This window comes from Peromyscus maniculatus, chromosome 8 (assembly GCF_049852395.1).
Source record: "Peromyscus maniculatus bairdii isolate BWxNUB_F1_BW_parent chromosome 8, HU_Pman_BW_mat_3.1, whole genome shotgun sequence".
NCBI classification, from domain to species: domain Eukaryota; kingdom Metazoa; phylum Chordata; class Mammalia; order Rodentia; family Cricetidae; genus Peromyscus; species Peromyscus maniculatus.
In genome coordinates, this window is record NC_134859.1 from 64,692,197 (window position 1) to 64,763,550 (window position 71,354).

General features: G+C 48.0%; 1 protein-coding gene, 1 long non-coding RNA gene and 1 pseudogene across 2 annotated transcripts; 1 reads left to right on the forward strand and 2 right to left on the reverse strand.

Annotated features, from left to right (window-relative positions):
- Positions 1-18,796: 18,796 nt before the first annotated feature.
- On the reverse strand, positions 18,797-19,611 carry LOC102925049 (large ribosomal subunit protein eL8 pseudogene; annotated as a pseudogene).
- Positions 19,612-34,358: 14,747 nt separating this feature from the next.
- Lyrm9 (LYR motif containing 9) lies at positions 34,359-47,777 on the forward strand. Its single transcript, XM_006977489.4, has 4 exons — positions 34,359-34,422; positions 44,047-44,187; positions 46,283-46,375; positions 47,534-47,777. Exons 2-4 carry the CDS (start codon positions 44,062-44,064, stop codon positions 47,549-47,551), a joined length of 237 nt encoding a protein of 78 aa, XP_006977551.1. The 5' UTR covers positions 34,359-34,422; positions 44,047-44,061; the 3' UTR covers positions 47,552-47,777.
- On the reverse strand, positions 47,679-52,271 carry LOC121831376 (uncharacterized). Its single transcript, XR_006074754.2, has 2 exons — positions 51,973-52,271; positions 47,679-47,919 (listed from the first exon to the last, which is right to left on the reverse strand). It is a non-coding gene; the product is annotated as an uncharacterized LOC121831376 (long non-coding RNA).
- Positions 52,272-71,354: the final 19,083 nt, after the last annotated feature.

Consider the following 71,354-nt stretch of genomic DNA (forward strand, 5'->3'; position numbering starts at 1 on the left):
AATCCAGGGAAAGGGCATTGATGGGGGCAGAGAGGAAAGCTGGATCCCTCATGCCTGTCTCTGGTCTTCGAAGCCCACCTGGAGGCCAGCTTTATTGTGCTGTTTTTTTTTTTTTTTTTTTTTTTTTTTCTTAAAACCTGGCCGTTCTTTCAGACTGAGCATTGCTATTTTGGAGTGATTGCCTCCTTCTTCATTCGGAAAAGCTGTGATTCTTTCCTAGTTTATCTCCTTTATTCTTATTCTCGCGTCTTTCCGAGCTCTACTTCTGGGAGGACACAGTAGCCCCTCAGACAACAAGCAAACCAGCTCCCCCACCCCTCAAGCCCCACAGCCTCTCCACATCCATCAGCTTTATGCAAATGTCTCAGCACACCCACCCTCTTTGCACAAGCTCGGAAACGGGAACTTTCTATGTATAGATCGCCAATGACGGTTCATTTTTATACAGTTTGAGAAGCGTGAAAAGTCACCAGCTCGGATAGCACGGTCCTAAATCAGCACAGACCAGGGTGGCACCTGTGGCTCGTGAACTCCTCAGCACCTCACTGGCCCCAGAACCCTCAGCTGAGCATATAGGAAGAGATGGCGGCGCTCACCATGCCTCCTGCCCTGGTAGGTATGGAGGCATTGGGAACCACCTTTGCTTAGTTGCCAGCTCCCTGGGAAAACAGCCACTAAACAACAGGCCTAAGGGAGGACCAGCCCTGGAAGATGGAATGCCAAGGATGAAAGCTTGCTCCTGGCTTGATCACACTTGCCACACCACCAAATATGAGCACCATAGCACAGAGAGATTAAGCAAGTTCATGAAGTCACAGGGCTTATCAAATCTTGGTACACATAGGATCCAAAGGCAGCCAAGCTGGCTCCCCCTGTGGTTTTGGTCACTTTGGGGCTCCTGCACGAAGTGTGTGTGTGTGTGTGTGTGTGTGTGTGTGTGTGTGTGTGTGTGTGTGTCTGAACCGATGGGATGCTGACTTTGTTACTTGCTTCTCCCACATTCACTTACCCATCCCCTGCCTGGCATCCTGTTCTTTGAGGAATTCACTTCTGGAGGTGGTTGGCGGGGATGGGGTGTGGGGTGTGGGGTGGGGGGATGGCCCTCAGACCTTTTGCCTTTGTGTGTGTGTATGGGTACAAGCAATGTGATGTATGCATGTGTACAGATTTCTGTATGTAAATCCGTGTGAGGTGAGTGAGTGCACACGTGTATGGGTGTGGAGGCAGGAGGTGGATGCTGGATGCCTTCCCCTATCACTCTCCACTGAACCTGGAGTTCACCCATTTAGCAATACTAGCTGGCCGTCAAGCTCCAAGGAGCCCCCTTTACCCTGCTCCCCAGCAGGAGAATTACAGGCTTTCACCACTACACCTGGGTCTTCACATGGCTTCTGGGGATTTGAACTCAGGCTGTCGTGCTTGCTTGGCAGGTACTTTCCCGCTCAGCCATCTTTTGTCACCAGTATCTTGCCTCTGACAGACATGGGGCCCTGGCCCAGGGTGTGTGAAACAGCAGAAGGCTTCTTTAAGCTGGAGGCTTGTTGAAAGTGACAGGGAGATTGGTGAAGGGGGAGGACGCCCATGCCAGCAAGGTGCAGAGTGTGACGCACACTTCTAGGCTGTGAATTCTCGGGCCCCCTGGCACCCTGCAGTAGGTCTTCACACCTCAGACACACGGAGGTCCTCCTGGTGTGACTGTGAGAGGGTGTTCATTGCCTGCCAGAACTTGTTTTCTGGGTCCCCGCCTAAAGAAAGGTTCCACGGCTCTGAAGACAGTGCCGCCATCTCGGCTCAAACACACGTGTGTTCAAACACACGATCCTGCGGGGTACGTTTCACATGCAAACTGTAGCACCCGCCCCTGGTTTACCTGAGCGCTGAGCGCTCCGAGCTGGAGCTCAGCTGGTGTCTCCCTTTGGGATGATATCAAAGCCAGGCGTTTGGCTCGTCACTAGCTTGGAGCTCAGCCTTTAAGAGCCAAGCCACAGCAGGTCTGTGCCTGTAATTCTAGCACTTAGGAGATGGAGGCAGAAGGATCAGGTGTTCATCCTCCACTACACAGTGAGTTGGAGGCCAGCCTGGGCTACATGAGACTCTGCCTCAAACAAAACAGACAAGCCAACTGTTGGCCACTAGGCTTTGCATGTAAAAGGCTCTTTCCCTTTTGACATTTCCCCCAGCGCCATCCCTCACTGAGGGCTCTGTGTCAGCAGTGTCTCCGCCATGGTGGGAGACACAGTTCACACCTGTGTCAGGCAGGAATCACTCAGCCAATGAGGAACAGACAACTCTTCCTTAGGGATCAGAGACAGAGGCCGCTGTGGCCACGTGTGCCTGCTCCCCCACTTTTTGCCACTGTGAACCTCTCTGCAAACAGAGACACCTACTTTTGAGTGGTGGTCTGTTGATTTGTGACCCGGATCTTGTCTCTAACTCTCTATCGCTCTCTCTGCTTTGTTTGTTTGTTTGCGACAGAGTTTCTCTGTGTAACAGCCCTGGCTGGCCTGGAACTCACTCTGTAGACCTGGCTGGCATTGAACTTACAGAGATCCTCCTGCCTCTGCCTTCTGAGTGTGGAGATTAGAGATGTGTGCCACTATGATCAGCTTCCACCTTATTTTTTAAGACAGGCTTGTCAATTGGCTAGATGTCTAGCCAGCAAGTCCACAGGCTCTGTCTGTCTCCCCCTGAAGGGTCTACCTCCATCTCCCAGTGCATACCATGGACCAGGCTTTCATGGATTCTGGGGATTTGAACTCAGTTTCTCACACTTGCCCTGCAATCACTTTTTGTGCTGAGCTATCTCCTCAATTGCCAAGGCCTTCTTCAACTAACTGTCCTACAAATGCCTTGGGGATAGTCCTCACCCTTGTGGTTCAAGGCAACTTCTACATTCCAGAGTGTAGGAGAGAGGAAAGATAAAGGAAAAAGGCAAATAGAAGTGATAAGGTATCTTGGATAGGAATTTTCCAGAACCAAACATCTGTCATTCTTTACAGCCTAAACATGGTTACTCTGAGGTGCAAGGAAGCCTGGGAAATGTCGTCTTTATTCTGAAAGGCCCATGTACCTAAGCTAAAAGTTCTGTTACTGTGGGAGACAAAAAAAAAAAAAAGATATAGAGGTGCATTGGGCAACTGAAATCCTTGCTGAGCCTTCTCTCCAACACCAATAATAAATTAAAAATTATAAATAAAAACCCCGAGAACTTTGGCCTCTGCTTGTACATGCACATATGTCCACACATGAACACGTACACACATACAAGAATAATCTAGAATGTTTCTTCTACCAGATGCATGGACACAGCCTGGTGCAAGGTGGTGTCACTCACTGGCAAGTCTTTTTTCTGGAAACATGGAGCACCTGCAGATGGACTATGAAAAGAGAGACACTGACTGTCCTGCCCACCCTGATGACATGTAGCTGGACATGTGGACTTACTTCCTCATGTTTTATAACATCATTTTCTTCCCTAACTTGAGCCTTAATGACTAATATGATTGTTTCTTTTTAAATCTTGAAGAACATAAGAAGGACTTACAGAGAGCTTTTGGTAGGACTTCAATAGTGGACAGAAAATGGTAGGAACCCAGGGAGGTGTGTGAGGTTAAACAGGATCTCAGGCTCCTGGGGATGGCTGAGGTGGATGCACAGAGCTAAGATTTCAGACCTGGCTTGGGTCTTGTCATAGACTTGGTCCTTTCTTTTAAAAGATTTGTGTGTGTGTGTGTGTGTGTGTGTGTGTGTGTGTGTGTGTGTGTGTGTGTGTGTGTGTTCCGTATCTATGGGCTCCCACAGAGGCCAGAAAAGGGCTTTGGATACCTTGGAGCTGAAGTTACCAGCAGTTGTGGGCTACCCATTATGGATGCTGGGATTCTAAGTTCAGAATCACATGGGAAAAGCTTCTAGTGATTGACTGAGCCATCTCGCCTGCCCTAAGCCCTTGTATTCTTGTGGGTAAGTAAATAAAAGCCCAGGAAAATGAATATACCAAGGTCTTGGGGAATGCTTGGATCTGTGCCTCCTTCCTGGCTAATACTCCTTATTCACATTACTGCCTCATGACCACCCAACCAGTAAAATTAACCAGAGGTAGGGATGTGTCAAGCCTTGACTTCGGCCCCAAGCATCCTTTAAACCAGGTGTGGTGGTACATGTCTGTAATCCCAGCGCTCAGGAGATAGAGGCAGGAAGAGCAGAAGTTCAAGGTCCTCATCTGCTGCATAACCAGTTCTAACAAATGAACAAACACACCCACCAGCAGGAAACAGGAGCATGAGGATTGTCTGGACAGGTGCATTTTCTGTATCTGAGGGCATGGCAGAGGCCAAGTGCATCTGAAGTTCACTGCATGGGTCATACAGTGAGGCTGCTGTTTCCCAATGCACAGGGACATTCTCCATGCCAGGCCATCTGCAAAGACCTCACTGGAGACTGTTATGAAATAAACACAACCCTAGCCTTTCTTAGAGCAAGAAGCCACAGGATAAGGGGCCTGGTTCTGGTCTACTGTCTGTCTCACATCTTGTGTGCATCAAATCTTTTAGTGTCCTCCTGTCTCCTTAACTAGTGGGTCAAATACAAGTCCTCTACCAACACTACTTCCCTTTGTGCCCTCTTCCCCACCCCCAGAGGTCCAGCCCCTGGATCTTCCTGTCTTACATTGCGATGGTAAATTCTGGTGATGATCCCTGAGTCTAACTGGGTCCTTGTTGCCACCTCTATACTCCTGCCCTAGACTTCTATACTCGTCACCACTGTTTCCTACTGATGCGAGTGGAAAACAAACGACCACGGGCACCCATCACATCCACACCACGGCTGCCAGGGCCCGCGGTTAAAAGCCATTGCTTCTGTGTCAGGAACATTGCTTCCTGAAGCATCCGGGCCTATCTGGGAGTCCGTGCTAGCTGTGGTCTCAGCTTGTACCCAGGCTGGAGTATCTTACTTAGGCAATGGTTTTGTTGGTAACCATTCAGAGTAATTGTAGCCTCATTGGCCCTGGAATTCACTTGATTCTGTTGAATCAACTCTCATTCCAAAGGGGATAAGAGATAGTTCATTCCTGAGCCAAATATGAGTGACCACAGGTATGAGTGACCACAGGTATGAGTGACCACAGGTATGAGTGACCACAGGCCAGGAACACAGGTTTATGCTATAAATGGCTGTTTAATATATATATATTGAGACAGGTTTTCTCTGTGTAGCTTTGGAGTCTGTCCTGGAACTCACTTTGTAGACCAGGCTGGCCTCAAACTCACAGAGATCTGCCTGCCTCTGCTTCCCAAGTGCTGAGAATTGAACTCAGACCTCTGGAAGAGCAGAGAATGCTCTTAACCTCTGAGCCATCTCTCCAGCCCCAATAAGTGTCTGTTAAGAAGACTAAAGATGGCCTAAGATAATTTGGCTCTGGACTTGTAACATTCTAAACTCTCCGCCATCATTGGCATTCTAAGCAGTTAGTCTCACAGAAGGCTTGGTGGAAGGTGGAGCTTTGGGGAACTTTTGGTCACAATCTCCAGTCTGGACCCAATGAAGGGCAACAGAAGAGGACGCTTGGCTGGACCCTCAGCACTGCTCAGACTCTGTCTTTGAGCCAAGCTCAGTGGCCCTGACTGCAGAGCAGACTCAGGTTCTGTTAGCTGGGTGGCTGTCGGCCAACAATGGAGCCATTTGACCATATTGTTTGTTTGGGTTTTGTTTGGGCAGTGCTGGCACAGAATGCAGCCTCATGCACGCCAAGCGAGCACCCTTGCAGTGGCTTCCATCCCCAGCCTCTCCCACTCTGATCTGTAATTTATACACATCTCTATATACAAATCCTACACACACAACTTAGAATTTTTCTATTTTTGTGGTGCTAGGGATTAAGCCCAGGGCCTTGAATGTAATAAGTGTGTACAGGACTAACAAGTTACATACCAGCCCAGCTTAAAGAATTCTCTCTCTCTCTCTCTCTCTCTCTCTCTCTCTCTCTCTCTCTCTCTCTCTCTCTCTCTCTCTCTCTCTCTCACACACACACACACACACACACAAGGATTTTCTAAGCCCACAGAGCCACCAGCTAAGGCCAAGGTTTAGACTCTCTTGGGCTCCCTCACTGAGTTCCTTGCGCTTCTTCTCAGTTCTTTCGGCCACCATCACTTTGAACTCTGTAACTACAGATGAATCTTGCCTTTCTTGAACTTCGTGTGGCGAAAGAATCCAGTGTAACAGCCAGGCGGTGGTGGCGCACACCTTTAATCCCAGCACTCGAGAGGCAGAGGCAGGCGGATCTCTGAGTTCAAGGCTAGCCGGGTCTACAGAGTGAGTTCCGGAACAGCCAGGACTACACAGAGAAACCCTGTCTCAAAAAGCCAAAATAAATAAATACACAGATAAATAAAAAGAATCTAATGTGTATACCATTTTGTGACTGTCCACAATTGATTTATCTACCCTACTGACTGTGCAGGGTAGTTTTGAGTCTCAGCTACTGTGGATCATTTCTGATAAACAGTTTTGTATGCTTTTTATGCATAAGCACAAGAATGCACATCGACACTGACTTCTTTTGGGTGCTCAGGCTGTAAAATTGCCAGTACTCGGTATCTTCTGGCCTTCACGCATGAGCTTCCTGGAAAGATGACCACCTCCTACTGTTGCCACGCCCTCCTCCTCCACCATCTCCCATCCATCGTTTGCTTCTGCCCTTGCCCGCTTCCCGCTGAAGTGGCTCTACTCAGGCCATCAGTGGGGACCCCCCTGGGCCCTTTGGAGTCCCAGCACTCGACCTACAGTGACAACAGCATTTGACGCTGACCTTTCTCCTTGCTCTTCTGTACCCCACTTTCTCCTGGTTTCCTCCTGCCTTTCCCCGACCCCCCAGTCTCCTGTACAGACTCTCCACTCTGCTGGTGCCCCTTGGATGGTGGTGTTCTGGGGGTGGGCAGCAGGAGGAATTCCTCATTCGTCATTCGCTGTCTCCAATGAGCGGCCCATACAAGACTGGCTCAGCTTAGCTCGGTGCCGCAGTGTTTGGACAGTGTTTGATGCGGATATCTTTAGGTAGGGGACACCCTTTTTACTACTGTTACTTCTTTATATCACTTATTTATATGTATATGCGCATGCACGTGCACCGTGGCCCTTAAGTGTAGGTCGGAGGACAACTTGCTGAAGTCAGTTCTCTCCTTCTACCGTATGGGCTCAGAGGATTAAACTCAGATCACCAGTGTTATGGCAAGTACCTTTACTTGAGAGCCATCTTGCTGGCCCAAGACAGGGGACATCTTCCCTTCATTTCCCACCGCAGTCACCAGAAGGCAATGGTCCGGCTACTTCACGCACCTAAATTCTTTCCTTCTCTTCCTTTTCCGTTTTCCTTCCTTTTCCCTTCCCTCATTGCACACATCTTCACCAAGTACCTACAGGGCATTGAGCACTGTTCTGTGCACAGGAGTTAGGAGGAGACGTAAAATGGACAGCTGAGCAGGGATTCCAAGAGAGGCAGGTTAAGGGTCAGTGTTGAAGACCTCCCCAGGGCTGACGGCAGGGCTACTGGAGAGTGCACGATCAAGGGAGACATCTTAAAAAGGTGCTTTTGGAGGCGAAGCCTGAGGAACAGACAAGGAATAAGCCACCCTGAGGAAGGGGTGCAGACACATAGGAAGCAGGTGCAGGAGACTAAAGAGAACCAGGTGGCCACTGGGGCTGGAGAAGTGATTGGAGAGGAAGGACCAGGGGCGGTTTATGACAGTCATATGAGCATTGTCTATAATGAGGTGTCATGGGATGCCACTGATCTACCTTGATCAGTGTTATCAGGGTTTTGAGAAGGATGTCAGGAAGACAGGCTATGTAGTGGTTTGAATGAGAATGTCCCACTCTCCAGTGGACTCATATATTTGAATGCTTCCCACTTGGTGGAACTGTTTGGGAAGGATTAGGAGGTGTGGCCTCATTGGAGGAGGTGTGTCACTGGGGGTAAGCTTTGAGTTTTCAAAGACCATGCCAGGCTCAGTCTCCCTCCCCCACCCCACCCCCATCCCCCCATCCCCCCACCCCTCACCCCCCACCTTCTGCCTGTGGATCAGGTTGTAAGCTCTCAGCTACAGCTCCAGTGCCATGGGGGACAGCCAGCTGTCACCCTTCCCACCCCTGATGGTCATGGACTCTAGCCCTTTGCAACTGTAAGCCCCAAGTAAACACTTTCTAAGTGGCTTTGGTCACTGTGTCCTATCACAGCAATAGAAACGTAGTGAAGACAGAGCAGGAGGTTCCTAGCTTGTCACAGGCAAGCAAGAGGATGCAGGGGCCTCTGAAGGAGTTACCAGGGATGAAGAGGAGGGAAGTTTGGTAACCCCGCCCACCCTTGCTCCCCTGGCTCCCCGCGGAAGTTCAGCACAGGTTCCGCCTCTCCCGTGACCAGCCTACCTGCACAGCTCACATACCTCTCTCTGGGCCCCAACTTACCTCGTCAACTCTGACCTCCACCTGCAGCTGACCTCTGTCCTTGGACTCACAGTGTCATCTCCGTCACTGCCCACACTCTCTTCTGTCACTTGTCCCAGTCGTGACCTCCAGCCGGCACGTGGCACTGGCTGCCGCTTCTCCCCAGCCTGGCACGGCTCCCGGAAAGCTTACCCTTGGCTTGCCCTCTTTTGTTCCTCGCCCTGATTTGATGCTGACATTGACAGATAACGACAGGAGAGGCAGCCAAGCCCCAGGGTGGGGACCAGAAGGTGCCATTCACATCCTAGCAAGCAAACCCTCTGGAGCTGGGCTCACGCTTGCCTTGAACGAGAACCACCACACCCTGATCCGGAAGTGGACCCTGGCTTTAGCAATCTTGACGTGGAGAAGCCGTTTGTTCATCCAGAAGATCCTGAACATCAGGCCTGTGGCTTCCAGAGTTCTGTGTCTGAGGAAAAGAGGAAACAAACTGATGTCATGGAGGAGCAAGAAAACACAGAGAAGAAGCTGGAGAGATGGCTCAGTGGTTAAGAGCACTTGTTGCTCTTGCAGAGGACCTGAGTTCAGTTCCCGGCACCTACATGGTAACTCACAACCCTCTATAACTCCAGGGGATCCGATGTCCTCTTCTTCTGACCTCTGAGGGCAGCAGTCACACACAAGTTACACATCTGTACATACATACAAGCAAAATGCTCATACATATAAAATGAGGCAAATCTTTTTTAAAAAATGAATTTTAAAAAGAAAAGATAGGAAAGTGTGATGCTACACCAAGATAAGAGTTCTGCTTAATTTCCCCTTGCGTGGCCCGTGGTTTATGGCCTGGGAGGGGTGGGGAGATGCTCCTTAATCCCAAGGAGAAAGGCCTGGAAACACGTGCTGCATTAGCCTTGTCTTTGACCCAAATGGAAGCAATCACAATTCAGACTCTTTAGCCTTTGATTTTTCAGCCATCTCCCCTTACCCTGTGGTCTCCCTTCTTCTTCCTCTTTCTGTTAGGGCTTCAACCCAGGGTCTGGAGCCTATGTGTCAGCAAGTGTTCTTCTGCTGCTGAGCTACACCTCCCGCTCCTGATTTCCAACACACTCCTGAAAAAGAAAACAATACCCACTATGAAAGAGAACTCCAGCAAACTGCAAATGGGTCTGGAAGCCACCTGAGCTCCTCGGTTCCCAGTGGAGGCAGGTTCCCCGCCACCACCCTTCATATTCGCGCAGCCCTTACTGCGACACCCGCCCCCCCAGACACCAAGAGAGCTTTGGAGGGCTCTTTAGAGCCTTCCCTGACCAAAGTATGGCCACTGGTGACATGCTGGATGCTCGCTCTTGTCTGTAGTGATGGGGCCTGGAGAGAATCACCCAGAAGGGAGGAACCTCCAGACAGGAGAAGTACCCAGGGCCTCAGAGTCTTCACTTATGTATTATCTCTTCCTCGACCCCAAGTCTGCCCCCATTGAAGGGTCTCATGTCTCTGAGGATGACCTTGAATTTCTGGTCCTCCTGTCTCTATCTCAAATGCGGAACATTCCAGCTTTGCACCACCATGGTCTGCTATGGAACTCTGGGGACCAAATCAGGGCTTTGTGTGTGCTAGTCAAACACTCCCAGCCCTCGGATCTGTTTTCAAAAATAAATGATTTATTTTTATTTTATGTGCATTGGTATTTTGCCTGCATGTGTGTCTTTGTGAGGTTGTTGAGTCCCCTGGAACTGAAGTTACAGACAGTTGTGTGTGGCCACATGGGTGCGGGGAATTGAACCTGGGTCCTCTGGAAGAGAAATCAGTGCTCTTAACTGCTGAGCCATCCCTCCAACCCCTAATCTCCTTTTTCTAACACGTCTTTATTTAAGTAGAAATTGGGTTCTACCTTTTTGATTAAGACATTGCACAACCATCCACTGCAGGAAAACCACAGCCGATGACGAGTGACTTCATTCCTTTTTTTGGAAAGTTCACTGGTGGCTGTGGTGCTCCTGGTGGCAGTGGGCAGAACAAAGCCGTTCTGATAGAGGGAGGGGACCTCTGCCAAGTTTTCTTAGATGGAAAGGTGCTGGCTTTTTGTCACCCTGGGGAGACAGTGGTAGAGGAGGGCGGAGTGTGGAGGGGGTGTGATATTCTACCCTAAAATATTTTTTCTGAAATATGCCAGTAGCTAAATCTGGCTGTGTTTGTGCAATCGGGTGGAATTTTCCTTAAAGTGACAAAACAGGGCACATTGTATCTAAGGCGCTAGCTGTCAAGGGTACTGGAAGAAGGTGTCCTGTGGAGACCTCTCAGGTGCCATCCGACGAAGAAGGGGAAGGCTAGCGTAGCCTAGCTCGCCATGTGCTTGCTCTGTGACCTCGGTTGTGATAGTTACTTTTCCCGTCCCTTGACTAAACAACTGAACGGAGGGAGGATTTCTTTCCCTAGTGTTTTCGGTCCACAGAGTGTGAGTGGGTCGGGGAATAGGCTGTTGTTGCAAAGCAGGCTGGGAGCCGAGAACAAGGAAGAGACCCAGGAATCCAGGTAGCGTTCAAAGGCCCGCCCACTAGGACCTACTTCCTCCAGCTTGGCCTTGCCTCACAACCCTCAAAATAGTACCACCAGCTGGAGCCCAGGAGTTCAGCACAGGAGCCTGAGGGGGTTGGGCGTGGGGTGAGGTGTGGGCATTTCATATTCAAACCATTATAGTGTGCAATTATGTAATCTCTCTAGTTCCTCATGTAAATCATATTACCTCATTCTCAGGACTGCTGAGGGACTAAATGACACCATTTAGCATTTACCAAGTGTCTAGAATAGAGCCCAGTGCCCAGGCTTTGCACCCGTGACTCTATCCTTCCCTGCCTCCCTAATAGAGTCCACCCAGCTCCTACTAGGTGCCAGGCATGTACATAGTTTGGACATGTTGAAATCATCAACCCTGAGGATGTGAAGTCCTGCTTGTTCCCTCAAGCTCCCACCCCAACACCTCCAATGGCCGAGTCTACTTGTGTCCAGTTCTGTAATCACACACTAATCCAGGGGTGAGTGTCCAAATATTTTGTGGGTAAGTTAAGTAAAAGTTTTCAGATTTACCAGCCCCATCATTGTGTATACTGATTCCTTAAGTGTCTTTAAGTATACACACACACACACACACACACACACAGAGACACACCTCCTACACACACATACACAGAAATACATAGACACACACAGACACAGACACACACACATAAGTGAGTATAGTATATTGATACATATCTGTAAGTCTTGCTACCTAGGAGGCTGAGGCAGGAGGATTGTGAGTGTTAAGGCTAGCCTGGTTTACAGAGTGAGGCCCTGACTTAGAAAATTTTATATATATGTGTGTGTGTGTGTGTGTGTGTGTGTGTGTGTGTGTGTGTGTGTGTGTGTATGTATGTATATGAAGAAACTAAAGGTCAGGGAAACTGAGGAATTCTACAGGTCCCTCAGCAGAATTCGGCAGGATCTGAACTCTCTCACTGCAGAATCCCACTGTAGGAGGCTGTCTCTGATCCTGACACCAGCTGCAGCTGAAGCAACTCCTATTGAGTCAGGGTCTCATTATGTAGAGTGCCTGGTGTCGCAGAGATCCTCCTGCCTCTGCCTCCCTCTCAAGTGCCTGGATTAAAGGCGTGCGCCACCACTACGGCCAGTTTGCTTTCTAATTTTCAAGGACTCAGAGAAGTGAGATCCCTCAGTCTTGAGGTCTGCTCTGTCTACTGCTGGCGTTTGGAGGAAAGACGGGAGTGGGGTGCAGGGGAGAAGAGAGAGAGGTGAAGATTCTATTCATGTAGTTTTGGTTTTACTAACCACAGAGGTTACACACCAAGGTAAGGATGGGGGGGTTATTGCCGAGGCTGGGCAGCCCACAGAGGACAGGGCTCCGAGGACTGTCAATAAGATGATGGTGGCTTTATTTCCAAAAAGAAGGTGGGGTGTTTGAGAAGAGAAATGGATGCTTGATAGCCAAAGTAACAAATGACCATTGTAGGCAGCAGGAAAGGATTCTTAGATGGGATCTCATTCTGAAAGTGATTTAGAATGGACTCATAGCCAGTACCCACAAATGGCCCTTAGGATTGTTTCCAAGTGCATCTTTCAGCTTAAGATTTCTTGGCTGTAGGGAAAGGCTGAATTTATTTTATTTTATTTATTTGTTTATTTTGTTTTTTGAGACAGGGTTTCACTGTGCAGCTCTGGCTGTTCTGGAACTTGCTCTGTAGACCAGATTAGCCTTGAACTCACAGAGAGCCTCCTGACTCTGCCAAGTGTTGAGATTAAAGACATGAGCCACCACCCCCTGGCCGAAAGGCTGTTTTTATACGAATGTTCCTGTATGAAATGTCAATGGCAGTTGGTAATAATCACGGGTCTCCATCCAATGCTGCAGGCTAGCCACTGTTCTAAGTGCTTTATACATGCATATCTCCCCTTTGCAACAGCCTGCTGGGGCAGGAATGGTTATTACCCTTGCCTTACATACGAGGAAACTGAGGAATGTAGAGCTTATCGACAACCAGTCCACAATAGTGCATTTACCATCTGCGTCCTGGAGTCCTGAAGAGGATGGAAGACTCTCAGCGCCCCATGGCTCCTGGGGACTGGCACTCTGCTATAGATTCTGCCTTGATGTCTGACGTGTGGCACTCAGCTCCATTTTCTTAATGGCTGTCAATCAGCTCCCCACTGTTTCCCCTGAGGCTGGACCAGCAGGGGAGTCATCAGCATTTAGGAATAGCATTAAGAACAAAGCCAGATCTGGGCTGTTTGTTTTTCCCCAGTGAGATCACCCAGCCCTCAACACAGCCAGGAATGAGCCCAGATGTCACTCAGTGCTGAATGAATCACTTCCCAGATCACCGGGCTTCCCAGAGCAAACGGAAAAGAGTCCAAGGAATGCCTACTGTTGCTTTAGCTTCCAGGCAGTTTCTCATAGAAACAGAACTTGCGGGCTGAGTCTGTGCCTTGGTGGATAGAAGGACCAGCAAGCACAAAGCGCTGGTTCAATCCCAGCACTGCTTAAATCAGGTATAGTCCAATAGAATATTATTAAGACATAAAAATGAATGAGAAACTGACAGATTAAATGACTTTGGTGAACCTTCATAATTTCATTTGTAGATCTTTCCATTTCTAATTTATAAATACATTTGGGATTATAAATTATAGATGTACTGCCTCCTGTCAACATTGTATACTTCTATTTGATGATTTCTGTGTCAAACATTATATGGAAATGTTTCCAAGTATTTTCTGTATTAACTGAATGAATAGAACAAAATAAATTGCCTGTAATGGAAAAATAAATAAAAAAAAAAAAATCAGGTATAGTCGTGAGTGCCTACCACCTAGCACTTGAGAGGTGGAGGTGGGGCCATCAGAAGTCACCCTGAATTCCAGGCCAGCCTGAGATACCTGGGACCCTGCTTCAAAATAGAAAAGCAAGAACAAATATGAGCCGCTCAGGTCATTTAAAATTCCCCGGCTGCCATTTTTTTTTTCAAAAGGCAAAGTTAATTTTAAGTATAATCTTGATATGATAATACAAAATGCTATCACTTCAATATGCAAATGGTTAAAAAAAAATTTGTTAGTGAGGCACTGTGATGGTTAATCTTCAAAATTTAGAATCATCCTAGAAACAAGTCTTTGGGCTTGCCCATGAGGGATTATCTAGTTTAGGTTAGTTGGTGTAGAAAGACGCACCCTAAACGTGGGCAGTACCATTTCGTGGTTGTGTAGGGAGGAGAAAGGCAGCCGAGCGTTCAGATCTCTGCTTCCTGCCTGCAGTGGCAGAACATCGCATGCCTCCTGCGCCTGCTGCCATGTCTCCCCCACCATGATGGACGGCACCCTCGAGCTGGGAGCCGGGGTGGATCCTCCCTTAAGCTGCTCGTTAGATACTTTAATGCAGAGTTACGACAGTAAGTGACATAGCATCTTATGTTTTTTCCTACTGAGTCCTTGAAATCCAGAATACATTTTCCTCTGAGCTGGAAGCTGAGTTTGAACTAGTCACACTCGGCAAGTTAACGATGAACTTTAGATGGCTAGCGCCTGCCTCCTGGACAGTGTGGCCATAGGTGTAACTCTTTCAATGACTGCATTACTCAAATAAGAAGACTCCTGAGGTCCCAGGGTCTGTGCTACCGTTAGAAATAAGTATGGGGTGAACCAAAGGCTGAGGGGCCCCCAACTGGATCAGGCCCTCTGAATAGGTGAGACAGTTGATTGGTTTGATCTGTTTGGGAGGCACCTAGGCAGTGGTACCAGGTCCTGTGCTCATTGCATGAGTTGGCTGTTTGAAACCTGGGACTTATGCAGGGACGCTTGGCTCAATCTGGGAGGAGGGGACTGGACCTGCCTGGACTGAGTCTATCAGGTCGATCTCAGTCCTCTGGGGAGGCCTTGCTCTGGAGGAGGTGGGAATAGGGGGTGTGCTGGGGGGAAGGGAAGGGGGGCAGGAAGGGGGAGAACAAGGGAATCTGTGGCTGTTATGTAGAACTGAATAGTATTGTAAAATAAAATAATATAATTTTTTAAAAAAAGAAATAAGTATGGGGTAAACTGGCACACACCTTTAATCCCAGCACTTGGGAGGCAGAGGCAGGTGGATCTCTGAATTCAAGGCCAGCCTGGTCTACATAGAGAGATCCAGGACAGCCAGGACTACACAGAGAAACCCTGTCTCAAAAAAATAAAATAAAAGGGTTGAAAAGAAAGAGACCACCACTCCAACTGAAGTGTACAGACAAGGCAAACTTTAGTGTGCTCACTCTTCTGAGATGGGGAGTGATTTGGGTTTTATTGTAACTCCCATGGCAGTTCTGTCCTTTTCCCCATTGGCTGGGAGTCAACCTCATAATATTATTTGATTGGCTAATCTGAAGAGAACTGGCACTTAAGCAGGAAGAGGAAAAGGGTCACTGCTCCAGACCATCAAATTCCTAGACTAGTGCTGTGAGCTTTTGTGTAAACAGAGGTTTTACTGGGTGTGGAGAATTCAAACATGAAAGATTTTTAACCCCTAGTCCTAAAAACAAGTTTTACAGTATTTGATAAAAAACGGCTCATTTGATATTTATTACACCATGGGGTCTGCATTTAAGGAAGGAGAACACGATAGGACCAATAAACAAGATCATTCCAGGTGGGATAAACCCAAAATAAACCAGGTGACAGAGTGGCTTGAGGGCACTTGGAAGGGGGTCAGTGTGAGGAGACATCTGAGCCGGACTGTGAGGGACCAAAGGAACTAACTCTGGGAAGAAAGAGGCCTAGCCTTAAAAACAGGCCGCAGATGATGCAGGCCGGAGGCTTTGGCCCTTTGAGCTAAGGAGTTGGGGCCACAGGGACTCTCAGGGTTTGGGAGTTTGTCCCAAATGTGAAGGAGGAGGGGGATGCCTTTTTAAGCAGAGGAGGTTGTGATAGAATCTTAGGGCCCTTGTTTGGTTTTGCTGTGCTGGAACCCAACCCAAGACCTAGAGCATGTTAGACAAGCCCTCGCAGCTGAATTACATTTCAGCCCTACTTTCAGTTTTTAAAAACGTCTAGAAACAAGGAAAATGGATCCAGTGGGGCTCCTTCGCTTTTTCATATCCCCACTCTACTACAAACATCGAAATGACTTTCGTATTAAAACCAGAAAGCTTAACAAAACTAGATTGAACTGAACTATGTGTCTGAGTTTGATAGAAAAGTGAATAGGACCAAGGCCTCGTGGGTTCTGTTGCTGAGCAGACTCAAGAGGCTTTTCCAGAACACAGTCTTGGCCTGGCCCGGTGTTTTCATGACTGTCTGGGGCACAGGGCTTGAGCCTACTTGAAAGGGGGTTTGGGGACAGAGGTCCTTTTCCCCATGCAGGACCCCGAAAAGGATCTCTCATGTCCAGTGAAGCAGCCCAGAATATTCTCCTTTACCAACTCTTGGAGGAACAAGTGGTCTCTTTGTCTTGTGGGAAAAATGAATCTCAAAGCAAGTAAAACTGCAGTTCTGTACGGTGGGGTGCCTTTACCACCGCAGGGAGGACAAGGGCAACATGCTTTGGGGGGAAAGGAAGGACCACTTGCGAGTGAGTGGGAGAATGTGAATGAGTGTGTGAGTGTGAAAATGTGTGAGGGTGTGTGTAAGCGAGGGTGTGTGTGTGAAGATGTGTGTGTGTGAAAATGTGTGAGGTGTATGTGTAAGTGAGGGTGTGTGTGTAAGTGAGGGTGTGTGTGTAAGTGAGGGTGTGTATGTGTGTGACATGAAGACAGAAGGAAGATTGTTAAGAGCTGAGGAGGGGGACCAGTGAGGGACACAGAAGGGACTTGAGAGGGTAGTGGAGGGCAGATCTGAGCAAGGCACAGAGAAAGATATGGATGCATGGCAATGTTAGAATGGAACTCATTATTTTGTGCACTAACTAAAAACAAATTTTATTTATTTATTTATTTATTTATATTTATTTATTGTTTTTCAAGAGAGGGTTTCTCTGTATAGCTTTGCACCTTTCCTGGAACTCACTCTCTAGCCCAGGCTGGCCTTGAACTCACAGAGATCCTCCTGTCTCTACCTCCTGAGTGCTGGGATTAAAGGCGTGTGCCACCACCACCTGGCTAAAAACAAATTTTAAAGAAGAGGAACATGGCCAGGCCAGTCAAGTATGATTGGGAGGCTCTCGGCATGCTGCTGGTGGTCTGTTTTTTCAGTTTGAAGTTGGCATGTTGCTGGTGGTCTGTTTTCTCAGTTTGAAGTGCTGACAGCAATCTTTCCTGGAAAGGCCAAATCTGGTGAGTCTAACTGGCATCCTAAATAGCCAGTTCTGTAAATGAGGTCCAGAAATGACCAGTAAGTTCTTTCCCCCTGCGTCTCGCACACTCAGCTTCATCTCCTGGATCAACGTCAGTAGAGACAGAAAGATCCCTGGGACTCGCTGGCTCCCAGCCTAGCCTAAAAAAAATCAAACTCCAGGTTCAGGGAGAGACCTTGACTCAAAGGACTAGAAGAGTGGAGAAGAGAACCCAATGCCTGATTCTGACCTTTGTGTGGCTGCACAGGTAAATGCATAAATAAATAAATAAATAAATAAATAAATAAATAAATAAATAAATAAACAAATAAACAAACAAACAAACACATGCATTAATGAATAAACACATACATAATACATACATACATACATACGTACATACATACATAATTAAGAATGACTGGGACTTGAAGAGGAGAGGGAGCCTGGTTGCAAAACTAGCTCCAGTCAGGTAAAGACATAGCCTCTCCTCACCTCCCTCTACACCTTTAAAATTTGAACTGGTGCCGGGCGGTGGTGGTGCACACCTTTAATCCCAGCGCTCGGGAGGCAGAGCCAGGTGGATCTCTGTGAGTTCGAGGCCAGCCTGGTCTATGGAGCGAGATCCAGGACAGGCACCAAAACTACATGGAGAAACCCTGACTCAAAATACCAAAAATAAATAAATAAATAAATAAATAAATAAATAAATAAATAAATAAATAAATAAATAAATAAATACAAACTCTGAACTGGTTTTCCAGGCCCACCAAGATCTCCCACCCTCATCCCTAAGCACCCTTCTGTTATTTGGCTTGTGCCCTCTACATTGGTTGACTCTTATGCCTAACACACCCAAAGTCACTGTTTCAGTGATTGAACCAAATAGTGCATTGCCTCCACCAGAAAGTAAGCAGGATACGACAGTACATTCCTGTAATCCAGACCCAGGAGAGGGGAGGCAGGAGGATCTGGAGTTCAGAATTATCCTTGGCCACACAGTGTAACCAGTCTGAGGACACACTGGGCTCCATGGGACCCTGTCTCGAAAGGGGTGGGAGTGCTGGCGGTGTGGTTCAGTAGGTGAAGATGCTTGCTGCCCCCTTCATGACCCGAGTCCAATCCCTGGTACCCCGGTGATGGAAGGGGAGAACCGACCACCACAAGCTGCCCCTCTGGTCTTCCCAAAGAGCTGTGGCATAGGCACACATGCGCACACACACAAATAAATAAATACGTGTAATTTAAAATAAAAAATTACTAAGAGTGATTCCAACTGAGTTCCTGGTGCGATTTATCCAGGGTCCTGCGGGCTAGTTGCTGGTCATCTCTCCTGTCATTCGTATAGCTGAAGTGGTATTAGAGCCAGGAGGAAGGGCAGAAGAAAGAGAAGGCAGGTTATTGTTGCCTTTAGTTAAGATATAAAATGGGCTGGGTGGAGGAGGCACATGCCTTTAACCCCAGCATTCAGGAGGCAGGTGGATCTCCGAGTTCAAGCATCCATATAGACTAACCTTTTTTTTTTTTTTTTAAGATGGAAGATAAGTTTGTAATTATATTTATGTACAGAAAACTTAGCGGTGTACATCTAATCCGATTTAGTGGCGAGTTTTTTGGCCTTTGCCTTTTCCAGCTTGGCAATCCGAGCCACAGATTTAGGACCCAGGACGTTGCCTCCCCAGTGGCGGCGGATCTCATCATATCTGTCGTTGTAATTGGTCCTAACTGCTTCCACCAGCTTAGCCAGAGCACCCTTGTCCTCCGAGTTAACCTGTGTGAAGACAACAGTGGTGCATGTCTTCCTGTGGACCAGCCGCCCCAGCTGGCCTTTCCCTTGATGATGCAGTAGGGGATCCCCATCTTTCAGCACAGGGCAGGCAGGAAGACCACCAGCTCAATGGGGTCTACATGGTGGGAAATCACCACCAGCTGAGCCTTCTTGTTCTCCACCAAGGTGGTGACTGTATTGACCCCTGCTCGGAGGACAGGTGGTCTCTTAGTCGGGACGTCCCCTTTGCCAGCAGCTTTCTTCTCAGCTCGGGCCAGCAGCCTTTGCTTCTTCTCCTGCTTTGTCCCTGGCCTGTACTTGTGGGCAAGCTTAAGCAGCTGGGTAGCTGTTTGCCGGTCCAGGGCCTGGGGGAACTGGTGAATGGCAGGAGGTACCTTGAGCCGCTTATAGAGGATGGCTCTTTGCCGCTGCAGCCTAATGTAGCGGGGCCATTTGAGGAAGGCTGTGAGATCTCTTTTGTGCTGGATGTCCTGCCCAATGCCGAAGTTCTTAGGCCCTTTCTCAAACAAAGGATTCACCACCTTTTTGGTCTCCTGTTTCTTCATGATGGCGGGCCTGGGGCCACCTTCTTCCTCTTGGCCTTCAATCCCTTGGGCATTTTGCTCAGCTGGAGGAGAGAGAAAGAAAAAGGAATTGTGGGTCATATGTAAGGGCCGCAGAGATCTAGACTAGTCTTTTCTGTCAAGAGAAACACATTTTTGTCTCCAAGCCCTTGGTCAACCTCACTGGTGCTGGACATCATGGAAAAGGATCTGGGGTCAGGGAGATAGCTTGATAGGCAAATTGCTTTCCTGGAAAGCATGGGGTCCTGAGCTGGGCCCCCAGCATCCGTATAAAAAGTTGGGTGTGGTGCTTCCTGTTTATAGTCTCAGTATAGGGAGACAAAAATGGGTGGATCTGAATCTTGGGGCTCACTGGCCAGCCAGTATAGGCTAATTGTTGAGTTCGGGGCCAGTGAGTGACCCAGTCTCAAAAAACAAGGTGGAGCCTGGTGATGGTGGTGGCGCACACCTTTAATCCCAGCACTCTGGAAGCAGAGGCAGGCAGATCTCTGTGAGTTCGAGGCCAGCCTGGTCTATAGAGTGAGTTCCAGGACAGCCAGGGCTACAAAGAGAAACCCTGTCTCAAAAAACCAATATATATATTATACCAATATATATACATATTTTGTGTGTGTGTGCATGCGTGTGTTTGGAAGTTGCCCCCCCCCCCCCCCCGCCCCATCACATCTTTGGCAGTCCATCGCCAAGCCCTAGGCATGGGGCCCCATAAGCTGCAAAGTTGGGGAAGCTGCTGTCTGTCTAGGCAACCATTCAAGGCTCAATTTTCTGTGACCAGAGAAAGAAGGTGAAGACAAAGGGGCATGGGGAGGGCAGAGACAGAAGTGGAGTGTCTGCCACACTTTCATATGTCATTTATTAGAGACACTTTGATCTCATCTTGCTCATTTATAAAAAAGAGGCATAATAATGTTCACTTTATGGGGTGGTTGTGAGTATTGACCAAGATAATGTCTGTACATCATGCCTGGCCTTTAGAAAGACTGTTAATAAACGTTGGTGTCCTTTTGCTATACCGCCACATGGTAAGTGTCTAGACAGTTCCTCATGACACGCTTGACCTATTTTTTTCTTTCTGAGGTACATTCATTATTGAATTATAGTTGGTCCCTCTATATCTGCAGGCTCACATCCCAGGATCCAACCAAGTGCAGATTGAACAGGCACATTTCTCTTGGCACTATTACCTAATAATAATAAGAATTTACATAGCATTTACATTGTATTGGGTATTACAGGTAATCTAGAGATGATTTAAGGAATTCTAGAGGATATGTGCGGGTTATATGGAAATGCCATGGCATTTTATATAAAGGATTGGAGCATCCACAGGTTTTTGGCATCTGTGATCACAAAGCTGTGTGTGAAATTAGAAAATCACACACATTCATTTTTCTCTTTCCTCTGGCGCTATGAGTTCTTTCGTGGCAGAGGCTGTAACTCACGCAACCTTGCTCTCCTGGCATGCCCCTCACCTGGTCTTCCACCTGCAGTTGCTGAGTAAACACATGGGTGGAGAAGAGGCGAGCCTTTCTTGTTCATTAGACTCTGAACTTCTTTGTATAGATGGGGTGGGTTGTATCGATGACCTTGAGGCAGATAAATCAATCTTCATTCTCAGGTTGAGGTCCCCAAAGATGGCACAGTGTAGGACATAGATATTTTCAACCCTAGGCTTTGTAGCCAGGAAAGTGTAGGACCTGAGGCCAGAGACTCTGCCCAGAACACATGTCACAATGTCGGGTTCACCACCACTGTGATCCTCTGCTCTTTCCCTGACTTTGCTTCAGTGAGGACCACTCCTCTGTGGATGGTTCTAGACAAAATGTAGTTTAAAGAGACTGACAGCCGGCAGAGGCAGAAGGAAGCAATCTCAAAGATCAACAGTGTTTGGATTCTGGATACTGTCCTCTTGTACATTCTGGTCATTTGGTTTGGATGTGGGGATGAAAATCCTGCATTCTGCCTTATGAAACTGGGTTACATTTTGTTGGTGACAGGCCAGCTGGCCTGAGAGGTATGTTGCCATGGCAAACAGTAAGGTCACTTCGTGGTTGCTCGCTTGACCCAAGCTTGTTATGTCTAGACTTCCATGCTGGGGGATGACCGCACCCTGGAAGAGGTTCTCCGACTCCCCAGACTGCTGGATTGTCCTATTTTCTCCAGCATCCTGGACCTGGACAGGGTTTCCGACTCCTTTCATTTCCTATTCATGCCTGGCATTTCCTCCCTTTCCGTGCTCCTGGGGCTTCATGGCTCTCAACAGATGCTGTCCCCCTCCCCCATCCAAGAGGGGCCCTGGCCACTGAGACAGTAAATCCATTGCACCACTTAGGTTTAATTGGAGCACAATGAAGGATGATTAGTTTACACATCAAAGCACTGAAACAGCCCAACAAATTGGCCCCATCCCAAAGCCCCCCCCCCCAGCCCCCTAGGAGCTGGCCTTGAACTCACAGACTCTGCCTGCTGGGGCTGGGCAGCCAGCACTGAAGGCACTCTGCCGCTCAGAAGTGGAGCCCAGCGGCTTTCAGCGCTAACTGCCCCCCCACCTCCCCCCACCCACCACCCACCCCCGTGCCCACTGTGGCTTTTCACTTCAAGCCTGCCTCGAGCCACGGATTGACCTCTGCCTGTAGTCAGCTCTCCGTTACTTGTAGACTTGATTCTACACTCTGCCTGTCACCCAGGTCCTTTCTTTTTTTGACAACCCTTTTTTACCTTCCAAGTGAGAGCTTTCCTGTTTCAGGACACCTATCAGGGGGTGAGAAAGGCGAATGAAAAGAGTGGTGGAAGGTCACGTGGCTACCAGCTGATGACTTCTTTGTTGTTTGATGAGGAAGAAGATAGGAGTTATAGGTTGTGCCAGGTGTGGTGGTGTATCCGCGTTATCCTAGCACTTGGAAGGTGGAGGCAGGAGGGTTGTAAATTTGAGCCCAACCTGGGGCTACACATTGAGATACTCTCAAACCAAAACCAAAGAAAAACAAACCCCGTTCCCCGCAAAGATGAACTACTGCTGGGTTTCCCCTGCACTATGCTTCTCGGTCCTGTGGCGGACCAAGAGGCAGCGGAACTCTCCACTAGACTGTCTTTATGCTTTCTTACATCAGAGCCCTTATTGTCAGGATGCGTGGGCATGTGTGTGCATGGGCATGGTGTGTGTGTGCGTGTGTGTGCATGCGCGTGTATGTGCATAGAGGCCAGATGTTTATCTTAGGTGTTGTTCTTCATAAGCCATCCACCTTGTTTTTTGTTTGTTTGTTTGTTTGTTTTTCTACTCTACAGACCAGGCTAGCCTTAAACTCACAGAGATCCGCCTGCCTCTGCCTCCCAAGTGCTGGGATTAAAGGTGTGTATCACCACCACTTGTTTTTTGAGACTGGTTCACTCACTGGCCCCAAACTCAACAATTAGCCTATACTGGCTGGCCAATGAGCCCCAAGATCCAAATTCACATGTTTTTTTCTGTCCATACTGAGATTATAAACACTCAGCACCATACCCAGGTTTTTAGGTGGATGCTGGGGGCCCAGCTCAGGACCCCATGCTTTCCAGGGAAGCAATTTGCCTATCAAGCCATCTCCCTGGCCCCAGACCCTTTTCCATAATGTCCAGCACCAGTGAGGCTGACCAAGGGCTTGGAGACAAAAATGTGTTTCTCTTGACAGAAAAGACTGATGATTAACTGAAAACCAATCCAAAAGTTCTTTCAATGAGCCAAACTGATATTCTGTCTTGATCCGCATACCTGCCCACCACAACAAATGGTGTGTCTTTCTCCAAGTCGATGACAGAGATGTGGATCAGGTATCCCTCATGGTCCATGGCCCTCAGGAATTGGTGATCTTTTCTGTCAGAAGCAAGAGGTCTGTGGCTACAGTAGGATTTCATGCAACACCAAGGCTTGGGTCTCTTTCCTGAATGACTGATGGAGGTGAAGTACCTGGTGAAACCTAGTTCCTTGGCTGTGGGCCTTGAGGGTGGATGGGAGTCAGCTTTACCACTGGACAGATAAAGGACTGCTGCACAGGATGGTGGGTGGGGGGTGTACGACGCTCAGACTGTGGGCTGCAAGGAAGCCCTTCCAGAGGAAGGTGACACCGCATTGTTAGCATAAAACCTGGAGCCTATTGATCTGGCTGATTAGAAAGCCTTCCAAGGCACTGGGATAATTAGCACAATTTACAGAGTAGCAGTTATCAGCTTCATTGCCTAATTAACAATGTAAATATCTTTCTAAATGACATTTTATAATCACCATCAGACCCTCTAGCACTGGCCCTGCTCACTGCTGATTCTTCCCCAGATGTAGTTGGTTTTCTCCCCCTGCCTCACATGGCATTTCTGCATCACGTGCGATAAGGCGATTGGATACGCCCCACATCTCCTCATTTGTATCTTACTAGGGGTCTAGTCTGCCTTCATCTCTCCAGCCCCAAATATGCAGTCTGCCAATTGAATTGCCAATTAAAAGTACTTAATTAGACATGAAAGGGGAGTTCTGTCGTGTTCTGGATTCTGAACTGTTTTTTATTTATGCGCTTAGCAGGATAAGTCATCTTAAATTAGCGTCACATTTTTCCCTCTGAAGAGCATGTGAGAAACGAGGCTATTAAGAGAAGGGGCTTAACACGATATTTGTGTGCACTAGTCATGGGTGCAAAGGCTCATCCCAAACGCATATGTTGCTTTGGCAAGCCAGGTTCTTCTTTATATTTACTTTATTTCCTTATCCTTTTTTTTTTTTAAGGCATTAATGTTGGCCGGAGACTATAGGACCTGTCTAATGAAGCATACGTGCAGAGAACTGGGGGAAAATTACTTTAAATTCACTTATTATTCAGACTATCAGGGACATATTAAAGATTTATTGTCTTCTGTCTGAGTTCCAGATGCGTGCAGAGGACTGAAAGTGTTGCTTGGTGGTAGAGGGCTGGCAGGCCGAAGGCTCTGGGTTCCAATCTCAGTATTGGGGAAAACAAACAAGCCAATAAAAAAACCCAGATGGCGTCCACATCAGTCTTCTTTGGGAAGAGTGCTCCAATAGTTCCCTACCCTTCATTCCACTGGTGATGGCTTCAGTTTTTGGATTACTCTTTCTCCGTCTTTTTGTTCCGACAGAGTGCAGGATGATCACTGCAGTTGCACACCTACAAAGCCAGTAAAAAAGGCGAATGCATTTCGTGTAAACCAGTCGTATTGTATTGGTGGAGATGCAAGGGAGACAAAGATGAATTTTTGAAGAATTTGCTGTGGGTTTTAATTAGCCATCCTGCCCCAGCTCCCCATTATCATTGATTTGTGTGATAAGTGACAATTATACGTGTCATAAGTATACTCCTTTTTGCTGAAGACAAGAGATCTTATGTGTGATGCAAATAAGGGTTCTCAGAATGCTAATTTTGTAATGAGCCAATGCATTTTTCAAGGAGTTTATAGTCTAGAGGGGGAATAAAACATGTGCATAAATAATTAGAATGCAAAGTAGGAAACTGGTGTGTCCTGAGACAGTACAGAGAGAATTATAGCAAAAAAAAAAAAGAGTGGGTAAATAAATTACAGCTGAGAGATTCAGGACAGCCTGCTTGAAGGTTGGGGGAAATTGTCGTAAAAGTGTACGGAGACCACTGGAGTGGTTTACAGATGAGAGGAACATGGGAAGAAGGCACGGAGGTGGGACGGAAGGAAATTTAAATGGGGGAACAAGATGTTTGCTGGGGTGTTAGGTGAGTGGGCTGTGAGGGTGGGGCAGGGCTCCACCTTGGTCTTTGCTGAGCCTAGACAGCGAGGCTAAAACATTGTAGCACTTTCTGTAGGCTAAGGATTGATGACTGGATAGGAAAGGGCCAGATCTTAAGCAAAGGGCTTTGCAGGCTGCATCGTCTCTTTGTCAACTCATCTCTGCCCTGGTAGCACAAAGGCAGCTCTAGGCCATACGGAAGTGAACGGGCATGGCTGTGTCCCCATGAAACTTCCTGACCACTGAGATGGGAAGTTCACGTGGTTTTCACACGTCACAAAGACCTCCTGATGTTTCTATTGTCTTTCGCTAGGGAAATAGGCAGTGGGCGCAGACTGCCAGGGGCTGACTGGGGGTGAACCCAGGGAGCTGACTGGGAGTGAACCCAAGGGGCCAGAGAGCGTCATAGTCCATGCGTCAAGTGGTTAGGATGGTGTGTATGGGTGCTGGTCGTCATGGCTCCATCACTGCGGTATGCCTGGAATCAAGCTTCAGTGTGTACCCAGAAGGCATCCATGGGTGGGAGGGGTACATGCTCTTGATGAACCCTAATAGTATTTAATAATGAAAAAGGAGTGCCTAAGTGAAGAGTTCTGACGCGTCTCATAGGCAGAAGGGGCGTACAGTCAGTTCTGCACTAAGGAAGCCGTGAAGCTCACACTGTGGTAGGATTATACACTGATATCTTGAAACCACCTTCCCTGGTCTGAATTGGGAATTTTGAGCACTAGCTGGCTAATAATAGCCTCCATCCATCCTTCTCCCTGAGAAGGTTCTGCGGTTTCCAGCAAATGTCATTTTGCTCTCTCCACACCCCACAGCCCTCCTGCACAGCCTGCCCTTCAGGAAATGGGAAAGCGAGAGTGGGTTTAGACGGCTGAGCTGTGGGAGGCCCCGCTAGCTCCCCTCCGACTCCCCCTCCTGCTCAGCTACTCTGAGTCTCAGCTTGGGGAGCCTAGCTGAGCAGAGGTGAAAAGGTGGGAGGGACCACCTTTGCCCTTTGTGGCTGGATCAGAGAACTGTCTCCCACTTCCAGATACACCAGAGCCACAATACAGGGATTTAAAAAAAAAAAAAAAAGATAAAAGCCAGGCATGGTGACACATGTCTACCATCCCAGCACCAGGGAGGTGGAAGCAGGAGGATCAGGAGTGTACAGCGAGTTTAGGACCACCCTGGACTATATGAGACCCTGTCTCAAAAAACAAACTAACTCAAACTGAAACAGACCAACAAAACCCCAAAAGACATAAAATAAAAGATATTTTTAAGAAAATGGAAAGGCCTTTTTATGCTTGCATAAATTCCCTACCCCCATCTTCTCTGCTTTCTCCTTTTTTTTTTTTTTTTAATCCACAAAAGTCTTTCAAAGTTTATTTTACTCAGAGAATTACAAGTTAAGACTGACTTAGTTTCCAGTGTCTGGGGAAGGAAGGTCGGGTCAGATGTCTCAGGTCTTCTGAAAAGTCTAGGAAGTTAAGGGCAGAAAGGGGGCCCTGACCTATGACGGCACAGAAGCCACTGAAAGTCTTGTTTGGAGCGGAGGAGAGCCGGGCGGTGGTGGCGTTCACTTTTAATCTCAGCACTCAGGAGGCAGAGCCAGGCAGATCTCTGTGAGTTGGAGGCCAGCCTGGTCTACAGAGTGAGTTCCAGGAAAGGTGCAAAGCTACACAGAGAAACCCTGTCTCGAAAAACCAAAAAAAAAGTGTGTGTGTGTGTGCTTGCGAGTGTGCGCGCGCACGCGTGCACATATGTACACACACATGTGTGCTGTCAAAGCTAGAGGTTAGTGTTGGGTATCTTCTTCAATCCCTTTTCACCCTGCTTTTTTAATCAGGCTCTGTCATTGAACCTAGAGCTCACCAGTTTGATTAGACTGGTTAACCAGCAAGCCCCAGGGAACACCCTGTCTCTGCCTGCTTGGGCTTGGGCTGCCTTTTCCAGGTTTAATGTGGGTGTTTGGGATCAAGCTCAGATCCTCATGCTCTGTACCCCCTGAGCCAGCTCTTCATCCCTGGGTAGAGTCATTTAGATCTCCGTCTAAATGTCATATACCCGGAGCAACACAGTAACCATTGGGTGCTAACTACCTTTGCTAAAAACCGTGTGCGCGCGTGCGTGCGTGCGTGCATGCGTGTGTGTGTGTGTGTGTGTGTGTGTGTGTGTGTGTGTGTGTGTGTGTGCACGCAGGTTAGAAGACAGCTTACAGCAGTTGGTTCTTCTGCACTATGTGGGCCCGAGGGCTTGAACGCAGCTTGGTAACAAGTGCCTTTACCCTCGGAGCCATCTCTCTGACCCACATTGTCACCTTCTTTTTGACTGTAGATCAGCTGTTTATCATTCATATTCTTTCTTACTCCCATTTTCCCAGCCCCTGCAACACAACACGCACAATGGTCATATGCTTTATTTATTAATTTTATTTTTTAATTTTACTTTATTCTTTTATATTTGAGTGTTTGGCCTTCATGCATGCAGATGTACCATGTGCATGCCTGGTACCTGTGGGGGTCGGAAGAGGGTATCGGATCCCTGGGACTGGAGTTACAGATGGTGGAGAGCTGCCATGTGGGTGCTCAGAATAAAGCCCGGGCCCTTTGCAAGAGCAATAAGTGCTCTTAACTGCCAGGTCAACTCCTTAGCCCCTATTTTTTCATTTTTTAAGATTTTATTCTTATTTTTAGTTGTGTGTGTGTGTGTGTGTCTGTGTGTGTCTGTGTCTGTGTCTGTGTTGGAGTATGTGCTTGGTGGGTGCATTTGTCTTGAAAGCCAGAATAGGGCATCAGGTCCCCTGGAGCAGGAGTTCCAGGCAGTTGTAAGCTGCCCAAAGTGGGTTCTGGGTACCGAACTCTGGTTGTTGGTAAGAGCAGCAGGTGCTCTTAATCACTGAGCCATCTCTCCAGCCCGCATATATGCTTTATTTATTCTGTCTCCTCAGAACCCAGGAGATGGGTTGACATCTGCCAGGGCCTCTGTCTACATGTGGATGGCTCCAATAGAATGTAGAGAGAGGAATCCATGTGATGGAGACGGGGGACTCAGAAAGCTGTCTGACATTTGGTTCATTTGTTTTTGAATGGGAACCCCTAGTTTAGTGCTTATCAAACTTTCACATGCCTGGTAACCATCGGAGGGGGGATCTTGTTGAAAGGCAGACTCTGATTCTGCTGTCTGCGTGAAGATTCTGCATTCCTACCAGGCTTCCAGGCAAGGCTCACGCCACCGGTCCACAGATCACTTTTTGAGAAGTAAAGCGCTAGCCCTCTTCAGGATGTTGCTTAGAATGAGCAAGTGGCGATGTGGAGATTAATTAGGGATGAAGCAGAAGTAACTAGCGGCAGAGACTTTCACAACTCTCAAGGGAGAGAGCCAAGAGAACCACAGGGGGATGAGTTGTCAAAGGCACGCGGCAAAGGAGACAGGCTGAGAACTCTGAGGGATGTTCTCATCTGGTGCTGTTGACCTTTCCCACGGGCAGTTAGCTGAGAGTGAGGGTGGGGAGGTGGAGTGTGAGAGCTCTGAAAAGCAGTCATTTTCTTCCCAGGAAGGATCCAGGATGCATTTAAAGTCAGATCCATCAGCTCTGTTGTGTAATTTTCTCAACATTAATCTGCTTGGGGGCAGATTGGAGGAGGACGATAGATTCAATGGGAGCGAGGCAGAGAGCTGAGGAAGTGGGGAGGGAGCTTTTAGTGTGGCACGACACCGACGCCGGCTGGGACCCTGCTGCTCAGCTTGGCTTTCAGGGAGCTGCAGTCCGGAGGGGGCTGTGACTTGATATAATCACACAAACACACCTGGACACACATGCACGTACTAAATCTGTACATTTACATAAATGTACATGTATGACTATCATGATTCGCAGAATCACCAGTGACCTTGCCCCCATCCCCTGAGCCTTCCCTTCTGCCATATTTGACTCATTTCCCACTGCCCCAAGCAACTATGAGTCTGCTTGAGAACATGGCAGGCTAGCCCTCCCAGGGAGTCAGTGCCCTGAGAGCATCATTCAACCAGTAACTAAAAGGAATGGCCCTATAAATGCTCCAGGGCACTAGCCACATTGGCTCCCAGAGGGAGGCAGGGAGTCTGAGGTGGTACTACCTTGCTTGGCAGGACTCTGTGTGGACAGTCTCTGCCTAGCCTGGTGTCTCGGCAGGGCTCTGTGTGGACTGTCTCTGCCTAGCCTCATGTCTCCATTGCTTTGCTGGGTGTTTTCTAGATCCCTGTCCAGATAAACTATGTGCTCTCAAATCCTGGCCCCAGCCTCTTCCGGGGGATTCCAAACTGACCTATGTATTGTCATGAACTCTGATGCCTGCCATGGAGGCAGGTACAGGCTACTTACTGTCTGGGAGCAGTAAGTGTAGGAGTGTGGGTGTCAGGGAAGGGGAGGAGGATGTGTGTGTGTGAGGTGGGATGTAGAGGAGGAGAGCAGAAGAGACAGGGCACATTTGAAAGTCTGAAAACTCACAGGGCTGTGGCGGGCGGTTGGAAAGAGGAAGTGAAACTTGAAAGTCCAAACCCTACAGGGCCTTGTAGGATGCAGTCAGGAGTTTGACCTCTGTATGCAGAGAACTCCGAGGAGCCAGTAAAGGGTCTATCATAGCGCAAAGACACGATTTGACCTGCCTCGGATAAGATGGGGGTGGGGGGGGGGCAGGGAAGAGCGTCCAGACGAAAGGGACGCAGCTGTCTCTGTAATGACTTGGGGAACTCTTGATAGTTTGCCTGGGAAGGGTATCAGCATACGTTTGCTAAAGTGGACAGTTAACTATTAACTGCATCTTGATTGACCAGAACACCCTATTTCCTGGCTATACCAAAGAACGGTTGCCCCTCACTAATGTCCCCTGCCCCTCTTTCCCTTGGCGGCTTCACTTAACTTTACCAGCCTTTTTCTTTGGGATAGTGTCGACAAGGTTAACTCCCTTTTTCCTCCCCTCCTGTCTCTGCTTCATTCCTTCTCCTTCCTGTCTTCCTCTTTCTTCTTTCTCCAACTAATTCTATTTAATAATTATTTCCTCCATTTTGGTGACCTGTGGAATTGAACTCTTTTTGTTCTTTTTTAATGATTCGTTTATTTTTATTTTTTTAATGTACATTGGTGTTTTGCCTGCATGTGTGTCTGTGTGAGGGTGCCAGATTCCCTGGAACTGGAGTTATAGACAGTTCTGAGTGGCCCTGTGGGTGCTGAGAATTGAACCCTAGGTCCTTTGGAAGAGCAACCAGTGCTCCTAACTGCTGAGCCATCTCTCCAGCCCCTGGCATTGAATTCTTTTTTGTTTTTGTTTTGTTTTTTTGAGACAGGGTTTCTCTGTGTAGCTTTGGTATCTGTCCTGGATCTCACTCTGTAGACCAGTCTGGCCTTGAACTCACAGAGATCCGCCTGGTTCTGCCTCCCCAGTGCTGGGATTAAAGGTGTGTGCCACTGCTGCCCGGCTTGGCATTGAATTCTTATTTGTGGTCATCTTAAGATTCTTCATGTCACTAGTAGAAACAGAGTGATATTTTGAAGCAGGTCATTTGAAAGTAGATCTGAGCCGGGCGGTGTCTCAAACTTATGATTCTGTTTTAGCGCCCCCTAGTGCTGACATTACAGTCATGCGTCACCATGCCTGGCTACACTTAATCTTTTTTTTATGAAAATTTCCATTTCAAATGTAGTTTACACAAAAACTGTGGGTATGGGTGTATATGTTAATTAGTCTTAAATCATGAGACATGTTTTCAACAGACAAAAAAGTGGAGACTCAAATTCAGAGATGGCATATGCCCAATTTTCTATGTGGCTTCACATGCCACTACTGTCAACATGCAACTACAGAACACACCAGAAGTGTAAAATGGTATGTACCAGCCAGGCAGGGTGCATTTATGGTGCTACAGAAAGTAACACAAGACCAAAGCCCTGAAAGACTAGACCCCATCCTGTAGCGTGTGTGCTGTGAATAGTCACGGCCGTGCCTTCCCCTCTCATACTCCTTTTTATACAGTCTTGAATCTCTGCTCATCCCCTTCTCCCACCCAGTAATTACAGAAGAAAAGACACTAGATGTCTGAGATCTCACATAACCTTTTACACCCGATATTTTCATTGTCTTACTAACAAACCTCTCTGGGAGTCAGCCAGGGCTGTGTTTTGTTAACACCCAGGGTGGCAAAGTTCTGTATACTGGATTTTTCCATTTTCTGCCTTGGTAATCTCTTTTGGCACATTCACCTGTCACCCTGTGCCCCTCACCCTGTGTTCTCGCAGAATTTGAGTCATGCAAATTGCAAACTAGTAAATAGCAACTTTGCATATTTTTTTTTTTTTTTTTTTTGATTTTTTCGAGACAGGGTTTCTCTTGTGTAGCTTTGCGCTTTTCCTGGAACTCACTTGGTAGCCCAGGCTGGCCTCGAACTCACAGAGATCCGCCTGCCTCTGCCTCCCGAGTGCTGGGATTAAAGGCGTGCGCCACCACCGCCCGGCCGCAACTTTGCATATTTTGAATAGAAGAGAACACCAAGGTAGTGTTCATCCTGTGTGCTCTGAGAAATCTGAGCTGAGGGGACTGAGACTAAGGGCAGATCGAAGGTCCTAAGTATTTTCTTCAAAGTCTTTATCATGCTTATTAAATCCATTGTATGTTTATGAATTAATTTGAATTATTTACATGGCCAACCTTTGAGACAATAACCCGATTTAATCAAAGCGTGCAAATGTATCATTTCTCTTTGAAATCTGGAAATGGGGCTAGGGAGATGGCTCAGTGGGTAAGGCCCTTGCTGTCAAGCCTGATGACCTGAGTTTGATTTCCTGGACCCACATGGTGGAAGAGAACAGACTTCCTCAGGCTCTCCTCTGACCTGCGCACACACCACAGAAGTACACACATAATAATAAGCAATTAAACGTAATTTTAAAAATCTGGAGGTCAGTTTAAACTGAAAGACTTCTTGCCTCTTTCTCTACAGAGTGGTTACAAACTTGCCACTGTCAGGCTAAATGACATTTCAGAAAGCAAGAGAAGGTGACCATGTATTTCTTAGGGAAGTGTGATAAATTCCCCGGTTAGAAGGAATCTCCGGCACAGCCAACCCTTGAGCGATAGATTTCTTAAGCAAAAGGTCTTTAAAGTTCTGTTTACCTTTAAATATCGTGCAGCCTGACATGAGGGCGCCCTCATGAAATTCTGGAATTTCAGTGCAGAAGAAAATGACATGATAAGAACAGTTGGGTTTCCATTAGATCATGGACTTGGTGTCATTTTTAGTGACTGTTTGGACTGGTAAGAATTTTTTAGTTTTACTACTGAAATGAAAAGAAATCTAAAGTTCCTGTCAAGTTAAGAAGAATCACAACTGGCCTATTCCTAAATCCAAGATCCCACTGTGACTTGATAAAAGACAGGACATGTTGCCCACGTCTCTCCTTGTGGTAATCTCCTTCTTTCTCTTCCTCTTCCTCTTCCTCTTCTTCTTCCTCTTCCTCTTCCTCTTCTTCTTCTTCTTCTTCCTCTTCTTCTTTTTCCTCTCCTCCTCCTCTTCCTCCTCCTCATTCTTGCTGCCTAGCTGTCCACCAGGAATTTTTGAGAAAGATAAATGTTGTATCTCTATAAAGCCAGAAGTAACACAAGAGCCGTGAAGGTGGAGCTTTCGGAGGTAGAGCTAACAGCTTGCTTCTTGAATATTTTATGAGCTCTAGGTATCAGAACGATGCTTCTGAAGCAGGAACACAGAGATCTAGGAACAAAAGAGCAGGGATGAGAGAACAGACTGTGACATTTCTTAAAAATATGAAAGGGTCTTATGGTTGAACTCCAGAGTGGAATGGTGTCACGGCAGAGTGTTCCTAGTCAGGACTCTAAAAGTATAACGATTTATTGATTGGATCTGCGCTAATGATGTGCCCTGATTATGCATGGGTAAATAAGAGGGCTGATTTATGAGGGTGCGATTGGATTTTTCAGATATATTTGGTCTAAGCCTACATATTGAAAACAAATGAAGGTAATTAGCTGGATATTCCAGGGGAGGAATCTTCCCACACTGGTTTGAGACAGTGTGGTAGTTAGGTAAAGAGGAAGAAAAGGGGGTGCTGGAGGAGATGGAGCGGGAGTCTAAAGAACTGAAGAAGAAACAGGGAAAAGAAAAAATTCTCTTAAGAAATAGCCCCTGCTTCCTAAGAAGAAGAAAAATAATTTCTGGGTTCTGCTAGACAGCAGTGTTTTCTTTTTTAAAAAAATGAAGAAAAAAAGACATTATAAGAAATTGTCTTGTTAAAGCAACCACACAAGGAGCGTGTGTAAGGAAATCGGGCTTTTCATTACAGACAGGTTAAAAAAGCCCCAGAGAAGAGAGACGCACGAAGAGAAGCAACGTTATCCACTGGTCTCCTCACTGCCTTTCAGACAGCAGCCCGGAGAAGCTTGCAGCTTCATTGAACAGGGCGTTTGTCTCTCGATAAAGACTCATCTTTATTTCTTTCAGGATATAAAACTTGTATTTAAATCAATTCAGAGAAGCATTCTGACTTTCAACACGCGTGAGTAGGGAGAGCCCATTTAATGAAACAGCATTATTTCGTTTTCAAAGACTGATCCTGGCAGTGGCTGTGAGTTAAGATTCCGTATTCTTTCTCTCGATTATAATTATAGCTGAGTCTGAAAAGAAGCATGCCTATTACTGTCATATGTATTCTTCTGACAGGTGTTGTGGGACTGTAATTTGATGAAGCGACTCATAATGCAGACTCCCTTCCAAACATAATTCCTGTCATCAACACGGGAGGTTTAGGACAAGTCCTCCAAGAAGTCTTTGCAAAGATCTTGAGCACCCCTAATATTCTAGCACAATCCATTCTTGGGAATACGAGGAAGAGCTTGCCTCCAGGGCTTGTCTCCAGGGTAGTAAGGAAGACAAGGGAAAGAAGGCTGTGGGTAAAGCCAACTGGGTGGGGTCGGAGCAGGATGCCGGCACCCAGTAGGACCCCGAGTCCCGCCGGCGGCCGGCAGAGGGCGCTCAGGCACCGGGCGGGGGCGGGGGCTGCGCTGGCTTCCGCTGCGCAGGCGCACTCGTCGCTCGCGGTGCCTCGAGTTGGCGTCCGCCCGGAAGGCGGGTGAGCCCTGCTGCGTGGGCCCAGGGCGGGGACTCGGGCGGCGGGGGCGGGCTGGGGATTACCGAGGCTGCCAGCAGGGCCGGGATCTGTGGAAGCCCTGGGGGCGATCTGTGGGTGCTCCGGGCTTCCCCCGAGAGCCGGCGGCACCTGTCGCAGGCATAGTCCCGGCGCGGCGGAGGAGCGTGGGAGGCCGAGATGCGGGCTAGGAGGATGCAGGGAGCCAAGGTCTCCGCCATGTGCTGCTGGCATCCGCACTCGGCTGGGGCAGCCCTGGGTTCTGTGGTTTTCCAAGAGCAGACGTGCCCCTCTGCTCTCAGTCGGTCTATGAGAACACCCTGTGACCAGGAGTAACTGAGATCACTTTGGTTTCTGCAATATGTGACCCAGGCTGACCTTGAATTCGTAATCCTTCTGCCTCAGCTTCCTACGTGTACTGGGATTACCGGCCAGTGCCCATTTAAAGTGCACACGTTTAATAACCTTTAGAATGTGCGCAGTTGTACATCTACCACCACTGTCTATTTTAGAATATTTACCGTGCCTTAAAAAAAAAATCTCCGTTAGCAGGCAACGCCCCTCCCCAGTCCATTCCCTTTTCTCTGCGCTATGCAACCAGTTCACTGCTTTCGGTAGATTTGCCAATTCTGAACATTTCATAGAGACGGAATCAATCATACGTTATGTAGCTCCCTGTTACTGGTTTCTTGCGTCTTGCACGCCTTCCTCCAGGTTCACGCGTGGTAGCATAAGCCGGCACTTTGTTCTTTTTATTACAGAATGATTTTCCATGGTCTGCCTGGATCAGGTTTTATCTCTCCATTCTCCCTGTGATGGCTCCTGGGACTCATTTGAAGTCCTTACTATCACATACCTGTCCTCTGGGTATGAGGTAGTGGGGGCCAAAGAAAGGGAAGGATAAAGTGTGAAATATCCTTGGGTGGCACATGGGAATTCCGAAGAAAGAGACCGATTAGTCACCTGCTAATCAGGAGCTAGGAGCAGCAGCTCAGTGGTAAAAGGTTGCCTGGCGCGGTCCAACCCCAGGATTCGTCTCCAGCATCACCACCTCCCACAGGGATGGGCACAGAGCTGGGACTGAAGATTGTGCCAGGGGGAATGGAAGGAGGCTTGGCTGACCTTGGTTCTGTGGGAGAGGGACTAGGGGACGCAGGCTTGCTGGGAGAACATAAATATGCCAGATGGAGCCCTGGGGTGGGCGGGGGGCAGGGAGCACACCAATCCTATTTTTCAACTTTTCTCCATCAAGAAGATTAATTGCATATTTTAAAAAATGGCTGATGCAGGCTTAATTTAGCTTTTATCAGTGCCCAATCGGGCATAATTTTGGGTTATTTTTTCTGCCGTTCCATTATCTTTTGAAATGTATGACTCTTTTTCCAGTTATTTTTAGGTGCCCTCTGCTAGGACACAGGTTAGGGAAAAGGGCAGTGAGCTCTCATGGGGCCGGGCCTTTCTTCCTGGCACCTGTGCCAGCAATGATACCTGGCACCCAGGAAGTTCCCTTTGTGCCCCTCCCTTTAATAGATCATTCTTTTTTGAGTTTTGTAAGTTGGTTTTGTTGTGTTTTGAAACAGGGTCTTGGATAACCTAGGCTTTGCTACGTGGCCTAGGCTGGACCTTGACCTCCCGAGTGCTGGATTATGGGAGATATGCCACCAGACCCATTTGATTTTGTAAACTGTGTGTGCTGTGTGTGGAGGTCAGAGGGCTGCCTTTGGGAACTGGTTCTCTCCTGCCACCTTGTGGGATCCAGGGTTGGAACTCAGGCTGTGAGGCCTGTGTCTAAGTCATCCTACCACTCAGTAAGGTTTTTTTTTTTTCTATGTAGCCCAGACTCTTCTGGAACTCTCTCGGTAGACCAGGCTGGCCTTGAACTCACAGAGATCTACCTGTCTCTGCCTCCCAGTGCTGGGGCTAAAGGTGTGAGCCACCACTGCCTGGCTTAAGATTTTTTTTTAAAAGAGCATTTCTTTTTTTTTCCTCTTGTGTAATTGACATTAGTCTGATTTTTTTTTTTTTCCATTTCTGTGTGAGAGGGTGCTGTAATGTCCTTGTATTTCAGAAAGGCATGGAGAGCAAGGATTTCTGGCTAAGTTGTGAATAACAATCCGGTGAAGTATGTCTATCAGTGACCGAGCCTGCTCTTGCATAAGCCCCAGGGGAGTTCTTTATGGATGGGGTCCTTAGTCATGATCTGGGCAGCACTTTTTTTTTTTTTTTAAGTTCTGGGGACTGAATTTAGGGCTTGGCGCATGCTAGGTAGTTCTCTTGATGCTGGGTTACCCCAGCCTTAGTCAGCGTTCTTGGGCTTACATATTTAGCAGTCGTCAAGGAGGCAAGTAAGATTGTGGCTTCAGAATCAAATAGACTTAGGGTTAGTTCCCGTTCTGACTGTGCACGGCTATGCGGCCACTGACAAAGCATAGTTTCTCCGAGCCGTGGCTTTCTTATCTATAAAATGGGACTAACAATACCTACCCTCTAACATTGCTGTGTTTAATGAGGTCATATGTGAAAAGCTGTCGTAATTGCCTCTTCGTGCGAACGTGATCAAAGATGACATTAGCTTTTCAGAAGATCCTGGATGAGCTGGTATTGGTCTTTTCAGTGACTTCCCCGAGCCTGCAAGCTCAGCCGTTCGGAGAGATGTTCAATGGGTGAGCTATGCTCATGGCAGACCAGACTGCTTCTCTTTGTCCTGGTGTGTGCTGGTTTCAGTGCTTTCATTGTATACGGGTGACTTAAATAACAGTCAGGCACCCCAACGATTGTGCAGCCGACTGTGACTGTATTAGACAGTACAAGATGGAGAAACAGACTCACTAATAGTTCGTGGAAAGAGGTACTTTGAAGTGGATGCCAGGGTCCTCAGGGTCTGAGCAGGGAATGCAGTCTGGGCTGCATTCCTTGAATTCTCAGGTCATAGGGAGTCGACAGGGTCATTGCTCATGGAACCGGTCAGGGCACAATCAACCTGCTGTTTCTCACACTGGCAGTGTGCTTGAGAGTGGAGGGGTGAGAGTGGGGAGGATGGGGAAACATCAGAGGTACAGAGTGGGGCGGGGAGGTGATAATGTCTTCCACCCCTGTGCTGGCAGAAGATGAGGGGGACCTTGAGAGTTGGCAGCGGGTGGTGCGTCAGGACAGAGCTCAGACCTCGAGTAGAAACACTCTTAACATTTGTGTTTCTTAGTCTGTCCCTTCTCTCTGTGGCTTGGCTTTTGTTGAACTCTTTGGAAATAGTTGTAGAGCCTGTAACATACTTCTTAATGCTTGTACCTGCATCATCTGAGGACAAGAGCAAACTGCATAACCACAATGTTAGGCAATTCCCAGTAACGTTGGAAGAGTCTTATACCAGCTGGACAGTGTCAGCTGGTGCCCCGCTGCAGAAGGTTTTGCTTGAGAGGTTGATAAAACACTGTAACCACCCCTGGAGAATGGCTGGCAGGGCCGTCCTTGCACACAGGTGAGGGCCTTCCCATAATTCGGGTGAGAGCTGAGCTGGAAGTCAGGGCTAGAGTGAAATGGGCTGATAAGGCTCTTTTGGGGTCACCACAGGCTCCCTCCTGAGCATGGTGCATGGCGGCATGGGGTGTCCTGTGTTATTGAGGGTGTCCAGGAGGTGCCAGACCCAGAGCTGAGTGTGGAAGTAAGGCCAGCTGTTGGAAGCCACAGGGGCCTTAAAGGTAGATGGGAGAGGATTGTCAATAAGTGGCTTGGACTTCAACCAGGAGAGTTCGCGTTATATGTCCGCTTGAATGGGATGCAGGTATCATTCTGGGTGTCTCCATGAGAGTGTTTTTAGACTTAAATTAGTAGACTGAGTCAAGCAAACTGTCTTCATTAATATAAATGGGCCTCATTCAATCTTTTTAAAAGCACATATTTAGACTGGGCATGGTGGAGCGCATCTTTAAATCCCAGTGTCAGGAGGCAGAAGCCAGTGAATCTCTGTGAATTCCAGGTCATCCTGGTAAGCCACATCTCCAGCCTCATTCAGTCCACTAAAGGCCTGACTGCTACAGGATATCAAAGTCACAACCCGTCACCAGCTTGCTGTATTTTAAAACAGACATTGGTAAAGAAAATGGATGTTTACAGTTGAACCCACTTTCTATCTATCTGGTCTCTACCTGTGCCTCTGGCGATCTTAGTTAGAGATGTAAACCAGATGTGGAGAGTTACCTGACACACAGTATAACAGTCCTGGGGGGTGGGCAGGGGTGGTACTTGGTCTGTACTATCTGGATGGTGTTAGATGTTTACAAGTCACACTGTTATAGAATGAACAGTCTGAGCCTTTCTGACATAAGAAAGAATTCTCTAGAAGCCCTTTGGGACAGAGACTCTTCCTAGTTTCCTGGCAACTTTCTCTCATAGGGTTAGAGTCAGGACATTAGCTTTGCAGATTTTGGACTTGCCAGCTCCCAGAATTACACGACACATTCCTTGTAACACACACACACACACACACACACACACACACACACACACACACACACTCACTCACTCACTCACTCAGTGTGGTAGTTTGAATGTAATTGGCCTGCATAAGCTCATAGGAAGTGACACTATTAGGAGGTATGGCCTTGTTGGAGGAAGTGTGTCACTGTGGGGGTGGGCTTTGAGGTCTCCTGTACTCGAGCTATGCCTAGTGAGAATTCCCTTCCTGTTGACTGGGGAATCAAGATGTGGAACTCTCAGCTCCTTCTCCAGCACCATGTCTGCCTGCATGACGCGGTGTCCAGCCATGATAATAATGGACTAAACCTCTGAAACTGTAAGCCACCCAATTAAATGTTTTCCTTTATAAGAATTGGCATGGCCATGGTGTCTCTTCACAGCAATAGACACCCTCACTGAGACATTCCTTCCCCCCCACCATGACTCACATACCCCCATCCCCCACACTCACAGATATTCTCTCACACACACACACACACACACCCACACACCTTTTACCGGTTTTGCGTCTTTGAGGACCCTGGCTAACACACCTGTTTTGTGTCCAGCCTTCTGTTACCTGTCACAGTGTGGAGACCATCCCTACTCACAGCTGCCACAGACTGCCCCGCCCAGGACTCAGTTTGCCTGGACTTGGCCTGAGGGGTGGGTGACACAGGCACAGGACTCCCTGGGCCGTGCAAAGGAACCTGGGTGTGTTCTGTAGGCTGGCACCATCCCTGCTCAGTGTCACCGTTTCTGCCTGCCCCTCGTTTTGACTGTGTCTCTGTCTGCCTGGTATATTTCTGTACCCATTCTTTAAAAACAACAACAAAACCAAAACTGTTTTAAACATAATACCTATGAAATTGGGATTTTTTTCTTACTTATGTAGGTAAATATTACATCATTGTGATGAAAAGATGTCCATTCATAGACTGCTTAAAATAAACTCAAGTAGCTAGTTCCACATTTTGAGAAAAGTTGCCAGAGTAACAAGGTATGGGGATGAACACTAAGGTGATTTGGAGGGGACTGGGTACCCTAACATTTATGTTTCAGGTTCAGTCAGGCTCTTGGGTGGAGGACAGATAGGGAGATGGGTTGAAAGGCAAGGACTCCAGCTCCGGACGGTGGCAGCTGAGACAGAAGGAATCTGGACAAGAAGGAGCATAAATCTAAGTGCCACAGAGAGGTAGAATTTGATAGGACTTCAAAGCCAGGGGCTCAGGGATCGAAGGAGAAGGAGTAGTTGTCTTGCAGGTGGCCATCTTAGCCTGGTTGCCTGGGAGATGGAGTTATCCCAGGGGTCTGGGGTGTGAGGCTTAGGTCAGGTGCAAAGGGCACAGGGAGAGAAGTGAGCATTCCCAGGGTCAGAGGTTGACTCTGGTTTTGGTGCTGGTGCTGGGAGGTTCACGGCCCCCTTAATAATAGTAAACCCACACTTTAAATTAAATTAAAACATTTTTAGTTCAGCTCCTCTCAGTGGACCCACACATGCATTCTCCACTTGTTATTACTGAGGATGACTAAGTAATATAATTGGGCTGAAAATAATCTTCCGCCCATACTTGCTGGGTTGGTTACTAAGTATTGCTTGGGTTTTAAGGCAGCGAAGCACAGTTGTGCTCTTTCCAAATGTCGAGTCTGAGGGCTGCAGATGGGAACCATCTGTTCTGGACTAGCATTTTACAATATTTGATTAGCACTTTATATAGTCTGGGGAAGCCTGCCAGAGGAGCTGCCTGTCATGTTGGGGCTGTAGTGTGTCCTCTGTGGTTGCCCTTCAGGGGCCTGCCCATGACAGTTTATGGGTTCCCCTCTGTGGGCCAGGCCAAAGCAGGGCTAGTCAGAACGGTGGCAGCGAGGACTTGAAGAACCCTGTGTCCTTTTTAGACGTCCTTGCAGCTGGAACCATCGAGGTGGGTCATAGGATTTTTTGTTGTTGTTGTTTGTTTTTGTTTTTTTTGTTGTTGTTTTGAGACCTGTAGGCCAGGCTGTCCTTAAATTCACTAAGTGACCGAGGATGCCCTTGACTTTTGATCTTGTGACCTCTGTCTCCCTAGTGCTGGGATGACAAGGCCTGTACCGTCACGCTTTCTGTTTGCAGTGTTGGAGATTGAGCCCAGAACTTCCTGCATGCTAGGCAGGTGCTCTACCTACTGAGCCACACCGCCGCCAGCCCCTGGAAGTAGAAGTGGGGAGTCAAGATCTGTCGGAATTCTTTGGGTTGAAGGTGACAGAACCATCACTCCAGGCTGGTTTGGTAGTCGGAGTGAATGGTCAGGCTATTCTGGGGTTCTGGGGTCTGGGTTTCCAATGGGTGAAGTGTTGGGGGGCCTAAATGAGGTCCTTGGACTTTGTTCTGGCAAGTCCCAGCTCTGCTTTCTGCTTGGAGCCAAGAGGAGGCAAGATGGCATCCCTTGAAGACTTCCTGAGTCTAGCTGGGGAGGGAGTCTTGTCCGGCCCCAGCTTCTCATCTGTGAGCCAATCCCTGTACGTGTATGAATCCTGGGCTCTGGTTGGTCAGGCAGGTTGGGCCTGTGTGCACCCTGAGTTCTGCAAAGCTGGCGTTTACGAGGAGGGAGAATGGATGGCGGGGGTGGACAGTTGCCGGTCAGCTCTAGTGTCAGAGCACGAGCCGAAAGAACCATGAGGAAATGGCCAATTCGCTCGGGAAGATGTGCTTGAAATAGGATGAATGCAGGTTTCCCTGAACCCAGACTGTCGCTGTTCCCTTAGTGCTGGGTGTCCGACAGAGCTAGTCTGGTTCTTTTTGGCCGTTCTCCCGCGCCTTGCTTCTTTTAAACAAACACCAGTCATTCAGTCTCTCCACCTTTGACTCTTCATCTGGCACACAGGGAGCCCCCCCACCCCACCCCAAGCCTGTACTGAGGAGATAATGGGTCGGTCGATTGGATCAGTTCATCCAGTGCGAAGCCTGCTGAGGGCCAGGCACAGTGCGGAGGCTTGGGCGCAGCTCAGCTGTGGGAGCCTCCCGCGTGAGCTGTGGGAGCCTCCTGCATGGCGGCAGAGAGATTTTGCTCCCACCCGGGGAGGGACAGTCAGAAAGGGCTTCAGAGGGAAAGGGTTCCACTGAGGGTCAGGGAAGGGAGCCCCGCCATGCAGAGCTGGAGAGAGCTGACGTCCTTGATAGTTTGGAGATTCTGGGAAGAGCTCGCTTGGTATCAAGTGTGGAAGAGAATGGAGTGACAGTGGAGTGTCACGTATGACACACACGCACACGTGTGCGCGCGCGCGCGCGCACACACACACACACACACACACACACACACACACACACACATATATATATAAAGAAAAAGTTCATATTGAGTTGCGGGATCTTTGGGAAGAACACATATGATAGAGTGGTTTAGCGCCCATACTACTTTTCCAGAGGACCTGAGTTCAGTTTCTGGAATCCTCCTCAGGCAGCTCAAAATTGCCTGTAACTCCAGCTCCAAGAAATCTGATGCCTCACGTGTGCATACCCTCCCACAGACACATTCATGTTATAATTAACAAATGATAAATCTTTAAAAAATCAGGCAATATAAACATTTTTGAAATATCCTATGATATGCCATAAACGTGCATAATTCTTAAGATTCATGTAATAGCTGAAAAACAGATTCAAATTTTATTTTGAAAACACGGAGTCCATAGACAAAAGAAAGCATAGCAGACCGATCTGCTTACGCAAACCTTGGGGACACGTGAAGGAACCCGAGATGGGGAAGCCAGTCAGCAGCTCCTGGAGCATGATGGGAAGTGTGGAGCTCAAGGGAGCGCTGAGACGTCGTTTGGAGTGGATGTGCGTGCTCTTCGTCGTGGTGGTGGTTTCTGCAGGGGTGGACGTGTGAAAAGTTACCAAGTGGCTCACTGTAAATACATGTGTCAATTGTACGTTAACAGCACCTTTTTCCTAATATCTAAATGATTTAAAATTATTGTTTATTTTATTTTATGGGCACATGCATTTGCCTTCATGTATATATGTACCATGAACATGCTCAGTGTCTCTGGAGAGCAGAAGAGGCATTGGACCCTGGATGTACTTGGAGTTACAGACAGTTGTGAGCCACTTATGGGTTCTGGGAACTGAACCCCAGTCCTCTGCAAGAGCAGCCAGTGCTCATAACTGCTGAACCATCTCTCCAGCCCCTACAACAACAACAACAACAACAATTACTTTTGAGGCAGTATCTCACTACATAGCCTTTGCTGGCCTGGAATTAAAAGCTTGTGCTACCACACCCAGCCCTATTTTTAAAAAAGAAAATTAAAGTTGCATCCATCTTGTGTGTGGACATGTGTGGACACGTGTGTGCTGTGACACTTTTATGGAGGAAGGGACAGCCTGAGGGAGTCGGCTCACTCCTTCCAGTGTGTGGGTCGTGGGGACCAAACTCAGGTCTTCAGTCTCAGTTACAAGCACCCTTACCTACCCAGTCATCTTCCACATCTCCATGTCCCCCCTTTTTTTTAACCAGACCCTGGAGCCAGACTGCCAAGGTTCAAATCTCAGATCGACCTCTTGTCAGCTGTGTGAGCTTGGGCACGTTACCTGACCCCTCTGTGCTTAGTTTTTCTTAAGCCTGCATCCGTTTATGTGTCAAATGTATACCGTGCTCACTGTTATTAACGTCTCAGTAAAATGAAGTCACGAACCTAGTTCTGGCTTCCCCTCGGTCACTCTGTGTATAGCTGCTTCTTCATGGAGCCACTCTGTGCATTAACATGCATCTATCTGGCTAGGGACCAAGACTGCTCTGGCTTTGGGACAACGCTTAGATTAGCAGCTTTGGAACTCTGCGCCTTCCTGCCTGATGCCCCGACTAGGATGTATGTGGCTGTGGGCAGCCTTGTTGGCTCCCTGGGGTTTTCTGCTCATTACCTCCCTCACCTCCCGCCTGAAGCTGAGCCTTAGCAGACCCTAGGTTGAGCTGGCACATCTCCCTCTGCACTTGCATTGGGTCCCTGTGGGCCTGCTCTATGCTAAGGCTAGCCCCAGCCCAGGGTGTAGGCGGCTGGGATTGGGCCACTAGGGGGCCGGGCCCCTGTGCAGATGGTTCACAGAGGGCTGGGATTGGAGGCCAGGGCCACTGTGGAACTGGCCTGATATCTCAGAAAGCGGCGTTCTGTGTTTTCCAGGGCCGGGGCTCACAGATGGCCCCACTGCCCGGGGCAGAGCTGGTCCAGACTCCGCTGCAGCTCTACCGTTACCTGCTGCGCTGTTGCCGGCAGCTGCCAACCAAGGGCGCCCAGGAGCACTACAAGCATGCCGTCCGGCAGGTGGGAGCACGTCTGGGGGAGGTGTCTGCCGGGGGCCAGAGGCACACGTGCCCGGGAGTGGGCCTAGAGGTTTTATGAGAAGCACTGTGAAAGTGGGCAGCTGGCCTCTGGCTTCCGTCCGTGGCACCGTGGCTGCATCGGCTGGCGTCTCGGCGCTGTGCTGGGGCCTGAATGAGACAGCTCAGAGGAAAGCAACACAGACTGGGGAGAGGCGGGTGAGATAACGCTGCCGTGGAGAAAGTGCTTGCCGCGCTACCGTGAGGACCAGAGTTCAACACCCAGAGAAGGTGGGGTGGTGGCCTGCACTTGCAATCTCAGCGTCGGAGAGGCAGGAACAGGAGGATTGCGAGCCCCAGGTCCCACTAAGAGGACCTGTCTTAAAGAACTATAAATAAAAAAAAGCAGGACAAAGTTTTGTGGAGCGCCAGGAAAGGCAAGCAGCTCTAGGTTAACCGTGACGAAAGCAATGTCCCAAGTAAATGGAAGGCATGACGCCAGATCCTAGGCCAGAGAAACATGTGGCAGATGGGAATTAGAATACTGGCAGTGGATTAGGTAATGGTTGTATCGATGTTAATTTTTCGGAGTTTGATTGCTGTGGTCTGTCAGAGGGTGCCTTTGTTAGGAAACACACAGAGTTTTGTAAGGGATAAGGGCACAGTGCCTGTAACTTACTTTAAGATGCTTCTATATAAAAAGGGTGGTAAAGCTAGCGTGGGAAAATGTTAACTGGGAAGTCTGGTTTGGAGTTCTTTGCACATCACACTACCTTTCTATAAGAAATCACTTCCGGGCCAGGCGGCGGTGGCGCACACCTTTAATCCCAGCACTTGGGAGGCAGAGGCAGGAGGATCTCTGTGAGTTTGAGGCCAGCCTGGTCTACAAAGCAAGTTCCAGGACAGCCAGGACTCGGTTACACAGAGAAACCCTGTCTCGAAAAACAAACAAACAAACAAACAAACAAACAAAAAAAATCACTTCCAGGACTTGGTCAGTGGCTAAGAGGTTAAGAGCATGGGCAACTCTTCCAGAGGACTCAGGGTCTATTCTTTGCACCTCTCTGGCAGCTTCTGGGGATCCAGTGCCCTCTCCTGGTCTGTGCAGGTACTGCATGCGTGTGGTGCATAGACGTATATACAAGGCAAAACACCCATACCACAGACAAACATAATACAACATTTAAAAAAGTTATAAGAAATCATTTCCAAACAAAGAGCTCAAAGCCAAACTTCATACAGATGTGGAAAAGAAAAACAACTGGGATGTGGTGGTGGCACACATCTTTAATCCCAGCACTCAAGAAGCAGAGGCAGATGGATCTCCCTGAGTTCAAGGCCAGCCTGGTCTACATAGTGAGTTCCAGGCTAGCCAGGGCTACATAGTGAGACCCTGTCTTAAAAAGAGAAAGAGTGGTAGCAATAGAAGGCTGTGGGAAATAGAAGGGAGGAATTAGCTTTGGGGGAGTCAGGGAAGACTTCCTGGAGGTGGCACAAGGTGGGCTCCTGGTAAGTAGGTGAATGTGAGGTTGGGAACACAGGTAAGGGACGGGGGAGTCCATTGTTCTGGAAGAAGCACACCAGTGAACCTAAGTCGTAGGTCACAGGTCACAAGCCTGGCTGGATTTCCCAGGCTCTCCTGCCCCTCTGCTTTCCCACCTTTCCCGGTTGCTCCTCCAGCACCAGCACCTGGTGTGTGTGTGCGCGCGCGTGCGTGCGCGTGCGTGCGCGTGCACCCTCTCCAGCACACTTTGATTGAAGCAGATTCCTTTGCTGAGCAAATCAGACCCAGGGAATGAGGACTCCCGTCGGCCATTATCACCTGCTGGATGATCACCTGCCAGATCACCTGCGGGCCCAGAGCCCGGCCTCCTTCTCATCCTCCCCGCTGGCTGTCAGATAGACTAGGACTCAAACGCTGCTACCTGAGAGCAGCAGGGTCGCCCCTCCAAGCCTCATCTCCAAGTGGGCAGGATGAGCGCACCTCAGCAGGGCTAAGAGGTGACCAGCGCCCCGCAGCCTCTCGGGACTGTGCGCTGAAGTTGCGGACCTTGTGAATTTCGCTTGGCCATGATTTTCTTTTATGCTGAAACTTACAGGGTTTCCGGGTTCACTCAGATGAAGATAACCCCGAGAGAATCCTGCAGATTATTAAAAGAGCCATTGAAGATGCTGACTGGATCATGAACAAGGTAAAGTGCTTGCTTGGCTCCGGGGATGCGCTAACCTCCTCGGCCACTAGGGGACGCCTGCGAGTCACGGTTGAAAACAGGCTGCCCATGCCATCCGTTCTCCCAGGGTGATCTCTTATGGTTGCATTCTTTTCCAGCAGCACCCTTAATCCTGAAAGGCCATACCACTGCCTAGCAGTGCCAAGTGAGCTGACATTGGGCCCAGGAACAGCTGCTGTGTCTCTGGAAGGACAGCTCTGCTGTGTGTCACCGCATAGCTGTATCTGGCCTGGGGGAAGCTGTCTTAGTCTGCTCTCTGCTACTGTGATAAAACACTGGCAGAAGCCGCCTGGGGGCAGGAAAGGGTTTATTTGGCTTACGGTCCCGTAGTCCATCACCAAGGGAAGCCGAGGCAGGAACGGAAGCAGACATCACAGAGGAAGGCTGCTAACTGGCTCGCTTCCCACAACTCTCTCGGCTACCTTTCTTATGCGCCCCAGGACCACCTGCCCAGCGCTGGCACTGCCCACAGGCACGGACACAGGCCGATCTGATGGAAGCAATTCCTAAATTGCGGTTGTCTTGTCCCAAGTGACTCTAGTTTGTGTGACCTTGACAAAAACTAGGCTGCTGTCTAGGACCTCCATCTGGACCCTGTGGAGAACTGGAGTGTACCCCCAGATTCTTGTCCTCCTAACTCAGATGCTCCAGATGTGGAGTTTAAAGTCCATTTTGTGAAACTCAGATTTTGACAGGGCATTTAGCTGAGTGGTAGATTGCTTGCCTAGTGCATAAGCCCCTGGGGCATATCCCTGACAAGGAAAAAAAAAAGCAGAAAAAGAAACATTTCAGTGATTGGCTTTGAAGAGGCTTTGGGGGGCCTCCTCTGCCAGGGACTTTGCTCCCACAAACAAGACTCAGCTTAAGGACAAGCCCTGGTGAGTGCTTGTTACTTGGTCCCAACACCTCCAGCCTCCCTGTCTCCCTCCCTGAGCCCCTCAGCTTTTCCAGTAAAGAAGAAGAGCTAGGTACCAACTAGAGATGTGACAGTGGAGGGCGTCCCCATGGAGTCTCACCCCCGGAAACCCCTGTGTGTGGGGGGTGGGGACACCTGTGAGACATGACCAGAGTCCTCCTCCACCATCTTGCAGTATAAAAATCTCTTTCTCTGTCTTGCAGTATAAAAAACAAAACTGAGAATCCAGAGCTGGCAGCATGACTGTCCTGGAGACATTGGAACTGAGAAGCCTCTCTGCTTTTGGAGCTCAGCACCAGCAGTTCTGGAATATTCTCTGACCTTGTTGGCCGAAAGCAAGAAATCATAGCTGACATTCGGTCAAGTGGCTCTTGTCACCGAAGCCATGTTTCCAGCATCTGTTATGTCTGCTCTCCCATCCCGGAATGATATGCAGTTTGGGGAGAACTTGGTGTTTTTTTGCTTCTTCTCTGTGTTTCTCATTTTTGTCTATCTGTTCTTTTTCTTTGCTCTGAAGGCAATTAGTTTATTCTGGAGGTCCCTTTACCATTCTCCGAGCCCCAGAGCTGAGGTCCCCTCAGACGACCACCTGTACACAAAAAAGAGAACAGGCTTGAGAAGCAGGCAGCTGTGGATCTGAATCCCAGCCAGCATCCACAGCTTCAGGTGCTGCCCGGGTGAGCCTGGGTGAGGTGCGATGATGTGCGGGCACACCGGCTTCTGGCATGGGGACCTTTCGGGGAAGCTGCTGTGGTGCCTTTCCCTGGCTCCAGCTCTGTCCTCCCATACACCGCATCCTCTCTCAGTGACTCGTGTGTGAGTTCGTCCTGTGCTGTCTCAGCTCCCCCCCCCCCCCGCCCCAACTGTGCTGTGCCCTCAATCTGCTAAGGTGCGGCTCCTGACACTGTCCCCCCAGCATGCTCCAAGCAGAGGTCCTGGCCCTAGAGGTGGTGAAACGTATACCACATGAGACTGGGAAGATGCAAGCAGCCAGAGTAGGCACCAGAGGTCCAGGCTTCTGGGACGCCACAGTGTGTCCTCGTGGCTCTCCTGGGCCTTGACCCTCAGGGGAGGATGAGAGGAAAGGAGAGGAGAGAGAGGTCAGGGAGGAGCGGCCCATGTGGGTGAAGTAGCTGGAAGACACAGAGAAGCCACCCTGGAGCTGAATGTTCCCGGGGCACTCAGGCGGCCGGAAAAGCTAGGGCCTGCATGTGTCCTTGCAGTTTTGTGAGTTGGAGTGACCTCTGTCCGTGCAGAAGAGGTTGACGGTACTGAGGCACGTGTGTCAGTTTGTGGAAGCTCTCTTGTTTATTTATTTTAGACAGGATCTCACTGTGTAGCCCTGACAAGCCTTGATCTCTTGAGCTTTCAGCAATCCTCCTGCCTCTGCCTCTCAAGCTGCTTAGATTATAGGTGTGCCCCAACACCCAGCTTATTATTATTATTAGCCTTTTACATTATTTATTTGTATGTGTGTGTGTGTGCACGTGTGTGCATGCATGCGCATGTGTGTACATATGGCAACATCCATGATACACGTGGAAGTCAGAGGACAATTTGCAGGAGTCAGTTCACTTCTGCTGTGTGGGTCCCAGAATGATGGATGCTCTTCGTCGTCTTCTTCTTCTTCTTCTTCTTCTTCTTCTTCTTCTTCTTCTTCTTCTTCTTCTTCTTCTTCTTCTTCTTCTTCTTCTTCTTCTTTCTCCTCCTCCTCCTCCTTCTTCTTCTTTTTCTTCTTTTTAAAGATTAATTTATTTTATTTATGTGTGTGTGAGTGCCTGCACACGTTTTTGTGTCCCGTGTGTGTGAGGTGCCTTGGAGGCAGAGGACTTGGGCTCCCTGGAGTGGCAGGCGGTTGTGAGCTGCCTGGTGTGGCTGCTGGGAAGCAGACCTGGGTCTCTGCGGGAGCAGTTGGCGCGCTCCCTGCTGAGCTCGCTCTAGCCGGGTTGATTCTTCTTGACCATTATTCTCCGAATGTGGATCGTTTCCCTGCCGCCGCCAGACAATGCTAAGGATGGGGTGAGTCAGACTCCACTCGCCAGCGGGGATCATTCCTCAGAGATGACCAGGTGCCGCCCCACTGCTGGACAACAGTGGCCAAGGCCAGCTTTGCCCTCAGGGGAGGGCAAGGCGAAGGGGTCTGGGCAAAGCTGAGTCACCTCTGTCCACACTGCTGTTGTCTGGGCCCAAGGACCAATCGTCCTTGGTGACCATGGGAGCAGGGTGGCCATGTGCGCCACCATGCCTGACCAGAGGTAGAGGGTTTCTGTTGATTTTTTGTTTCTGTTTTGGTATTTTTGAGACAGGGTTTCTCTGTATAGCCCTGGCTGTCCTGGAACTAGCTTTATGGATCAGGCTGGCCTCGAACTCACAGAGATCCACCTGCTTCTGCCTCCTGAGTGCTGGGATTAAAGGTGTGCGCCACCACCTCCCAGCTTAGGTAGAGGTTTTCGTTAGAAAGAACTGGACTTAGAAAAGGGGAATAGCACTGATTTGGGGATCTGGGGCTGCCACTCACAGGGATTGCTTGAGGGATGTGGGGGTCCCTTAGTTATGAGGGTTATTTAAGAGGACTTTCTCATGTAAGATACAGATCAGTGTCCAGGTTATCCCTGAGACTTATGGCGTCATCCTCTATCTGGTGGGGTGCCCCTTTTGATAAGGAACAAGGGACAGGCACATTTTACTTATTGATAGTGAGGATGAAAAACTGAGTCTCCATGAATGTGTCCCTATTATTTTATCCCCCCAAGATGTCTTCTCCAGGTGTGTGTGTGTGTGTGTGTGTGTGTGTGTGTGTGTGTGTGTGTATGTGTGCGTGCGTGCGTGCTTGTGCACAAGGAAGGCAGGGGGTGATGTTGAATGTCTCCTCTATTGCTCACCTTTTCGAGACAGGGTTTCTCTGTGTAGCTTTGGTGCCTGTCCTGGATCTCAATCTGTAGACCAGGCTGGCCTCGAACTCACAGAGATCCGCCTGCCTCTGCCTCCTGAGTGCTGGGATTAAAGGTGTCACTGCCTGGCTAGGAATTAGTTCTATAGCACACTTATGCTGGTGTGTCCCAATGCCCCTAATTCTGTTGTAAATGACCAGCCCAGGTACAATGTGTCCCCCAGAGCAGTCTCCTATGTCATGTTGGTTACCAATGTCCCCAAGACTTAGAGAGACGATCTCAAGTCTTGGAGGAACTCGGCCAGAGCTGCAGCCCTGGGAAGGCTGCTGGGGAGCCTGGACAGAGTTGAAGCTCTGGAGGATGCTGAGTCTTAGGAACAAGGACCACAAAAGAGAAAGGTGGGTGTTGTTGAAACGTTTCCTCAGCAGGGAGAAATGGATACACACTCCTGAGGAGGAGCGTTGGGTATTTTGACTAAGTCAGGAGGATCTGGGGCTAGGGTCACAAATTTATGTGGCTACCCCAGGCTTTGACTATAAACTTTGCAATTTTTTTTTTTAAGTTTTGAATTGTTCCAAATTCTAAAGCTTTTTTTTTGCGAAACATTTTATTTATTTATTTATTTATTTATTTATTTATTTATTTATTTATTTATTTATTTATTTATTTATTATTGAGTGTTTGTGTTTATGTGCCAAAGTGCTCAGGTCGTCAGGCTTGGTGGCAAGTGCCTTTACCCACTCAGTCATGTCATTGGCCGGAGCCTTTCACATCTTCCCCTTGACTGACTGAAGATCCATCCCACTGATGTCCCTTGAAGTGAGTATCGCCACCTGTTTAGGGGTTTACACTACATGGAGTGTAGTAGGATTAGATCGTAATGCTTTTTTTTTCTTTTTCTTTTTTTTTTTTTGGTTTTTCGAGACAGGGTTTCTCTGTGTAGCTTTGCGCCTTTCCTGGAACTTGCTTTGTAGACCAGGCTGGCCTCGAACTCACAGAGATCCGCCTGCCTCTGCCTCCCCAGTGCTGGGATTAAAGGTGTACGCCACCACCGTCTGGCAGATCTTAATGCTTTATTGGAGGGAACTTCAGCATTGCCCTTCCCCCAGACAGCAGGGTGGCCGGGAGTGCCAGGAACCCAGCCCGGGAGCCTGTGAATGTTGACGGTCAGCCTTCTAATTGTAGGACTCAAATAAATAAAGGCAGTGACCTCACTTTGGGGGCAGGGATGGAAGGAGGGTGGGTATTGCCTCTGTGGCATGGTGGCAACTAAGTACTTACTGTATACCTGGACTTTCCAATGCCTTTACAATAAATCTGCTAGTCCCTGTAAACCGTCTAGCCTCGGGTAATGAAAATGGGTAGCTGAATTCTGGTCATCTGGAGTGGGTTTGCTCAGTGATCTCTACACATTGGTGTCTATAGAGTTCTGCAGAGGTTGGGAACACTATCTGGATTTCCAGTTAGACACACCTACGTCGTGATGCTGGGAACATGCAACAGGAGGGCTGGCACTTATCAGTCTCTCCCCAGTAAGCCAGCGATGCCCCTTCACCTCTAAACCGTCTGGACTTGGTCTCTGAGTCTCTGTATGTTGTCCCAAGGTTAGTCTGAAAAATCTCAATAACTAACAGTTGTGTGACTTTTCTTGGGGAAACATCTATTTATCCCAAAGAAAGAGGATGCGGACTGATCAAAGACCCTGAGTAAGTCCAGCTTGGTGAGCCAATGAATTTATTCGGGTTACTTACAGGAGTATTACCAGAGAGGGCCTCAGGGTGTCCCATGATGTGATGTCCCTTTGTATCTCAGCCAAAGAATGGAGTAAGACACACGTTACCGGGGAGGTGGGCTCCCTCTTGCTGGTTCTTAGTCTCGTGGATAAAAGAATTTCAACATGGAGTCCGAAGGAAGCTTGAGTGGACGATGATGAAGTAAACTGTCAGTCCCGGCAGACAGCTGGGGCGCGGAAATGCGGACGAAAGCCAGGAGCGAGTCAGGGGCATCAGCCTAAGAGGGTGTGGGCAGGTGAGTCACCACTGAGAGGCCCCCGCGGCTGTGATTGGAATCTCAGGGGCTCCGTTGTGACTTTCCCCGTCATTCCATGATGGAATATTGATAAGCGCCGTCTTGTGATGGTCTCGTGCTGTGGTCCTCAACCTTCCTAGTGCTGCAACCCTTTAATACAGCTCCTCCTGTGGTGGTGGCCCCCCCCCCCAACCATAAAATTGTTTCGTTGCTACTTCATAACAGTAATTTTGCGCTGTTATGAACTGTAAAATAAATATCTGATATGGGACCCCTGTGGGGTTGTGACCCACAGGTTGAGAACCACCGATCTAGCGGGGCTCCTCATCAATATCTGTTTCAGAATGGTGATGGGTGTGTTCACGCTGGGGGAAGAAACACCATCATTGTACTAGCGGAACAATTCCAGCCCCTGCTCTTGAACAGGGTCGCGGCCGTGCCCACCCCCCCATCCCCCACCCCGGCCCTGGGTCATTGAGTGTAGTTGTTTGGGAAAATGAGCCATTGTCTTGACTTGCCTTGCTCCTTTGTCACTGGAGTGTTTCAGGTAGAAGACAGGACTCCTGCAGTCCCAACCAGTTAGTCTTAGTCACCTCCCCCAATAAGCCGATTACAGAGGCAAGTCCTGGTGAGAGCAGAGGAAGGTTTGTGCAGCGTGGCCATGGTGGGAAGAGGACAAATAAAAGGCCTAGTTATCACCAGCCAAAGAGACACGTCTCCACGCCTCACTGACCCCTGCCTGAGGGGTTCATTCTGGAGACCTCCACTCGCACAAAACTTGTGGCTTTGACAGAGAAATGAATGTCAGGGTGAGCCAAACGTGAAACAAAGTCAGATTTATTAAAAGCAGGGGAGAAGGAAAGAACCTAGCAGGACATTTCTCCAGGGACATTTCTCCACAGAGGGGATAGACAAGACTTTAGTGGCTCTGAAGTCACATCTTTAAAACTATTAGGAAGCCCTCTCTTTTAACATTGCTCAAAGAGTGTAGCTTCAACATGGCTACAATTTAATAAAGAATTTCAGCTGGGTGTGGTGCACACCTAATCCCAACACTCAGGAGGCAGGCAGATAGATCTCTGTGAGTTCGAGGCCAGCCAGACCCACATAGTGAGTTCCAAGACAGCAGGAGCGACAACATGAAAAGAAAAAAAAGAGAATGACTTTCTGTAAACAAAGTTGTGAGATGAATGTGAGGATGTTGTTCAGGCTGGGGGCGGGGGCGGGGAGAAGGGCTTTTTACTGTCCTTGACAAGATGTCTTCAGGAAAATACAGGTTGTCTCTGTTAGCAGTTTTGGCTTTACCAGTGATGGCTGAAAATTTTCAACTCCATCAGCAGGACGGGTAAGCCAGACTCTTGTTATGCCCACCCTCCCGTGTTTTTCCTGTCTTCCTGTCCTGCCTCCCAGTGACATCAAGTCCATCTTCAGGATGCTGACATGAGGTTTACCTTTCAGTGGATAAGAGGCATGCATAGCTAAGCAGTCCCAGTCAAGGTGTGGTCCAGCCCATCACGGATTTAACGAGGTGATCCAATAGGCTGCTGTTAATCTGTCAATCATCTGTTCATTGTTGATCCCGCAGTCACTTCCTCATCTGGGAGCAAGGTCTGTCTTAAGAAGTTTGCCCTTCCTGGAATGAAAGATGATTCAAGAGGAACAGTTAAAGACAGTGACATTTCTGCCTCCAAAGTCCATACACGAAATGAAAGCAGAGATGCCAGACTTTTGTTAGTAAACTTGAGGTCATAGGCTCTACCTCAGGAAGCCAGGTTCGGCCACCTAGTCTCCAGAAGCCGATTTAAACAGCCAATTCATAGCAAAAATCAGAAAAAGGATAGGGACTGGAGAGCTGTCTCCATGGTTAAGAGTGCTTGCTGCTCTTCCAGGGGACCCGAGTTTGGTTCCAACAACCACATCAGGTAGCTAGTTGACAACCAACTGTAATAACAGTTCTTCCGGCCTCTGTGAATACCTGTACACACACACACACACACACACACACACACACACACACACACAATTAAAAACAATAGAAACAAATCTTTGAAAAGGAGAGTACAGCTGGGTTCTTGTCTCGTTCCTGAGTGACCACTTGGATGCTGTCTTCCATGATTTACTGATTTAATTATGATTTTCTTTTTACCTGGTTACACCACGAGGAAAAGTCCCATGTCTTCCCTGCAAGCCTGAACGTGGTCCAGTCTAGGGTATTTGGATGGTCTCAGAAAGTAAAAGTGAGCTCAGTGTGGTGGTCCATGCCTGGAAGCTCAGCTCTTGGGAGGCTAAGGCAGGAAGATCAAGGAGTTCAAGGCTAGCCTGGGCTACATGAGACCCTGTCTTAAAAACAAACAATGAACCAACAGCAAAAAGAAACAACCAAACTAGGTAGTATGAGGCGTTGTGAAGACTTACTCATTTCTGTCTTGTGTATGTGAGTGTTTGTGTGTGTGCCTCTGCACCACGTGCGTGCCTGTGCCCACAGAAGCCAGAAGAGGTTGTCACATTCACTGGAACTGGAGTTACAGACCATTGTGAGCCATTATGTGGGTGCTGGGAACTGAACCCTGGTTCCTGTAAGAGCAGCCAGTGCTCTTAACCTCTGAGCCATCTCTCCAGCCCCAGTATAAAGTGTTTTAGAAGAAGCAGAACCAGTAAGTGGAGATCCTTGGCTTACAGAGATTGGACTCTGGATCGGGAAAGGGGATCTCACACTGGTGAGACCTAGCTGGATTGTTCAAGGACCGCAGTGAAACCACCAGACCAGACCTCTCTGTGGGTAGAAAGACAGGCTCACTGGGGATCAAACTGCCAAGGCTGTCATGGGGTGGGGGTGGGGGGGGTGGCAGGGAAGAGCAAAATGGTGGGAAAAGCAAGCAGATTGTAGTTGGCAGTCAGCAAATGGAGGGAGGGGCTTTGAGCTGATCCGGGCATGACTGACCCGGAACTAGATGCCCTTGCCTGAGGTAGCTGACCTTTGGAGTAGATTAAGGGAATTCCCAGCAGATAATGGATTAAGGGAGGTTCCTGGTAAACAGAAACCTGCCTTTTGGCTTTGGCTTGTGTTTTCCCAGCCAAAGACCATTTAGGACATTGTCACTAGCACCACCACTTTGGGGTGTCACTTTGGTCCTGACGGCAATCAAGAATTCTTTTCCTCAAAGGCTGTTCAGAGGTTACGAGAGAAGTCAGGTTTGTCGAGGTCATGGAAGAAATGGGAGCCGGGGTGGAAAGGAAGATGGGGAAGGAGAAAGGAAAAAAATTGAAATCCACAGCAGGGGATTTTCACACGCCACCTCAGTCACCTGCAATGATTTTTTTAGCCCAGGATGGCCAGTCCTAGGGAAGTCTGCCTCCTGCTGCTCCCCCCGCCCCAATGCAGTAGATTATACCATCTTTACATAATACATCCTTAGCACATGTGATACCAAGATTCAAATGGGTCCAAAGCCCTGGGCCCCACGTCAAGCATGATGGGTCAGCATCTTGTGTCCTAACTTGAATGGGAATTAAGAGAGAAAAGAATTCTAGGAAAGAGTGGGGTACATTCTTCCTATGAGGCTCCAGGGCCATAAGCGATGGTGTCAGCCGCCAGCCAGCTGTCCCAGCATTCTGGGAATTCCCCAGCCACCAAGAAAGACAAGAAAGGGAGTGTGGCTTATGCACTTTGGTGTTTGGAAACCAGGAAAGGGAGCGGTGGGGCGGAAGGATGAAGAAAGGTGGGGGGCACGTTGAGATGGAGCACCTGCCTTTGCCTCTCTTCCAGCGTGGGACTCCTGGGGGAATTTCTTTGGGGCCCACTGTCCAAATATTCTAACGGATGAAGGGAGGAACATTAATGCCTCCTCTCCTGCAGGGGACATGACAGCCCTACTCCAGGGGAGGGCAAATCAGGGAGGTCGCCTAGCTGTTGGAGGAGGTGGTGGCCGAGGCCCCAGGTCCAGTGCGTGGCACCTGCCCTGGCATCACCTCCCACACCCACCAGAGCCACCAGATGGTGTGGAATGCCAGAGAACTTGTCCCAGAGATCCCAGAAATAAAAACGGAGGCTACAGTGTGAACTGCCAAGCAAAGGCTTAATTAGAAACGAGGCTGAGGAAGAAGGAACAGCTTGGGGCTGGAGAAACCCAGGCTGCTGGCCACAGCAGGTGTGTTCCCGGTGGCCTGACGGGGCAGAGATAAGCGACCTCTCTTCCTCATGGTGGGACTTTTCCATGTAAGACAGATCAATGTCCTGTACCTGGTTGGGTTTTCCCTTTAATAAGATATGGGGAAATGAGGGGCAGATGTGTCCCACACATTGTTTGCTAAAGAGGAGAGAAATTCAATGGTTACTGTGCTTGGTAGATGAAGGGTGTGAGAACTTCACCTCTTGTCCCTGCAAGAGGTTGCCATTTTATCATTACTTAGAAAGTTTGATATAACATCAAGACGACTACCCGAAAGCTGAGGCAGGAGGATGACTTCAAGACCAACCTAGATTACAGTTGTTTTCTATAAAATAAGCTAATATGTACTTTCCCCTCCTATTTTTAGACATTTATTGTTTATTTATTTATTTATTTGGTTTTTCGAAACAGGGTTTCTCTGCGTAGCCCTGGATATCCTGGAACTCACTCTGGAGACCAGGCTGGCCTCGAACTCACAGAGATCCACCTGCCTCTGCCTCCTGAGTGCTGGGATTGAAAGTGTGCACCGCCACCGCTGCCGCCACCACCACCACCTGGCAAGATTTATTTATTTTTTATTTGAAATGTGTGAGTGTTTTGCTTACATGTTAAGTGTGCCGTGTTTGTGCAGCACCTGCCACGGCCAGAAGACAGCATCCTAGAACTAGAGTTAGAGACAGTGGGAACCTGTGGCCTCTGCAAGAGCGACAAGTGCTCTTAACTGCCGAGTCCTTTCTCCAGCCCCTATTTATTGTTTTTAAGTTCCATTTCAGTAATAATATAAAATAACTGTTGTTGCTGCTGGGCCTTGGGAGGTAGAGGCAGGAGGAACGGAAGTTCAAGGTTATCCTCAATTATATAGTGAGTTTAAGGCTAGCCTGGGCTACATGCATCACACATGGCCACCTTTTACAGGCGGCTGTCTGGGGTCAGTGTGCTCCTAGGGTGACTACTCCCTGATCATCACTACTAGAGAGAACAAACTCACTTTGATGTCTCCCTAAAGCCTGCCATTCTGAGGGAAAATGTCTGAAAAGGGGTCCGCGAGGTGGCTCAGCCCACAGAGAGAGGCACTTGCTGCTCAGTCTGATGACCGATTTTCAGTCTCCAGATCCCACGATGGAAGGGAAGAACTGACTTTCAAAGGTGTCCTCTGACTTCCACGTGTGTACTGTGGCACGCTCCCCATCACACACACGACCCCAAACAAAAGTTACAAAAAGAAATGTGAGGGGAGAAGAGGTAGTGTCCTCGAGTCACATGTGAGGGTTACATGCCAGGCACAGGAGGAGGAGGAGGCGACCAGGAATTCTGTTTGCATGCAGAGTCCTGAGGTTTTCTGGGAGATGTGGAGACAAGTTGAAGCCGATGGTCAGCCCTTGACTGAGACACTGAAGAAGAAACAGGGCAAAAGCTTCCTCCTGGAAATGGGAGCCTTGTCTCCCAGGGTTCCCATGGTCCATTTCTGGATTTAATAAAAACAAAAACAAATTCAAATGTGGCGGTCAACCCAGCGAGGTGTTATGAATGCTCACAGTCCTGCAGGTCAGGAGTCTGGGCTGAGGTGGCTGGGAGAGGTTCTACCACTCCATCTGCCATGCTTAGATGGTGGCTGGTCTGGGTGGGTAACAGCAAACGGAACTATGGCTTGTGGTGTTTACCTAGTGCTTAGAGGCGGCACGAGAAATAAAGTCTTCTACGCAGTGCTTTGCTTCAAGGAACACATGGTTTTACTTCCCGCCCATAGGCTTTGATGTGTGATGGAAAGTGGAAAAGAAAGAAGGAAGTCCGCCCTCCTCCCTTAGAAATTCTAGAGAGAGGCGTTTGTGACACTCTCCTCTACACAATGATGCTAACCCCGGCAGACTGGCCAAGAGTCAAACATTTCGCTTTGACCTAGAAAGCCCAGTTTGAACCTGAACCTGATTTTCTTCTCTCCTCATCTGTTTCCTTCTGGTGTGTGTGTGTGGTGTGGTGTGCGGTGTGTGTGGTGTGTGTGGTGTGTGTGTGTGTGGTGTGTGTGTGTGTTGTATATGTGGTTTGTGTGTGTGTATGTGTGTGGTGTATATGTGGTTTGTGTGTGTGTGGTGTGTGTGTGTGTGTGGTGTGGTGTATGTCGTGTGTGTATGTGTGTGTATGGTGTGGTGTGTGTGTTGTGTGTGTGTGTTGTGGTGTATGTCGTGTATGTATGTGTGTGTATGGTGTGGTGTGTGTGGTGTGTATGTGGTGTGTGTGTGCATGTGTGTGCGCACATACAAAGGAGGCCAGCAGGCACTGGTGTCAGGTTCCCCTCTACCGCTCTGCCCTATTCCTTTGAGACAAGTCCTCCCTGAACCTGCAGCTCACATGCTTTTGCTAGGCTGGCAGCAGGAAGGCCCAGCTCTCCTCCTGTCCATCCCCGAGTGCTGGAGATGAGGCCTGCACAGAACCACAGGGCTTCTTAAGTAAGTGGATGCTGGGACCTGAGCTGTGGTCCTCAAGCGCACAGCTCGCTTGCACACCTCTTTCCTGCTGAGCTATTTCTCCACCCCACCCCTCCCCTTTTGGATTCAGAGTCTTGCTATGTACCTTGGCCCTCCTGTAACTCACTACATAGACCAGGCTGCCCTCAAACTTCCAAGATCATCCTTTCTCTGCCTCCCAGCTGTTGGGATTACAGGAATGTACCCCCATATCCAGCTTGAACCTGACTTTCAAAGGAGAAGATAGCTGGGCGGCGATGGCACATGCCTTTAATCCCAACACTCCAGGCAGATCTCTGTGAGTTTAAAGCTGGCCTGGTCTACAGAGCAAGATCCAGGACAGGCACCAAAACTACACAGAGAAACCCTGTCTCAGAAAAAAAAAAAAAGATAAGACTGAAAAGGATGTAATCCAGTAGATGCTCACAGAAAGGGGCAAGGTTGAGCTATGGAAAGAATGTCTCCCAGGGAGCATGCATAGGATCTCCTACCCGTTCTTCTATAAACGTCTGAAAATCTAGGTGCTGCCTCCCAAAAGATGGACTTTTCTCTAGCCCATGCCTGAATAAACCAGTCTGGCATATGTCTGTCTTTTTACTGTTTGTTTTGGGATAGATCACCGAGGAGTAGAACGTAAGGCACCTTGGTCTCCTTACATGGTCTGCCCTTCAGAAGGCGCCCCACATTTATCTAGCACCTGCCTGACTTCTTCAGAGAGAGTGAGAGCTGGAATTTTTGTTTTCCTGTCCTTTTTAAAAAAGATCAATTTTAAAAATTGTATTTATTTATGTGTATGTGTGTGTGCCTGCATGTGTGTATGGGTACCCCATGCATGTAGGAGCCCACAGAGGCCAAAGAGGGCATCATAGCCCCTGGAACTGGAGTTATAGGTAGTTGTGACCCACCATGTGGATGCTGGGAAACTTGGTTGTCTGGAGGAGCAGCCAATGCTCTTACCAGCAAGCCACCTTTCCAGACCTTAATGTTCATTTTTACTCATGTGTATGTGTGTGTGTGCGCATTTCCGTATGTGCACCAAGTCTGTGCAGATGTCCACAGAAACTGGGAGAGGGCACCCTTGAAGCGGGCGTTATACATGGTGTGAACTGCCTGTTGTGGGTGCTGTGAACTCGGGTCCTCCGGAAGGGCTCTAAGTGCTCTTACCTGCTGCTCCCCTCTTGGGGTCCCCCGTGTGACCTTACAGTGTCACAGACCGGGACCTTACAGTGTCACAGATGGGAGCCTTACAGTGTCACAGACAGGGACCTTACAGTGTCTCAGACAGGGACCTTACAGTGTCACAGACAGGGACCTTACAGTGTCTCAGACAGGGACCTTACAGTGTCTCAGACGGGGACCTTACAGTGTCACAAACGGGGACCTTACAGTGTCACAGGTAGACAGGGACCTTACAGTGTCACAGACGGGGACCTTACAATGTCACAGACGGGGACCTTACAGTGTCACAGGTAGACAGGGACCTTACAGTGTCACAGACGGGGACCTTACAGTGTCACAGGTAGACAGGGACCTTACAGTGTCACAGACAGGGACCTTACAGTGTCACAGACGGGGGCCTTACAGTGTCACAGACGGGGATCTTACAGTGTCACAGGTAGACAGGGACCTTACAGTGTCACAGAAGGGGACCTTACAGTGTCACAGACAGGGCCCTTACAGTGTCACAGACGGGGACCTTACAGTGTCACAGGTAGACAGGGACCTTACAGTGTCACAGACGGGGACCTTACAGTGTCACAGGTAGACAGGGACCTTACAGTGTCACAGATGGGGGGGCCTTACAGTGTCACAGACGGGGACCTTACAGTGTCACAGACAGGGATCTTATAGTGTCACAGACAGAGGCCTTACAGTGTCACAGACAGAGGCCTTACAGTGTCACAGACGGGAGGGACCTTACAGTGTCATAGTCAGGGACCTTACAGTGTCACAGGTAGACAGGGACCTTACAGTGTCACAGGTAGACAGGGACCTTACAGTGGTGGGTTTTCAGGCTGTTATCTTGAGTTGCTAAGAAACCCAAATGAACTCACTGGTGCTTCCTAAGAGCACGTGACAGAATTGCAGTTGGTAAGGTGGGCGCTACCAAGGCAGACCGGCTTCCCTGTAAACAAAGGAGAAGTTAATTATTCTTGTCTGTGCAATTTCAGATAATGTCCGGGAAGGAATGGGGCCCCACACAGGTCATACACAATCAGGGCTTATACTATTTAACATAAACTATATAGGTAGGGGAGGAGGAGATCTCGTGTCGGTAGCATGCACAGCAATGGCTGGATCTGTTCTTGCTCCTCAGCTGGCAAGAGGCTGTGACCTGAATTCCTGGGGTTGGGGTGGGGTGGGGAGGTGAGGCAATGTCACACCTACGTCAAGGATTCTACAAGGTTCATTGACTGACTAGAATTGGGATTGTGGAGAGTTGCAATGTTGCAGATTCAGAGCCAAATTATCTTGGGCTGTCTTTAGTTCCCATAATAGCCATTCTTTATCTCAGGGTGACACAGGCTTGCTTTCCCAGCACTTGAGAGGCAGAGGCTGGAGGATCAGAATGTCAAGGACATTCTCAACTTCAAAGTGATTTGAGGCCAGCTTGAGCTATTCGATGAGAGCCTGTCTCAAAAACCAAAAACGGAAGTAGTGACACCAAAATAGCCATTTACTGTCCACCTCTCTGAATGACCCAACAGCCGTTTTCACTGTTAACTGAGTTCAACCACTTGGATTACTATTTTGCTCTGGACATATCCCTATGAGTTGGAAGCCAACTTGGTCTACATATTGAGTTCAGGTTGACATAGTGAGACCCTGTCTCAAAAAATAAAAAGTTAAGCCAGGTGGTGGCGGCACATGCCTTTAATCCCAGCACTCAGGAAGCAGAGGCAGGTGGATCTCTGTAACTTCGAGGCTATCCTGGTCTACAGAGTGAGTTCCAGGACAGCCGAGGCTACACAGAGAAACCCTGTCGTGAAAAGGCTACACAGAGAAACCCTGTCTTGAAAAACAAAGAAACAAACAGAAAGTTAAGATGTAACAAATGGAAAGTTCTGGGAAGCCCTATGGCTTACTCGACTTCTGCCTACCTTAGAGTAACCTTGATTCTTGATCCTTGCTAAGGGTACCTAAAGCTTTAGGCCAGCTCTTTTTCTCCAAACCGTACAAAAGCCATCAGTCTCCAGAGGCAACAGCACTCACGATGCTGTGTTTTTTTCATAGTCAGAATTGAGCAAATTTTTGTTAGAGCCAAAAGAGACCTCTCTGGAGGTGTAGCTACTTGGCTAGCAATTCTAGAGAAGAACGGATCTGTTAAAAACAAGAAACAAACTGCATAGGGATTTCCAGGCTGGCCAAGGCTATCTCAAAATAAATGAAATAAAATAATACATGCTAAACTGAAAAAGGATGAATGTTCAAAAATAGAAGAATCTGAGATTGATTCGTCTGTGTCCACAAAACCTGTGAAGCCCTGGAGCTGGAGAGATGGCTCAGTGGTTAAGAGAGTTTGCTGCTCTTGTAGAGGACCTGGGTTCAGTTCCCAGCACCCACATGGTGGCTCACAACTTTCTGTAATTCCAATCTCAAGGCATATGATGCCCTCTTATGGCCTCTGTGGGCACTGCATGCAAGTGGTACACATAGATGCAGACAAAAACACTCATATACACAAAATCAAAATAAATAAAATTACAAAAACTTAGAAATCTTGATTTCTCATAAATCTGGTTCCTACTTTTTACCCCTGTCACAGCAAGACCTGGTACAAAAGAGAACAACGATTTTGTTAGAAAGAAATTTAAAATTAGATGCTATATGTTCATTTGGTTTCTTTTATAAAGTGATAATCCATTCACTTCTCCAAACTGGAATCTTTTGTAAAACCAAGAAAACAGGATAAATCAAATTATTTATTATGATTATCATCACCAGTATTATTGAGACGGAATCTCATGTATCCAGACTTATCACAACCTTTCTATGTAGCCAAGGATGATCTTCCTGCTGCCTTAGCTACACGAGATCCTAGGAATGAGCCTTCCTAGCACATGGGGACATAAAACATTTGGCTTGTGCATGAACAAAACATGATGCTTAGCCAACAGGGGGAACTATGAACTGATGTTTCCAGGAAAGAAAAGCCACACCTGTGTTAAAGATTCTCCAACCAGGCTGATTGAGTGATTAGAATTTATGGAGACTGGGGTATTAAAGATCCAGGATAATTATTTTATCTCTCTTAATGACTCTTAATAGCTATTCATTGCCCAGCTCTGTGCCTGATCGGATGTCCTCACCACTATCAGGTAAGACTTCTGGAATGTGTTCTTTGTATTAACTTCCACCAACCCGCAAAGCTAAGAGTGTCATCAGATAGGATCATGAATTGACATCTCTGGTGTCACCTGCCTGCTTGATTTTTTGTTCTACGTATTTGGAATATGCCTTGATTCATGACTTTCTTTTGTTCTATAACTGTAAAAATTTCCTAACACCACATCTATGTTGGAACATGGTATTTGGTATTTGACCTGTGTTCCTGGGCCATGGCCACTTATATTTGGCTCAAGGATAAACTATCTTTTATTCCCCTTGAGATGAGAACCATGTTTTGTGTCCACTGGGGCTACACCAGTCAGATGAGGGGTATGATGTGCTCTGGTGGTGAACCTGGGGATGTCGGTGGCGCTTTTTTTAAGGGGAGCAGCAGCTCCATCATTAGCAGCTGTGACCGTGGCCACCAGGTGGCAGCATGGAGGTGGCTTTGACATTGGGCTGAAAATGGAGTCCTGAATTTTCCTGGGACAAGCAGAATGACAGGAACTGGATGCCAGTGCCAACTGACTGCCCGAGTCCTCCCACCACTGAGTCCCACGTGGGGAAGAACAGTATGTTTAGTTGGTAGGCTATTGGGGGGAATCACTCTCTTGAGCAAATATTTTAGAGCACGGAAATTCTTTAAAAATATACTTTGTGGGGGGCTGGAGAGATGGCTCAGAGGTTAAGAGCACTGGCTGCTCTTCCAGAGGTCCTGAGTTCAATTCCCAGCACCCACATGGTGGCTCACAACCATCTGTAATGAGATCTGGTGCCCTCTTCTAGCCTGCAAGGATACGTGGAGGCAGAATACTGTATACATAATAAATAAATAAAATCCTTAATATATATATATCTTGTGATTTTGAACCAGTTGCTTCAGATTTCCCTGGGAAACATCCAAGGGTATCAGAATATTCTCCTCAGGGAGTGCAAACGGTGGAATACTGCTCTGCAATCAAAAGGAGTCATTGCTACAGGCAATAGATGAACCCCCAAGGCATTATGCTGAGTGAAAGGAGACATTCTCAGAGGGTTACATCTGCAGTGTTCCCACTTCTGTGACCATCTTGAGAAGACAGAACTACGATGATGGAGATGACGGTTGCCAGGGTTCAGGCTGGAGGGAAGGTGTGATTCTAAATGCTCAGCATGAGGCCGGAGAGATGGCTCAGCAGTTAAGAGTGCCTACTGTTCTTGCAGAGGACCCAGGACTAGGATCTACATATGGCAGCTTACAACTGTTAGATCCAAAGGAGACTCCAACTCTCCAAACTCCAAGGCAGTTAGATATCCAGAAATGGGCTCAAGCTGGACTATAGGAGGATTGCTGGCAGTTAGAGAAAAGCCAGATTCCTCAGGAACTTGTGAAGCTGGTTCCCCTCTGTCAATTTACACAGCTGTAGCTGTGTGGATAAACTGAGTTATAAAAGAAACTGAAAATTTGTAAAGGTACATTATGGAAGGATCAGAAATGTAAGGCTCTCAGTCTTTTCATGGACTGTATTTATGGTTTAAAATTTTATTCTGATGATAAAGGATCTTCAATTCAAAATTTTAAGGCTCAGGCTTAACAGGGATAAACCTATAAAATAATAATCTTATAAAAGCTACTAACTCATTGTAAACTGTTGAAGATAATTAGGATATGCAAGTTAATGGTCAGTCACCTTATAAATGATCAAATGCTTTGATATGTTCAGAACTATGCTTGTAGTCATGCTACGTACAAATGTAATTTATTTACAGTAACAAGGTCTATTTAGGCTTTTTTTTTTTTTTTTTTTTTTTTTTTTTTTTTTTTTTTTTTTGGTTTTTCAGAGACAGGGTTTCTCTGTGTAGCTTTGCGCCTTTCCTGGATCTTGCTCTGTAGACCAGGCTGGCCTCGAATTCACAAAGATCCGCCTGGCTCTGCCTCCCGAGTGCTGGGATTAAAGGTGTGCGCTACCACCGCCCGGCTTATTTAGCCTTCTTTATATACTATTACAGGTAAGCCTGAAGCAAGTAACTAAAAATAAGGAAAATTTGTTTAAAATCAGGTATGCTTAATAGATTAGATGATGACTCTAAAGCTCCTCAGAGAGATTGCTGAATATGGCATTGAAGGTGTTTAGTGAAGAGGATCCTGAGAGACAGAATACCAGCTCCTGGTGGTGACAGATGAGGCTGTCTCCAAAGAAGACAGGCAGCAATGGACTCTGCCTGGATTGTTAATGTTGACCACTGGGTAAAGAGCTATCTCATGCCTTGCCTACCACCAGGGGCCCCGACCAAACTGTGGACACTGTTGGGGTGATTGCCCTGCTCTGCCTCACCAAGGTAGGTCAGTTTTCCAAAGTTCCTCCTCCAGAAAAACTCTCTCAGACCTTCTGGGTCTGGTGGCCATAGGCTGATGCTGCCCTGTGTGGCAGCTGAAGACCAATGACCCCTGTCCCCAGTGGCGATCACCATAGCAGAGCCCAGGATGGCTGTCCAGGTAGTGGGTAAATCCCTGTCATTTTAGCTGATACATAGGCCATGTGGAGTATACTTGCCCCTCAAGTTTATCCTTCTCAGATCTCTGATGGTGTTGATGGCTGGCTTTGTCAGTCTAGCAGCAGCAAGCAGACCTTGGCCAGCTCCTCCTCCAAGGCTGCAACTGCCTGATCAGTCCATTTCATATGTAAAAAAAATCAGGCCTTGCTTTTCTGGAGCTGCTAGGTCTCCTGCTGAGAAAGGTGGACTCACAGGTAGGTTTATCTTGCTAACAGGCTTCACACCGAAAGAGACAAACTCACAGAACAGGTTTCGATGTAAAAAACAAACTCAAGCTATCGTGCTACTATTAACAATAAAAATTTGCGGTCGTGGCACATGCCTTTAATTCAGCACTTGGGAGGCAAAGGCAAGTGGGTCTCTGTGAGTTTGAGGCCAGCCTGGTCTACAGAGTGAGTTCTAGGACAGCCAGGGCTACACAGAGAAACCCTGTTTCAAGAAAGAAAAGAAAAGGAAAGGAAGGAAGAAAACAACGAAAAAAATTAAAAGTTTACTTTTTACTATTCCTTAAAATTTACTATTTGCTATTAGTAAAATTAATAATTTACTATTAGTAAAATTAAAAATTTACTATTATTTAAAAGGATTTGTGTTTTAATGACTGTTCTCAGTAATCAACCACCTATGTCTCATGGTAAATAATTGGATGGGAAAAAAAAGGGTTTCAAGTTTATGTAAATTGGGAGGTTGTAAGGAAGTAATTTAAGGTGTGTAAATGCAAGTTGTAAAGGTCTGAGGAAGTGATTTAAAGTATGTGAAAGATGAAACTTAAAGATAATACATGATATCTAGACTTCAAAAGTTCAGAGTTTTAACATTAATCAACACCGTTCTGACAAGCTGTCAGTCTAGCACTGGTTGATTGTACTGGCTACTGTAACAGGAACAGGCTCAAAAATTTAAATTTCCTTTGGTTGTTTTCTAAATATAGACTTAAAAGAGCTTCTAATTGTGCTGAAAACATAACACACACACACACACACACACACACACACACACACACACATACACACACACGACTGCCTTATAAAGGGTGGGCAAGGGAAGAAAGGTTAAAGGCGAAAACCACAAGAAGACCATGAGTATCTACCCAAACAAGCCAGGAGCTGTTATGCTCTACCGAGATTAGGTAGTCAAGGCAACCCCAAAATAGTCTTTGAATGTCTGCACAAGCAGGTTACAGAAGCCCAAAAAAATCAGTTAGTCATATCATAACAAAACAGATGGTCTTGGCTATCCATTTCTGAGTGAGGATTACTGAGTCAGAATTACTGGGAACTTATCTTTCAGAGACTGGGGTCAGAGACAAACAACTATTAGGTACCATCATTGATCCCTAGCATAAAATGGAGTTTCTTTAAGCATCACACACCCAAGATAAAGATTTTTCCCCTAAACTCCTAAGCTTTTGTAGTAACGGGTTCATGAAATTCCCAGAGACCACCATGGAGCCGGTTTCCAATGCAAGCACACAAGGGTCTTTTTATTGTCAGGTTCGAACCTGGGCCACCACCAGGCAGATGGAGGGAAATGCCGTAGCTGCAGGCCCAGGGGTAGAGAGTTTTTATAGGAAAAAACTGCAAGCTGGAAATTACATGCTTTGGCAACTTGGGATTGGGTAGAAGGGACATGGGGCAAGGTGATTTTTTGAAACTATTGGTCTAGACTTTCAGCACGAAACCACATTTGAAACTATTGGGTTGGACTTTTTGGTGGGGAATCACAACTTGCTGAGTAGGATTATCTGGGCTGCTCAGCAGGATCATCTAGATATCTTCAAGGGCCATAAAGCACAGACAGGATGTCTACAGGGGCATACTGCCCTGTATCTGTTCAAGTTGTCAGGGCACATTCCTGAGGTTCTTCCTGGAACTGAGTACAGCAGGTGGTCTAAGATGGTGGCCCTTCCCCTCCAAGATGGAGTCTGTGTTGCCTTCACACTTTACCTTCTGTCCCTAGTCTATATTTGTCCCAGCAGGTTTCTACTCAGCTGACAGACACCATCCAGGAATCATGTAGGATCCAAGCTGCTCCAAAACAGCCTGCAACATGCCAGCCCCTGGTGGTCTTGCAGCCATCCCTGGCCTTGCTAAAAACCTGATGTAAACCATTCTGGTCAGGTGGGAGAAAGGATTAAAGACTTACATGGGATGGCAAAGACTCTACGGTCTCCAGGGGTCAATTCTTTTGCAGAACTCTCACTTTGGTCTTCCTTGGGTCCCTGGCTCTTACATCTCCTTGGTTCACTGATTTCCATACGGCTTATAATAATGATCACTCCCTGTCTATTCAGGTGCTTTCGGGAAAGGACAAAATTACTCAGTGGTAAACCAGATGATGCTGATGTAATTTCCTTGGATCTCATACCTTCGCCCATCTGCTTGAGCCCCTGTTTTGGACCAACATTCCAGACTGCTCCAAAGCAGCCTGCACTTTGCTATCCCCGGGTGGTCCTGCAGAACCTGGGCAATGAACCAGATGTACCCCCCACTGCCTGACTTCCTTGCCCAATCCTGGTTTTTGACGTGGTTTTGGTCCTGGGCCCTGACAATGACATCCTAATTTCAACTGAAAAGCAGTTGCAGAAGAGATTACATTGTCCTTTCTATCAACAAAAGGCTGGAATGTCAGGTCCAAAGGATCACCTAGATATCTTCAGCAGGATCATCAGCAGGATCATCTAGATATCTTCAAGGGCCATAAACCATCGACAGAATGTCTACAGGAGCATACTGCCCTGTATCTGTTCAAGTTGTTAGGGCACATTCCTGAGGTCCTTCCCAGAACTGAGTACACCAATCCCCTAAACCCCAAGAGGCAGTCCAGATATCCAGAAATGGGCTCAATCTATACTGTAGGGGGATTTCTAGTGTTCCCCAGGAACTTGTGAAGCTGGTTCCCCTCTACCAGAGGAGATATTTCCCTTCTCACTTGAAGAAGGGACAAATGGCTGCCTGTGGTGCCTATTTCCTGTGGTGCCCATTAATATGCCAAAGATCATGCTAGATTCCAGGCTTCCTGGCTCCCTCAGTATCACAAGTACGGATTACTCATTTCTCAGTCCATGCAAACATCCCAGCTGTTCTCACCTCCTCCCCTAAGCTAAACTCCCTCCAACTCACAGGCTTCCCTCTTCCCGGCTACTCATTCTCCTTATAACCCTAGTTTGGTTTTTTGTTTTTTTTTTTTTTTTTTTTTGAGACAGGGTTTCTTGGTGTTAGCCCTGGATATCCTGGAACTCACTCTTGTAACTCACTCTGTAGACCAGGCTGCCCTCAAATTCACAGAGATTTATCTGCCTCTGCCTTTAAAAAAATTATTTTTATTTGCACTAGTGTTTTGCCTGCATGTGTGTCTGTGTGAGGGTGTCAGGTCTTGGAGTTATAGACAGTTGTGAGCTGCCACGTGGGTGCTGGGAATTGAACCTGGGTCCTCTGGAAGGGCAGTCAGTGCTCTTAATGGCTGAGCCATCTCTCCAGCCCCATGCCTCTGCCTTTTGAGTGCTGTCTTTAAAGGTGTGCATCACAATGCCTGGTTTGATTTTTTCATTGTCCAATTACTGTCTTTTATCATCAAGATGAACTTCCTTTTGCCTCAGCCTCTCCCACAGCCCATGGAGAGGGGCCATTTGGTTTCTTCTCCATCTCTGGGGACTAAATGAAGATACATGAGCCTTTGCTAAGAACATAGATGTTTTTTTAAATGCTACTTAAAAAAGATTATGTATTTATTTGTCTTACATGGGGCTGGTGAGATGGTTCATAACCAAGGCTAGGCTCATTACCAAAATATTTGTCTTATGTGTATGGGTGTTTTGTCTGCATGTAAGTCTGTGCACTGCATGCATGCAGTGCCTGTGGAGGCCAGAAGAAGGCGCTGGATTCTCTGGGATTAAAATTATAGATGGTCGTAAACCACCTTGTAGGTACTGGGAATCAAACCTGGGCCCTCTGGCAGAGTAACCAGTGCTCTTATCTGAGGACCCACCTCTCCAGCCTCTTAAACATCACTTTTGTAGGTTCTGCAAAGAAAACAAAAGTTAGCAGGTGGAGGAGGAAATGGGAGAGGGAAAAAAAAAGAGGAAAAGGAAAATTCAAGAATGAAGTTTACAGTTACTTGTGTTCATCGCTTCCTCCTGCCAGAGGCTCAGCTCTCTGCCCTTTACTTCAAACTTCTCTGAGAAGTAGGTGCCATCAGCAACCCTGATTTCCAGATCGAAGAATTAAGGCCCAGAGAGGTGAAGCAATTTATTTAGGACCACACAGCAACTGACTAGTGGTGCTGGGATTGAATGAAAAGTCAGTATCCAGGGGCTGGAGAGATGGTTGAGCGGTCGAGAGCCTTGTTGTTCTTGCAGAGGACCAGGGTCAGTTCCCAGAAACCATGTGGTGGCTCACAACCGACTGCAACTCCACTTTTGCCCTCTCCTGATCTCTGTGGGCACCAGGCACACATGCACCGAACATACACAGCTGCAGGGAAGAACTGATACCCACTAAATTAAAAATAAAGTCGGGACCCAAACACCCTGTGCCACCCACCCCTTCCCCATCCCACACACCACACACACACACACACACACACACACACAAACATATACTCCACACACACAAACATACACACTCCACATGCACAAACACACACTACACATGCATACCACACACATACACACCACACACACACACACACACACAAACACAGACACATACACTATATACACACACCACACACACACACATCACACACACACACCACACGTACACCACACACACAGGCACACCACACACACACACACACACACACACACACACACACACCATACACATACCACACACACCCACAAACACACCACAGGTACACCACACACCACACATACACACCCACCCACAAACACACCACACGTACACCACATCATACCACACACACACACACACACACCATACACACACACACACACACACCCTTTTTACAGAGGATAGGCAGAACAATTCAGAGTTCTGAATTGCCAACCCATAATGAACAGTGGGGTTATGGGGACAGCCTTAGTGAGGCGCTCTGAAAGTCTGCCACCTTTTGTTCTGAGCAAGTGTCAGGTGATCTCAGAAGTTTCCATCCGAGGAGACAGTAAAGTAAACTGTTAGCAAAGTCTGGTGCAGCACGAAAAGATTTTACCCATTTGTATTAATTTCCTGGTGCCTCATCCCAGGGCCCTCGCTCAAGGCCTCTGGGCATGTCCCACACCCCTGATGAACTTGATGGAGGGGGCTCCAGCTGATTCTTCCAGCCCAGCACCAATGCAGGAATGGTCACTACCTCCCGGCTCTGGCTGCACACACCTCCTTGGCTGGGTGAACAATCTCTGCATTGAGGGGAGAAGTCAGCTGCCTGCTTTTCAGTCAATCCCAATCCCTTTAGCCCACATTGCTTTATATCCATGTTCAGCTACTGATGCTTACTGCCTCTGATACTTCTGGAGGCCACCGGAAACCAAGCCACACCTGCTCCCAGTATCTGCCAAAACTTAAATATTTTCAGCATTAACAGAAGACCGATAAACACACACCTTTCGTGGGGCGTTCAGTCAGCCTGCAGGGTCCTTACCCACAGACG

Coding starts and splice junctions, on each gene's coding strand:
- Lyrm9 (XM_006977489.4), top strand. CDS start 44,062: ATGGCCCCACTGCCCGGGGCAGAGCTGGTCCAGACTCCGCTGCAGCTC. Junction 44,188..46,282: donor ACAAGCATGCCGTCCGGCAG/GTGGGAGCACGT, acceptor TGAAACTTACAG/GGTTTCCGGGTTCACTCAGA.